We start from the raw sequence: 60,948 nt of genomic DNA on the forward strand, positions 1-60,948 counted from the left end.
TTTTAAGTCTTTTATTAATTCTTGTTGTCTAAATAGAAAGTTTAATAGATTTGTATGAATCTAAGTCATCGTAAATACATAAATCATGAATTTCAACGATAATAAAAAAAATTATTTGTTTTTCTTTCGTATATTTTTCGAGTTTTTATTGTATCGTTCAATAATTATTTAGATTGTTAAAATTAACGATATTATTTTGAGAATTAAGAAAATGTTTGAAAACTTATTTTTTAGTCGTTAGAGTTTGACAAATAATTTAAATGTGTTATTTTATTTAAAAATAAAATAAAAACCATACAATTATGGAGAAAATAAACATAAGTCATAATTAAACGCGTAAAACTAGAAATAGACTAAAGGTTTCCATATAATTTTAATTTGATTATAAAGTCAGATTTAAAAAATATGTTAATATCGTAAAAGAATTTGATATGTAACTTGTTGACTATACCAATACTCGGTAGATTATTATATTAGAAAAATAATACTAACGAACAAATAATTTTTGTTTTTACTTTTTTGACAATACGTCGATAAATTGACCTTTAACTTTTAAGTTAATAAAATACAAGTGTTCCATCAATCGAAATATTCTCACGATAAATTATTTCATGTTTATCTTTATTAAAACGTTTTTTAACCTATGTATATATATTTAAATATCTAACACACATCGTCGCACAGATTTTAACTATTAGAGCATCTTATATCCGAAGTCAAAAGATCAAACAAACATGATTGTAATTTGATCATCTTTAGAAAATAATATATATATATATATATATATATATATATATATATATATATTAATACAATGTTTATCTTCATTATACTTTTGACCAAAGACCAAATTAACAAACATTTCTTTACCCATATGTTAAAATTATATGGACATGAATTTCACTCTAATGACTTTTCAATCATTGAAGCCAATCTTAGATGTAATTAAAGATCATAATTCAACTAATCAAAGGTCTTATATACATTTGTAAAGAAAAAAATGTGAAGTATATTTGAATTTTAGAACATTTTGAATCCATGAAAAATTGAGTGTGACTTTCTAAATTTTTCTAAAAGATCAATATTCCAACTCTTATCTCAAAAGGTTGTTAAAAGAAAAACTTTGATTAAAGTTATTTACTTGACAAAACAACACATTCGTGCTGTTAATGATGTTCTGATTCATATTCTCGCATCCATGCATGTGATTATCATTTTTTACTTCAATAATTATAACGGAGTAAATAGGTAAGTTCTCATTTTCATTCTCAGTTAAATTATTGTCTTTCTAAAAAAATCATTTAATTTTATTGGAATCATTGAAGAGCTTCTTTGTACAAAAATTGAGACATTTTCAAATATAACAAAATATCATCGATAGATCTATTTGTAAAAATTTTGAAATTTTGTTATGTCTTGTAAATATTTTTAACAATTTTATTATTACAATAATTATTTCAAATATTGAGTCGATAGTGAAAAGTTGAACTTCATTTAATTTTTATCCACATATATGCTTTTAGATATATCTTTAAAAAAAATACTATGCTAACATAAGGAATTATATTTTTTAAATTTTATTAAAAGTATGATAATTAAAATTTAACATTGAATGATAAATGAACTTAAAAACAAATTTCAAAATACATATACTAAAGTAATGATAAAAAAAATCAAAACTGAGTAAATTAAAGAAATTAAACATTTGGCATATTGCAAAAGCCAAAAGCAGGGTGGTAATTCCAATTACACCCTAAACTTTTAATTATAAATATTTTGTGATCAAACTCATATAAATTTTGGACATTTAAACTTACAATATTAATAGAAATTAGATCCTTAAATCATAAAAATTCAACCATCATATATTATTTGATGGTTCGATTCCTACGATTATTATAAGTTTGATTGTCAAATATTAACATCAAAATTATAAAGGTTTGATGTTTACTACGAAAGTTTAAGTGTCTAATTATCGTTTATCATTTTAGAGATGATTTTTGCAACTAATTTAACAAAAAAATAAATAAAAGCAACATTAGTTTTTTTTGGTAAAAAGAAAGGGGAAAAATAACTTTTTGGTCCACAGATTTTGAAACTAATTATTATACAGGTAGAGTTTCAAAATGTTACACGGTTGATCAAGTTTTGAGTTTAATTTCAATTTAGTTTCTAAGTATCAAAATATTACAATTTCATTCTTAAAATTTGAATTTTGTTTCAAATTTAGTCTCTAGATTTTACATTTTTAACCTCACTTTTTTATTAAGTAGTCACTTAGAGAAATATCGGTGTTAATGTCTATTAATTAATTTAAAGTAATTAGAAAGTAAAATTTTAAAAGGGAAGAAAAATAGTGATATTTAATTAATAATAGTTAGTTTAGTTATTTTTAAAGAAGAATAGTAAAAAATGAAAAAAATGAAAAAACTATTCAATAGAAACTTGATGAGATATTTTTCAAAAAAAAAAATAAAAGAATAATCTATTCGCTTAATTGAATTTACATTAAATAGTAAATAGTGGAAAAATAAAAGCACTCCATTGGCTCAATAATCTCACGTCTCACCGCACGTTATATTACCACCTCCGTGAAAACAGTTTTAATTTTCACCACTACGCCAAGTAATTTACCCTTCCTCATTAAATTACCCAAAACCCCTCCCTAGGACATCAAATTTACGATTCCCATACCCACCCCCTCCATATATAAACAGATATCGGTTAGGGAGTTCATCACTGCACCCACTAATTCTCTTCAACCTTACACTTACTCTCTATATTCTTACATTCAAATTTCTTCTTCCTTTTCATGATTATATCAATGGACGAAGAAGTGGGATCTAAGAAAAGCAAGACCCAGGGGAATAGTAGTAATAATAACGCTACGAGATGGACGATTTTCAAGCGATCGTTGAGGAAAGAATCGAGAAAAATGAAGCTATTGGGGTCCGGATTCAAGTGGAAAAGACTGACCAATTTTCAGATTTCTTTTTTGGATAATTTTCTTTTCAAGATTGTTTCTATGTTGGAGGGCGTTGTTCTTGGTACTACACTCTGTTTCTTCTTCCTCTGTTTTGGTTGTCACTTTTGAATTTCGATTCCACTGTTTCTTTCTTTCTTTCTTCCTTTTTCTTTTATTGTTCTATGAACTGTAAGAATTTGGGTTTCGATTGTGATTTTCTTGTTTGGGAATAGCTTGGTGTTATTTAGAAGTTTAAATCTCTGGACGAATGAGCTTGATACGATTTTTGCCTCGTTTTAATGAAGAAGAGGAAAAAAAAAAAGTAGCCGGAAAATCCCGCGATCAATTGGGTTTTCCAGTGAGCGGGTGTTCTTGGCAGATGATGAAAGGATGTTGAGGTATGATCTGGGTAGGGAGAAAAATGGTGTGATTCCAAAAGTTGAAACCGATGTATTTGGTAATTTATGGCAATTGGGGAGGTTGGAATCCGATTCGGTTTCTTTAATTATGTTTTCCAATTTTATAATTAGTTAGACCAATTAAATTAATTTTGAAAATTAATGCATTCCTTTTCTGCTTGTAAACTTACTTTGGCAACATAAATCCATTCATACTTACACCTTAAAAAAAAAATGTATTAATTAAAACTTTGAATCTATAGTTTAGGCTAAAAAGCACTTTTTGTTATTGAATTTGTAATAAGGTAGTGATTTATTCCCGTGCACAGTTATTTTAAAATTAAATTGTTATGTTTATTATTTAATCGTTAGACTTTGTTACTAAGTAACGTATCTAAATAATTTATTAATCACCTATAATATAAAAAATTTGTTAAATACTATAACTATCTGGATAATTAGATTCATTTCTTATCTAATAAATTTTATTTATTAAATTGTTGCAAAATTACGAGTGCACAAACAAAATAAAGGATAAGCACATATATATTATATTAACCTAAATGGTTAATTTTAGAAAAAAAAAGACTAAATTATTAGTTGATTAGAAAATTAAAGAGAAATGCAACAATTTCAAATTCACCTTGTAATAGAAATTTGATGAGGAAGAACCTCGAAATAGGCCAACTCCACCCAATTCATGGCAAAATATATAGTTGTGATTGAAGCACAATTTATTCTTTAACTCCACCGTACATGACATGACAAACAATTATATGTATCTAAAGATAATAAGCATTTAAAAAATAAATGTTTGAACCATACGAATGAATATAAACACATAATAACTTAACTTAAATATATGGAAATTTATGCCATTAGTTATAGGAAATAAAATAAGATTAATAGTTGAATGTTAGGATACCCATGCAAAGTCATAAAAGTATATTAAATTGTTGCGATTAATCATTCATAACATGTAGCGATTGAGCAATTAATATAAATTACAGTGTAAATTACATTTATATGGATCCCATATATTCGAGATTTGGTTAAAAAGAAAGACGAAATTTAGCGAAATTTTAAAAAATAAAAAATAATTACTAAAGGATATCAAATATATATATAATTGATTACAAAATTAATTTACATGAAATATTTAGATATAAAATAATTTTGAATTGTTTATTATAAAATGCAGTGAATACAAAAATGAATATTCGTAACATTAAACTAATATAGCATAGTAAGAATAGAAAATTAATAAAATAAACGATTGTTTTCAAATATAATAAAATGAATAAAAATATTTGCAAAATATAGCAATATTTCAAAATCTCTTAATGATAGACAACGATAGAATTTATCGATATTTTGCTATTTTTTTCACCAGTTTTGTCATTTACAATAATGTTCCTAAAATAAAACATAATACAACACAATGAAAAAAAAAAAAAAGGAAGAAAAATATAACTCTACGAGTAGATGAAGCTTGAGAGAAAATGAGAGGATTATTAGAGAAATAACGTTAACCAAGTTTGAGTGAAATCATATAAAAATTCAATAGAAAATATTTGAACAAAACATGTGGATTTTTAAAACAAAAAACTTAGTGTGATAAAAGAAGAAAGAGAAAATAAAAGAAAAATTAGAAATATCGAAATTTTAAAAAATTGAAAAAAAAAAAGAAATCCCCACGATAAAAGTCAAGCTTATGGACATCTCAAAATTTCGACAGAACTTAGTTTTTTAAAAGGTAAAATAATTAAAATAGATTGTAGTTAAAGGGACAAGAACTAGGGGTGTTCAAATAACTCAAAAAGCGAAACAATCTACCTCAAATTGTAAGGATTGAGTTAGGTTTACATTACATTTTTAAAAACTGGGTTAATCTAATCCAACTCGATTTTTTAATATAATTAATATATATATATATATATATTATAACTTATAAATACTATAGTTCATACATAATGTTATGAAGTTTGTTCGAAGTTAACAATAGACACGTTGGATTTTGATATTTGACAATTGAGTTTTATGAAATTTTAGTTATTAAATGTGTTGCAGACAAATTTAAGCATTTTAAGTTAATAAAAAAATACTTAAAAAATAGAAAAGAAAAGAAAATAAATAAATAATCCAATAACTCAATCCAACCCAAACCAAATTTTAAGGTTGGGCTAAAGATTCTATTTGGGTTGCCAATATGACCAACCAAAAAATTCGAGTTGTTCTAAAAAATCTCTCTAACACAACTCGACCCAACCCATCTACTTCTCTAAAAAAAACCTCTTACCCTTATAAATTATGAAATGTCTTAGAAAAACAACATATCCATTAATATTACATTTACAATTGTCAAAGCAAACTTAGTTAAATGATTTCAAACCCTATTAAAAAAACAGCGAAAGTTCCATTTGGTTCGTGCCCAGAAAATCGTTTTAGAAAAATAAAGAATTAAATAGAAAACAAAAGCGAACCCTTCTTTTTCACGTTCATTAAAAACCACTTTTGGTTTTAGATTCAAAATACATGTTTGATTATAAATTTAAAAATACAATAATAACGACAATATATTCTAGAATAGAATATTTATAAATAAAATATTTTCTATATCAAACATGTTTTTAATTTTTTTTTTTTGTTATTATATAAAAATAATAATAAATGACGAACTAAATATAGAACCTAATGCTGTGATTTTTAATTTAAAAAGGTACGACAATTTCTAAACTTAATTGCAGCTACCAATTTTCTCTTTTTGTCAACAATAACTCACATGCTCTATTGGGCCCAATGGGCTCAAATCAGAATTTTTCACTTTAAATCCACAACATACCTCATCTCAATCTCAATTTCAATTTCAATTTCAACCTACCTTTACGTGGTCTTATTTTAATTACAATTTGGAGTTTAAATTTGTTTTAACACTGAAATTTTTCTTTACCACACTCAAATAGTAACCAAAAAGAAAAAAAAAAATCACTTTATCACTAGAATTTGAGTATAAATTCTTGACGTGGATGATGAAGAAAATATTGATTAGATAATTAGTATATTTGAATTAAACTTTAAGACTAATAGTAAAATGAGTCAAGTAAGTTTTGAATATTAAATCCATAGTCTAAAATCTTTTAGTTTTGCAAAAGTTAGTAAAAAATATGTCAAACCCATGATTTAAACACAGGAAACGTAAAACAATGTATGAATTGACTTGATATAATTGGTAGATACCTTACTTATATATATGCCTCCTATATATGATACACTTAAAACATATTGATACACTAGCGACGTACATCTGATACCCCCTCGATTCACTTGAATTAAAATGATGATGCACTTAGAATTAAAAAGAAAACTTGAATGTCTTCCTTCTTTCTTCGAAAGGAGCAGACCCCTCTTATTCTTCAAGTTTCCAACATCTCTCTTCAAACAACTAGCATTGCTCCATTTTACATATCCTTCTTTCCTAAACATCTCTCTCTCTCTCTCTCACTAATTTCATACTATATGTCGCCAACACACTACTCCACCTCCCATACTGCTTGACCGTCGCACCTTCGATCATCACTTTTCTTTGTCTTTCTTTCACACCCTAACAATTAATTATTCAGGGAAGTATGTAATGAAAATAAATAGAAAATTCATATTTGATGTTTCTGTCATATTTACAAAACATCAAATATATGTGACGCACCTTCGAAATAATATATTTGAATTACTACCCACTATAATTTTTCTAATATTTACTCTACTCATTGATTTAAATTAATTAATTATTAATTGGTATTTTAGAATTAGTTAATTAATCATTTTATTTCCTTCTAAAACTATAAATAACCATCTCATATGATAAAAGGAAAATTTTCATTTGAATATAAAACTTTTGTTATTTGGAGACTCTCTCAATTTAGTGATAAATTTCTATTGTCTCAACCAATTAAACTATGTTTAAATTGACATAAAGTTCTCTCCTAATTTAACAATACATGGAAGCAAAAAAAAAAAAAAAAAAAAAAAGAAAAAAAAAACCTACATTCTAAACCGTTTATTTCTTTTGTTTAAGCTCAACACAAGGTTTGTAAGTTAATGGATTCAAATATCCGATCTCGTAATAGAGTCATCTAAATTCAAATGTATGATTTAAGCCCAAACCTTTTGGTTGTAAGGGTGAGAGCACAACTATTACATTTAGTTAAAAATAAAGCATTATTTAGTATATATTGCAATTTAAAACTTTAAAATTAATATTAAAATACAAAAACGGATAATTTGAAAGGGGCACGTGCCCCCGTTAGCCCCTTAATAAATCCGGCCCTACTCTAAACTCTTGGTACTTAGATAAAACACATGTTTGGCACCGTTCTGCCTCTCTAAACACCCCCAACTTTGGTTTTAATAACTTCATTTTAGTTAATATTAGCGCCTAAAATGCTAATGCTATCACAGATTGATTAGCTAATTTAATGTCAAAATCATTTAATACATATAAATATGTAATGAAGTTAAAAAAAACATTTTTTTTATTTTAAATTTTAATATGATTAGTAATGATATTTTTAAGTTTGTAACAACTTAGTTCCTAACATAAAAAAAGAAGAACTAATCAAAATCATAGATCGGGAGTTGGAGTTGGAGGATTCAAATATTCAACATTTAGAGTAATGGTTGAGTTAAACTTAGTTTGGGTAAGTATCAAAATTATTAACTTTTGGTGGAAGTGATTTTAGGTTAGATATGAACTATAATGGAGATGCATTAAATTCATTTTATTGATAGTTTATTTTAGTTAATGAAATTAGTGGGTAAAGTAGCTAAGAAACAAACACATTTTAAAAAGAAATTAAAATTTAGGTTGCCAAACTCATATCTTCCACATTCAATTTCATAGAGAGGAAAAGAAAGAAAAAAGAAAAGAAAAGAAAAGAAAAGCTTTGGCCCTTCGAAAGATAGGCGTAGATTACGAGAAGGCTTATTGAGTGGCTTTACAATTCCGCCAAACAAATCTCTTATACAACATCGATTCTTCTCTCCCAATTCCTCCATTGTTATTATCGTCATCCTTCTTCTATACATTCTTCTCCCTCACATTCCCCAAATCTCCATTCTTCTTCCACCATGCAGGCCGCCGTTCATTCCTCCACTCTCAAGCCCTCTCCCTTGGACTCATTTCCCCGTCGCAAATGCTCCCCCTTCCTTGTTTCTGCTCCTAAATCACGTCCACGAGTTTCTTTTGTTTCTGCATCTGCAGCTTCCACTGTCTCTGCACCTAAGCGGGAGAAAGATCCTAAGAAACGTGTGGTGATTACTGGAATGGGACTTGTTTCTGTCTTTGGTAATGATGTTGATACTTACTATGATAAGTTGCTTTCTGGTGAGAGTGGTGTTACTCTTATTGATCGTTTTGATGCTTCCAAGTTTCCTACTCGTTTCGGTGGCCAGATCCGGGGATTTGCTTCTCAGGGATACATTGATGGTAAGAATGATCGTCGGCTTGATGATTGTCTTCGTTATTGTATTGTAGCTGGAAAGAAGGCTCTTGAGGATGCTGACCTTGGTGGAGATAAGCGCTCTAAGGTCATTTCTTTCTTTCTTCCTTTTTCTTTTTTTGCTAGATTATGCGTTTGTATTTGGAGAATGATGCGTGTGTTTGTGTGTGCTAGTTTACATTTCTTGCATTTATCGGTTTGGTGAATAATTCTCGAATTCTTGATCTGGAGGATGTTTGCGAAGACATGAAGTTTTTTTGCCTATTTGGTTAGGAATTCAAGAGGATTCTGCTTCTCTCCAATGCATGGATCTTTTTGTTCATCGTGAATATATTTCCTCTCATGCTCTTCTTCCTTAGGTCGAGTATGGATTTGAAGTAGTTTTATGGAACTGTGTCTGAAGTATTTAGTTTACTGCTTTCGGTTGTGAGGGAGATGCAATTTATCGCCATGCTTAAGTGACTTGGCTGAATTAGGATTGAACCTGAGTGACCTTTGACTAAATATATTGACCCTCAAATGTTCTAAAGTGCTAACCAGTATAATTAAGCGTCTTTTCATATGTCATAAATTAATTTTAAAATTTAACATCACTCCAAAATTGATAGACATTTCTTTAATGGCTTCTTCGTTGATTATCATGGAATCTTTATTAATACTAATAAGAGGCGCGTGAGTTGACAATTAGAATCCTTTATCTTTCCATATTAGTAGATGGAGTGGATGGGAGTTTTAATTTTGTGCTATTATATTATTGATGCTTTTTCATTAGAAGGGAAGTTTTTAGATAATTTGTGTTGCATAGTGATTGGTATATTTGAAAGAATTAGTTCTCTTTTCCTCTAAGAAAAAAAGAAGGGAATGGCTAATTGCAAAATTGGGTAGAGATGCCTGAAGATTTGAAAACTTCAGCATGTGTTGGACTTTACTTTCCTCGATCTAGGGAAAACTTTCATTTGATTTCTCTTAAAATTAGTTTGTTCTTAGCAGTCACTGTAGCTATTGTTCCTCAAGTTATTCTTTCTTTCTCCCTTATCTTATACAATCAATAAATGTGGTTTTATTTTTATTACAGATCGATAAGGAGCGTGCTGGTGTGCTTGTTGGAACAGGAATGGGTGGTCTTACAGTCTTTTCTGATGGTGTTCAGGCTTTGATAGAGAAAGGTCACAGAAAGATAACCCCTTTTTTCATTCCTTATGCCATTACGAATATGGGGTCTGCCTTACTTGCCATCGATATTGGTTTCATGGGTCCCAATTACTCTATATCCACTGCTTGTGCCACCTCTAATTATTGCTTCTATGCTGCTGCAAACCACATTCGTCGAGGAGAGGCTGATATGATGCTTGCTGGTGGAACTGAAGCTGCTATCATACCTATTGGCCTTGGGGGTTTTGTTGCTTGTAGGGCTCTATCTCAGAGAAATGATGATCCTAAGACTGCTTCGAGGCCATGGGACAAAGACCGTGATGGCTTTGTCATGGGAGAAGGTGCTGGCATACTGGTAAGATTTGACACACATCTTGATGAGCATGGAAAATGGACATGCTTTGAACTTCTTGGTTATTTTCACTGAACTGAACTAATTCGATTAGTCACATTTGCTTTTGTCTAGCTGTTGCCGATCATTAAGACTTAAGGTTTGGTTTTAGGCCTGGTAGTGAAGTTTCTCTGAAGTTTAGCTTGATTAAGAAATTTTTTTCTTCCAAGTTCAGATGATAGTTTTTTATCTTGCTTTTACTTGGGCTATTATGTACACAAAAAACAACATAAAGATTCATTTTTCTTTCGTGTTGAATTTCACTCTGGGTACCGGTGCTCTGTTTAACCGCATTTCAAATCTGACTGAAGATAACCCCAGTGGTGATATTTACCTGATAGGTAATGGAGAGTTTGGAGCATGCAATGAAACGAGGTGCACCAATTATTGCTGAATACTTGGGAGGGGCTGTTAACTGTGATGCTTATCACATGACGGATCCTAGAGCAGATGGACTTGGTGTCTCTTCATGCATCTTGAGCAGTCTTGAAGATGCAGGTGTTTCGCCTGAGGAGGTAACTAAAGTCAAATCTTTTTATTCTGTTTTCCTGGAGAATATTCTATTGGTTTGGTTTCTGACGATAATGCCCAAAGATCATCCCAATTATGGGACAAATCAATTTCTGACGTTAATGGTGTTCTCATAGTCACAAAATTTGCATTGATAATGTATGGAGAAAGATGTTACACGGCATGCAAGTAAATTTGTCACAGTATTACAAGTTGGTTGGCCTGTTTATATAAGACATCTGCCACATTTTGTGTACCTAACATTCATCTAGTTGTATTTCTGTAGATATATTTATTTAATTATACTTCTACACCAGAAACCTTCATTTCATCCATTAGTAAATCATTAAGATTTTAGGGATCGTCATGTTTGTCAAGTTCAATGTCTTGGTGACGCGATTGTCTCCATTCAAAGGTTTATTTTTCCCTGGAAGAATATGCGTTCTTTTTGTATTGTAGATTGTATCTATTGTCGTGTGACATAAAACAGCACAGCTGTTTATGGGTGGGTAGTTCATGAGCCTATTACTGGTTTGGAATTCTAAGCAAGTCTTATAGCCTTCCAACTAGGAACAGTTACTCATTCATCTTGAATCTTTTTGTTGTACTGGGATTTGGAAAGACTACCACTTTTGGAATATCAAATTGTTATTTTTTTAGACAAAAAGGAAACAAAACATAAATTTGCCTTTTATTTGTTTTCAATAAAATTTACAGGTAAATTACATAAATGCACATGCAACTTCCACCCTTGCCGGTGACATAGCTGAAATCAATGCCATCAAGAAGGTGTTCAAGAATACATCAGAGATCAAAATCAATGCGACTAAGGTAATGTCTCTTCTCCCTCCACACCGTATCCACCAATGGTTACATGGTTGCAATCTATTATTCTTTATAGTGATCCCCTGGTTTGCTGATGCTTTTTCTGGTTGTGATTACTTTTCAGTCTATGATAGGCCACTGCCTTGGCGCTGCTGGTGGTCTGGAAGCCATTGCCACTGTGAAAGCAATTGAAACAGGATGGTTGCATCCTTCCATAAATCAATTTGTACGCTCTTTTCCTTTTTAGCAATCTGATTTCAAATAATGTCAAGTTAACTGTTGAATGTAGACGAAAACTCGTGTTGTGGTCTGTCCCTACTTTCTGATCTCACATGTTCACATACTGCATCTAGTATCATTCATAAAATCAAGAATTAATTTTTAGCTGGAGATGGTAGAGGGAAGGAGTTAACTAATTCAAATGAAAGAACTGTTTTCAGATTATGGGATAGTTCAATTCTCTTTGCAAATCCCGATGTGTTGATAGGAAATTATCATACGAGGAGGGAATTTTTCACATATAAAGAGATCTGAAATGACATTCTCTTTACTATTCAGTTCTACGTGGACATTCACCTAATGATTTCCTTCATTAAGTTATTATCCCAATATTCTAGCATCAGCTGGTATAGATGATAATCATTTCTCTCTATTTGACTGTAGAACCCGGAGCCTTCAGTTGATTTTGACACCGTTGCAAACGTAAAGCAACAACACGAAGTGAATGTTGGTAAGTTCCTAAGCATTGGTGGGTTGCTGCCGCCATGGCTGACTTATTTCCAATCTCTTCCACTAAAACTCAACATTCTAGTTCATTAACCAAGTTATGCTATTCTCTGTTTCCAGCTATCTCAAATTCATTCGGATTTGGTGGACACAACTCGGTTGTGGCATTCTCGGCATTCAAACCTTGAGCAGGATAATGTTACACACTACGGCGTTTTGTAGGAGAATCAAGTGTTAGCCTTGAGAATAGTTAGTAATTTTATTTATCAATGAGGTTGCTTTGCTTGCTGCGGGCGTCTTATCTGATCCTTTAAACATTTTGGTCTTTTATGCAATTTCATCATCACCATCACCATTCCATTTGTTGCTGTTTTCTAATCCAATAAATGGGTTTACTTGAACTTGTGTGAGTTTATTGGGTGAGGTTGATATTAGATTCGAGTTCAAAATTTTCTCAAGAATTCCATCAAAATGGTTGTAATGAATGAAGCTTTTTCTTTCAGCCGCCTCCCCCATTCCCCACTCCATTCTGTGATGTCTAAAGAGATGAACTAACTGTTTTCATTTTCTTGACAAGTCAATGTTTTGTCTCGTAATAAAACAATTATAAGACACGGTTGTAAAACATGTAAGGTCGTAAGACGACAATGTTTTTAAAACGGTATTATGTTTCTCTATCTATCTATTCCATTTCTTGCAACTGTTTCTCAATTCTTGAGATTAAAACGGTATTATGTTTCTCTAAAGAAAAAGGAATAGCAAGTGAAATTTTTGGGAAGAAGCGGGTGAACGATTCCTTCAGGGATTTCATTGGATGACAATTAGAATATGTATATTTTTAAACATAACATAAATTTCACTTCTCTCAAGATGCTTTCATATTACATTATAACCGGGTTTATATTGATTATGGTATTTCTAAATAGAGTCAAATAAATCCCTTGGTTGTTAACATCTGAGCATATACAATCACAAGTAACTTTGTTTTCCTTTCTATGAATTTTACAATAACACAATATTCACACGGGCCACAAGTGAACGAAATCATCTTAAACAAAAAACCTCCTCTTAAAGTGTTTTGGTATTACCAATTTCACATGAGAACTCCAAGTAATCTATCTCAGGGCTATCTCAAAGGTACTTATTAAAACTTTTGGTGATAAATAATGTTATATCAACTCAATATCAAAAACGACTCCGTGGCCCAATGGATAAGGCGCTGGTCTACGGAACCAGAGATTCTGGGTTCGATCCCCAGCGGAGTCGCATTTTATATTCGAAGTCTTTTTTCTACCAATCATTTTCTTTCTTTCTTTTCTTTGCTTAAATCCGCGAGTAATTATAGAAATCAGACTTTTTAAAAATAAAACAAACCTGAAAATATTCCCAAAACAATCTTTTGCCCACAAGCCCACCAATCTAAATAATCTTTTAAAAACGATCTACAAGTTTAGATAATTTTATACTCTTGCACTAAGTCTAAACGATATTGTATCTTGTACCAAGAAAAAGAATAGAAGATGAGAAATGGTACCAAGAAAAATAATAGAAGAAGAGATATGAAGAAGAAGAAAGGAATAAAGAGAGGAAATAAAGAAATTGGTAAATATTTATATAAATAACCATAATATTGTAAAATGAAAAAAATTAATAATATGAAGAGGAGATGAATCAATCCTAAAGAAAAGAAAAAGAAGAGAAAAAATAGTCAACATTATTTAAAGACAAACCTAAATTTTTTGAAAATATCATGAGCTATTTTATTTTGTTACATGGGATATTAAAATGGGTTATAAATATTTTGATATTTTGTTATATTTATGAAAATTAATCGAATAAAAATAATTAAAACTAAGTTTTGTTATTGAAACATGTTTTCCAACCTTTAAAATCAATTTTAATAAAGTAAAAATTGCATTTAAATTGTAAAATTCATAGGTAAATAATTTATCGTATTAAAAGCGTGTTTCCATGTATTTTAAATATTGAGACAATTGCAAGGTTTTATTTAATATCTTTTTATTTTTCTAGAAGTATTGTGGAAATGTTTGTGAGTGATTATGAGGTTATTAAAATTACTTTTTGTTAGATTTAAAATAATTATGAAACATGTTTTTATTTAAAACTAATTTTGATGAAAATTGTAAAATTAAATATCAAGATGATTTAGAGTGATCAAAGGTATATTTTAGTGTGATTTTGGGTATGACAAACGTGAGTTAAAATTTTTCAAAATTACTTTCAAACATGCACTAGGTTTCGTGGACAATAAATTCAAATTGACTTTGTAATAATGTACTTCTAAATAAATAAAAAAAAGGTGAAAGAACGCTTTTGTCATTCATTAAAATGTCCCTGCTCAATGGACATGTCTTGTAGTCAAGCTCCCTTCTGCCTTTGTACTTGAGAGCCAATCTTCATTCAAATCGATGAAACCTTTGCACGCTTCCGTTACCTTTTGGAAGACCTACAATCCATAGAAACTGTCTACCTGAGACTATCCCAAAGTCAATAGATCCATAGGTCCTAACACAAGGTTAGAATTCTAACTTCAAAAATAGTATCTCACTGATGACTCGAGCCCCCCTGAAGGAGGCATTCTTTGGTTCCACCTAAGTTGTGTAGGAAAGGTCCAAAGCCAATCACAGGGAATAGTGAACTTCTTAGGGTCATTTTGTCCAGGTGCAAGTAATTTGCACCTTCATATACAAGTCTATTTCACCAAGTCTCTTTATGACATAGCGCCTAGATCGTTACGCCTTTCATGTAGGTCGGAACTTATCTGAGAGGGAATTTTGCTACCTTATGATTGTTATAGTTACGACCGTCGTTCACTGAGGCTTCAATCGCCAACTCTCTTGTCATTAGGTCACCAACTTCTTTATGAATAACATTTTAGTAGCAATTTGCAACAATTTAATCTCTATCTTAGTCCAGATTAATAGATCCTATCTTGAAAAATCTCATTTGTTATTTTTTTTACCTAATAATTTATTGTTTGTAGTTTATAAAAAATGTGATATTTGATCAGTTTATTGATTTAAATGTATATAGTTTTTTAAAATTAGATTCTATAAAATTTATCACGATAGGAGATTATATCATTACCGATTATAAAATATATCGACAAAATTTTTATTTATTAAAGTTCATAATCTAAATCGTTACCAAATTGGATGCACTAAAACTATATCACTAATCAACAAAAAATAATTATTTTTACATGAAAGTTAAGAGACAAAAGTGCTTTTATTTTTCATGAAAATTAAATGTATAAATATTAGTTCCATTATTTTAGCTTTGCTCATTTTATTATTCAACTTTTTATTTATTTTCATCTATGTACTTCTAAAACTTAATTATTTTGATTAATTTCATTTTCATTTTTATCATTGCAAAATTTTAGTATAAAGCTTCATTCATCAAATTTCTTAGAACATAACCTCATAAATACACTACAAAATGGTATCTACTTTTAAATAAAATTATTTACAAATTTTACAATTTAAAGTCTTTCGAAATTTTGCAATTGAAAATTAAAACTAAAAAAAGTTCATACATCACTTAAAAGTATTGATTTTTTAAAATTTTTGCTGGAGGCTTTTCAAATATAGAAAAGTAGAACAAACAATTTATAAGTTGAAAAATTTTCTACATTAAAATTTTTATTTTTGTTTTTGAAAATAAGTTGATTTTTCTTTACGAAATGATTGTTATTAGGTTAATAGTAATGAACTTATATACAAAAAGAAGTGTTTCGAACAGATTGACTCTGTGGCCCAATGGATAAGGCGCTGGTCTACGGAACCAGAGATTCTGGGTTCGATCCCCAGCAGAGTCGTTTTTAATTTTTACCCCTATTTTTTCTATTTAATTTTTTTCCTCATTTTCCTATTTTTTTCGCCAATTTTTTTAATAATGTATTTTTAATTATATATATATATATATATATATATATATATATATTAATTATCTTAAAAATAAAGTGTGGGATCCACAATATATTAAATATATATATATATATATATATATAAGGTCTGAGGTTCACGATATATTAAATATTAAAAATATAAATACATATTAAATACGTGAAAAAATAAAATGTGGGATCCGCGCATTGAAGTCGTACCCTATCTACGACTTTCAAGCAAAGTCGTGTACCTCGTCCAAATTGCTCTATTTTTGTCACCTTCTACCCTATTTTTGACAATATTTTAATATATTATTTTTTTAAAAAATTCTTTTTTCACCTATTAAATTTTGAGCAAAATTAACTGAATGACCCAAAAATTGAAGAGAAATGTCAAATGACTCAGTTCTTTTTTTTTTTCTCTTTTTTAATTTTTTTAAAAATATTTTTTGATCCTTTGTTGATGTCAAATTTGAGTGAGATTGGAAAAATAGTTTTACTTATCTCGCTAAACTTCTCAATTTTACTAAATTAGCTTGAAATCGGTGTCGTTTGGTTGTCTTGCTCAAGTCTCGCTCATCTCATGGTTTCACTCTCTCAAAACTATTGATTGTTTTGTCCAACTCTCTCATCACCCATCTCTTAATCCGTTGAGGAAGAAGTCGAAGAAGGAGCTGAGGCTCATGGACGCCATGCTAGAAAAGAGGAGGAAGCCTATGTGAAGATGGAAGAAGAGGAAGATGCTTGGGAGATGAGAAAAAACTTACAATTATAAAGATGACGAAGAAAACCCTAAATCAATATTAAGGTAATGCTGTAATTTTATGCGAAGATGACATTATCAAATGAACATTTGACATTCTTTTTAAAATTAGTCCGGTCATTTTAAGCTTTTAAAAATAGGTCTTTCACCTTGTAGGCTTTATTTTGATACCAACTTTCATGCTCAAAACTCAAGATTTGAATTAGGATTTGACACACAACGATTTTGAAATTCTTATGACTAATTCAAGTAATCGTAGTGCATTTCTACTAAAATAATAAACATTTCTAGACTTCACTTATATGTTTTTAATTAATTGATTAATTGATAGAATTAGAAAAAGTATTTATGTTTAATTTTCTATTTCTAAGCTTATTTTTAAATATATAAAAAATTCAAGCAATTATTTAATAACTTAAAACACTTAAAACAAATACCAACTTAACTTAATTACGTTTCATTTGATAACGAATTTTTTCTTAATTCAAAATTTAAAGTTTCTGATAGTTTTTTCTACTACTTCAGATTTCACATTCCTTAAGAAAACAACGTCTAAAATCAAAACAGAGTTTTTGAACACTATTTTTTAAAGCAGTTTTTCATTACTTTTCAAGAAAATGGACAACAAACACAGAAACTTATAGAAGGATCAAGTCTGATTATCACACAGGGCATATAAACTTTGAGCATTGGCAAAATCTCATACAAGTAAGAGCCTCTTATTGTATCCCAAAGCTAAAAGATCAGGCTAAGCCTCAGTTTTTTAAAAGAGAGAAAAACTCAGTACAACATCTCCTATTGCAGTGGTTAAACTCTAACAATATCCTGACTATTTCGATCTCAGAGATTTCAATGGCGTTTCTTCCCCGTTGCTCCTTCCCATGCCTGTATAATGTGGTTAACGATTTCTTCAACACCTACTCCATGTTTAACCTACACGGACATCAGTTGAGGCATATATCATCAAAATGGACAAAAAAGTTCTTCATTCGCATTCAGATTCAAAGACATTAACACAATATAGTCAATTACATGATTCTAGCTACAAAGGGTACCACGTAGAAGATTCCATATTGGAAAAATCAAAGAGCTCATAATCTTTATAAGATGCATGAGCTACTCTTCTCAATATCATTGGTTTTGAGATGAAGTTCCAATATCAAATAAAGCGACAAAAGCTAACCTGAGCAAATACAAATGGTCCCCCATCTCGCATTTTCAGTGCATCACGCTCCATAACTGCTAGATCAGCTCCAACTGCTTGTGCAAGGTCAGTTTTGTTTATTACCTGTTATCAAAGTTAAACCACTTATAAAGAGATGCCTAAGATGAGTGATCATAATTTCTTTTGGCAATCCACACAATTAGGAAACCACATACTAGAAGATCAGCCTGCGTGATTCCAGGGCCACCTTTTCGAGGGATCTTATCCCCACCGGACACATCGATGATATAGATGATATAGTCAGCAAGTTCTCTGCTGAAGTTGGCAGCCAAGTTATCTGACAAGGAAACAGATAAAACATGCATTGAAGACTTCAAATTCTAGTAGCAAAATTTTTGGAAACCTATCTCCATAAAGACTACACATCCAAGATTACTTTCTTCTTTTACACCAAACATGAGGACTTGAGAATCTAAGAACCAGTTTGGTAACCATTTAGTTTTTTGCTTTTAGATTTTGAAATTTAAGCCATTAAACACCCCTCCCACCTCAAAATTTTTTGTTTGTTATCTATTTTTTATCAATGTTTTAAAAAAACATGCCAAATTATGAAAACAAAAAAAAAAAAATGTAGATTTTAAAAGGTTGTTTTAATTTTTGGAATTTGACTTAGAATTCAACTCTGACATTTAAGAAAAATGCAGATCATTACAAGAAATTGAGGAGAAATAGACATAATTTTTGAAAACCAAAAACCAAAAACAAAATATTACCAAATGGGACCTAAATTGTTGAAAAGTATCTTTCTTATGAACCCTAAGCAATCAACATACCATATTTGGTTTTGAACCCACAACTGGTTTTTCTGATGCTAATGCAAGTCTACGAATGAGAAAGGAATGGTAAGATAGGTCAAGTTTTGCATGGATTGACATCATTGAAAGAGAAGTTAAAATAATCCAACACAACATGTTATTCAAACTCAATAATTTGGGGCTTTCCAAATTACCTCCACCAGATTCACAGAGAAGTATGTCTGTTTTGTACAAGTTTGAAAGCTCCTCAAGAGGTCCAAGATTAATGCTGATGTCTTCGCGAATAGCGGCGTGTGGGCAGCCACCAGTTTCCACTGCTCTAATCCTTTCCTCCGGTAGCGCTCCATGCTTCACCAAAAACTCTCCATCCTCTTTTGTGAAGATGTCATTTGTGACCTAACGGTGATCATACCAATCAATCTGAATACATATCTTTTATTTTCTTCAAATCAAAATTAAAGCTCAAAATCTGATTCTTATGTTTGATGATTTTTCATTCTCAAGTTTCTACCATCATTTCATTCTACCACAATATTAGTTATATGAATTTACTATAGCAAAAAATTAGGTGATGAATCAGCCTACTTAAAAAAACAACTCATTATCTTACTAAACTTTTGGCACTCTAATATGACACTGCCACAATTTGGTCAAAACTTATGTGTTAACTGTCCAAATACCATCCAATCCTAAGATCAATCTGACAGTATACTCCCCCCATTTGTTAACGATTTCATTTTTAGTTTTTGAAATTTATGCTTATTCTCTTTCAATTTTATAATTATGACTTTAGCTAAGAAAACTTGAATTTCTAGTCAAATTTAAAAACAAAAGGTATATAGTTTTCAAAACTTGGCTTGGTTTCTAAAAATTCATTCCTTTAGTTTCAGAACTTGTCTGAATTTTGAAGAACTACTTTTCTTTTCTTTTCAAAACTTTACTTGATTTTTTGAAAATATTAGTAGAACACCGATAACAAATCATAGAAACTTATAGTAGAAGTAGTGTTCATAAGTTTAATTTACGGAATGAAAATTTCAAAAACCAAATGATTATGAAACAAGTCAGAAATAACTCTGTCATGGATTTCCGCACACCAGTTAGTCAATAAAAGCTCATCCTTGAAATTCAAATGAAAAACAATAACTTGCACCGATCTGTTCCCATATATGGTAAAAAAAATCTACCAGCATATCGTACCCAGTAACCACAATATACAATCTCTTCTATACACGTGAGAGAGCTAGTGAGTGTTATTTTAAAATGCGCATATACAGACAAAGTCAAAGCACAATAGACACAGCCAACATTCTACAAATATTGAATCAGAAAGGGAACCATAGCATCTGAAAAGTGAAAGTGATGCAGAATCTCAATTCAAAATCACACTTACTGCAGCTAGACTGTATTTATCGCGTAAGAAGGTACAAAGTGCCAGCATCAGAGCTGTCTTCCTAAACAAGGATACAACAGCATCCCGTGAGTTATGAAATGGACAATCAAAGAATGCGAGAAAATATAAAAAAGTAAAGAAATCGACAGAGATTTGCGTGGTTCGTCTGATAACTTAAGTCCACGGTAGAAAGAGAACACTTTATTATTTTATATCAGATAATATAGATAGTAAAGGTGCCAATAGGTTAGAGACTCAAAAGTTAATCTCTTTTGCATTTTATTTCACTAGAAATGAGTACAAAAAATATAAGGAAAGGGAGATATACCCAGTACCAACAGGGCCACCGATACCAACAGTAAAAGCTCTTTCATTAAAATTTCTAGTAAGAAGAGGAGGAGCTCTCCTAGTGAAGAAGCCAGGAGAGTAAATGGGTTCATGGGAATGAGGGGCCAGTCCATCATGACTATGATAAACCCTACCATCTGCTCCAACAAAGGAAGAATCCCCCTTAGGTTTCCTGTTACAAGTGAAAAATGATGAACACTAAGCCAGAGAAATAAAACATAAATCCACAAATTGAAAGGAAATTACTCGTGGGTGTGGTGGTGGTGGTGGTGGTCATGTCCATCGTGGTGGTGATGGTGATCATGTTCGTGGTGGTGGTGATGAGTATCTTGTGAAGCCATTGTTGGAGCGATGAAGCTAGTGCGGTGTAGATTAACAATGGGGGATCAAAATTGAATGGGAATTTGGTGAAGAAATTGAAATAAAAATTACGAAGGGTGCTGGATTATTGAGAGAAGGAAGGAAAATCCAAATGAGTATCACAGATTTCACAATACCAAAAAAGTGGTCCTCTTTCTTCCTCCGTATACGGTTGAAGGAAGACAAGAGTGTCAGTGAAAAAAAAAAATATCAATTTGTAACGCAATTTTCAATAGGTTTTCTGTGTGGAGAAGACAATGTTATCAAATAAGTTTGTAGATACTCATAATTTTTTAAGTTAAAAAATCAGACTTTGTTTACAACAAAGTTAAAAATCAGTCTTTGAGAGAATATTTTAGTTTGATAAAACAGTAATATGTGTTTGAGAGATTATTTTAGTTTGATATAACGTATTTGTAACATAGATTATTTTAATTTTAGAAAGAATAGTAAAACATGTAATAAATACTACAAGGAGTTTTGAAATAATGTTTACCATATTTAATTGATGACTGTTAAATAATATTTATGACGGTTAGAAATGTTATTATACTTTGCATAATCATTGCCCCACATACCTTTTTTACTATAACCATTTAGTTCATTGAGTTGTTAGTTTATTAGGCAATATAATAATTTAATCTATATTATAAAAATTGGTGTCAAACATTTCTTATTCAAATAAAAAATTTATTATATCCCTTTTTATAAAACACACCACCTAGGTAAAAAATAGTAAAAATTTGATATTTAATTTCGATGATTTTTTATTTTAAAAACTAAATTATTATAAATTTAAAAGTACACTAGATAAATTATTATGTATTAAAGTGTAGTAACTTAATGTTACAGAATTGAAAGTATAGAAACTAATTCATCACACGTTAATGTTTATAAACTAAATTATTATTTTCACGAAAATTTAGGGAATAATTTTTTTCATAGTTTTTATAATCCAATTTTTATACGAAAAAATTACAAAAATCAACATTAAAGTATGTTGGTAGTTGCAATTATACTCTTAAACTTTCACTAATAACAACTAGACTTTTAAAGTTCTAAAAGTATTAAAATTGGACCATCGACCTTACAAAAATTATAAAAATTGAACCCACAAATGATAAAATTTGAATCACCAAAATTATGTTACAATTTATACAATCATGTAAATTTTGGATCCAATTTTAAACTTTAGATAAATTTGATGAGTCAGTTTTTAATTTTAAAAGTTTAAGGATATAATTACAACTACCATCGTACTTTAAAGATGGTATGTGTAATTTGCTTTTTTTTTTTAAATACATGTGTTATTTTAGCAATTGATTTTAAAATTAGACCATAGGTATTTGAAGAATTTTTTTTTTTAATCCAATGATATTAACACGACCTCCGTTTCAAGGTTTCAATCTTCTACTTTTTTTTGTTGTTGTAAGAAGGATTGACTTCAAAAGCTACATGTTAGAGGATTTCATATTGAAAATATGATTCAATAAAGAAAAATAAATAAAATTTTATATAGATATAAAATCGTAAAGTTGGATATCCATAATTTTGAAAAAGTTAGAAGTTTAATAATTATAATTTATCATGATTCCATAAACTCATGACTATTAAATAGACTTTACAAAATAGACTATTTATGGAAGATTTCATAAAACTATAGATAGTATTTAAGAGTACGTTTGGAAAGGGAAAAAGTTATAGGGAAAAAGATTATAATAATCCTAGAATTATGATAATCATAATGTTATGATAATATGTGTTTGCAGAAAAAAGTTATTATTAGTACAGTTGTGGTAATATGTGTTTGGGAAAAAGAATATAAAAGGTAGTATTATAATAGTACGTGTTTGGGGAGGAATTATGATAGTAATGTTATAATAATATGTGTTTGGCGGGAGAATTATGGTTGTAGAAATTTAAAAAATAGTAATAGAATTTGAATTATGTTATTTAGGTAGAGTAATTAAGAAAGGAAAAAAAAGAAGAGAATATAGGATTATTTGGGGATTAGAATAATCATAATCCTCATTTGTCATAACATTTGGGTCAAACACGGTTTAGCCCAATTTTCTAATCATTTTTCCCTTAAAAACCCCACCCCAAACATACCCTAAAGATTTTATCAAATTAATAATCTAACTTTTTAGAGACTATATTATATACTTGTTTAATTCATTCTAACATTTAGAATTGGGTTAAGGTATAAATTCTCAAAAGATTAAAATATAGATGACTCAAATTTCAACGTTGATACAAATAAGAAAGAAATCAAAATCTATCGGTAAAGGTTATTTTTATATAACCTTTGAAAGTATATGTCTATATGATAGGATAGATTCTAAAAATTTAAAAACTAATTGATATATTATAGACATCAATTTAAATTTTATTCTAACCGAAACTCAAAAAAATAAAATAGATCGATCTCAACTAACACATAATACATAATGTCGAATATGATGTCTAAGAATAATTATTAACAAACAAAATAACTTAATATCAAATAATAATACAAGAGATAAAGAGAGACATAACATAAAGATTATTATCCCAGTTCAATGCAATATCACTACATTTGGGATTGTATGTTTGGTGAAAAGGAACTTCATTCATTATATGAAGAGTTTAATAATTACAATGAAATACTTATGTGATAGTCTATTTAATAGCACGTGTATAACCTACCTTGTAGTTTCAACTTAAACACTCCCTAAGTTCGAGCTCTCATCACTTCCATGATACATTTCTTCAAGCTTTGTAAAAGAGCCTCTCAATATAATGTACTTAGGCTCCCTTTAACTGTGAGATTCCATCTTCATAAATAAGTTTTCCCAAGTTTTGATTGAGAGCTCCTCTCTATACAATAGTGAAAACTCATTTAAGTTCTCACATACCCCTTGATTTTCTATACTCACAATCATCCAACTAAGTCTAATTGATTTCTTAAACAAACCTGCAAGGAAAAATTACAACTTTTTAACCACAACACATAAAGGTCGAGACTTAGACAATCCCTAACATTGAACCTCTTAATCACACACTTTTCTAATAAGAATGATATCCAACTAAAATTAACAACGATATTTATACGACCGACTTCGAGAAGATCTTCAAAGAAGGAATAAATAATCTTTGTAGAAAAAAGAACGCAAACTAGAAAATCTACGATGTACGCCGACAAATAAGAAAAATATATTATGCAGAATTTGTCACATGTTGTATAAAACATGTCACTAACGTAATAAAATTTTACCAGACATATCATTTAAGGTCTGTTTTTAATAAAATTAGTCAATTTTACTATGTAACAAACTCCTCCATTTGCTTTTTTGATAAGGCAAAACAAACCATACAACAAAAACACGACACCGAAAGAAAACCAAACTAGAACAACCATCGCAACCACAAATCATCAAATAGGGGAACCAAACCAAATCAGACAACCACGAACCACAAGGAGCTGTAGTATTAGTTTGGGTGAACCGAACAAACTCATTCTTCCCCTTTTATTTGACATAAAAACGGCTAAAGTCAACATAACTAAAGATACAGTAGAAAGAGAGGATAGAAAAATCAAGTCAACAGAAACAAACAACTAACCAACAACAAATAAAAACAATTAGAATCTTTTGTATCCTTTAACCCATAAGCAGAAATATCAACTAAGCTATCGAAGTACATAACATCTGATACGTGCTCAGGGTCTTTTAACATTTGTAGTCAAACTCTAACTTGGTTATTTCTGATCGCTATATTCACCAACTAGGTTGATCAACCCAAACGTTAAGATGTTGACATTTTTCTTTTTGGAGTACGCTCCTTTATGCTTATTACCAATACCTATGGATTCAGCAACAAAAAATATCATGTATTACAAGTACGTGTTAGATATGTTGGATATTTGGTGAGACCATGTTTGAAATTTTTTTGTTTATTTGTTCAGAAGATTTTATTTGGTCAAATTAAAAAAGCTTCCGATCCTGAAGATTTTCTTACAAAAATTTATTATCTTGCAAAAATATTTTTGACAAGAAATGTCTTATTTGGCAAGATTTTATATTGATCACGATATTTTTGGAACAGGACAATTTGCGGAAAAACTATATATATATATCCTATTTTGTGCATCTTCTTTGGTATGTACACTACAGGAAGTCTAGCATTACAGTAAGTCTTTTGAAAAAACAAGAATGAAATGAAGACTCGAGCAAGTGAGTATGCTTAGCCAAAGTTCTGTGTCCTCAGTAAGTATCATTGATCCAAAAGATTAGTGCGAAGATTGAATTTTCATCTTGATGAAGAATCAAACCTTAATAAAAAATTTGAGAGATAATTGATTAAGAGGGAGAACTTCACCGAGTTTACCTTAATACAAAGAATGAAGATTTCATTGATTAAGGGAGAGTTTTTTCATTAATCAATATTTGATTTATTCTAAGTGATAATTATTCATTCTTAATTGTATCACTTGAAGTAGAGTGTAAAACTGACTCTGTAAATTCTGTACTAGCGATCATAAGGTTGTTGCTATGGTCTTTAAATCAAAATAATAAAAGCTCTAGCTTTGGATCAAGAACCCCCAGACGTAGATATTATGTCATTGAACTGAATTCACAATGTCATATGCTTATTCTGTCTTTACTTAACTGCTCCACTAGTCGCATCATCGGTAGGTTAACTTAAGGTTCTCCTCAATTGATGTTGTCACGCTTTCCTTGTTTTATCACTATACATCTTAAACATAGAAAATATATGAAACCTCGAAAAAAAAAAACAATGCAATACCAATAGTATTTTGAGAGATATCTTCCACACAATCAATCCACCAAGGAATACTTACCAAAAGGATCTCCAAAAGATTCCTAAATGCCTCTTTATAAACAAATCACCTCTAACTAGTTAATTACCATTCTACCATTAATTATATCCTGCAAATATCTCCAATAAACTTTTAAATATAGATATGAATTAGTTAAAGAAAAACAATTGTAATTTCAATCTAATTCAACGACGTTTAAAATTTGAATCTTCAATGAACATCGTAGATTATAGTCGTCCTACAAGAGTATGAATGCATGATAGAGCAATATTATAATACAAATGGAAGGCCAAACCTTGTGCGTTTAAATTATTGCAACATTTGCAAAGCAAAACATTTCCTTTTATAAGTAGGAGGGTGAATATCTAAACCTCCAATACATGGGTGCAGTTAAAAGATTCTTCTTTGGAAGAAAAGTAGCCTTCTCTGGCACATCTTTAAAGTTCAAAACTGAATTCCCAAGCCCCTTCACTTCCAAAACCCTAGTTGAAGTTGTAAACTGGGTAACCCCATCCTCTAAATGACTGCCATTTCCACTCAGAAGGGAGGATACTCAAAAGCACATCATCACATATAATTAAAAAAAGATTACAATTCATAACAAGATTTTCTCACCTAATGCAATGTTAAACAACTACCAAATCCACACGCTTTAAACTAATAAGGTTTTACATATATACTCTTTAACACTCCACCATCAATCAAAATAAAATCTCTTGGGGCAAAAACTTCAACCACTAGGAATTTAATTTTGGATTTATAACAAATATAATTGATGTAAATTCGAGCAAATGGAAGATACTCTTTTTGATGCATGCACTCATCAGCTTATGCTGCCCCGAGGATCACAGTTCACTTGCACAAAGTGCATGCATCAAAAATAGAGTAGAAATTTCAGTCAGATAGAACGTGTAAACAGAGTAGCTAAGCTTGTAAGAAAAATGGGGGAGGAAAAAAAAACCCCATTTTAATCAAACAAGTTTCGGAGTGCATTTTGTTTGGTACAAGGATTAGGCAACAATTCCTTGGAGTTTTGCCTTTGAGTTTCTACTTGTTCATCAGAATGAGAAACTGCTTCAGATTCCCCTAAAACAACCCCTTGCTTCTGCAAAAACTCCCATTTATCTTGAAACAAATAAAAGAAACCAATGAAAGAGATCTCTGCAGTGAAGAGTACAGTCCATAATCCAATGCTTCTTGAAGTTTTCTTATGGTAGGCATTTAAGCCAGTATAGATATTGATGATTCCCACTATAGAAATTATTGTTCCAAGAATCCAATGCATAAGAAACCATGCATTTCTTTCTTTCTTTCCCCTGCACAAGTGAAGTGAGTGGTGACGGTTTCTTAGAAAAGTTCAACTCAGTTATTAAAAGTAAACATTTCCACAGAAGGTTCAGAGACTGAGTTTGGAATGAATTTTGAGGATACTGATTTTGAGCAGTCTCATTTTGTAAGTATTTTTTGAATAACTGTTTTTTTAAAATAGAATCAACGAGAAAAAAAGGAAAGAGGCATACAAAAAACAATTCCACCAAAATACCCCTCCCTAAAGGAAGGGATTCCAACTAAGTAAGATGTAACCAAAAGAACAGTTACAATTTTTTTCCGATATTGAAGCCCAAAGTGACATAACATCTCACTAAAGACCAAACCTCATAGGGGTCTCCATACCTACCTCTGAACACTTTATTGTTCCTCTTCTTCCAAATATCCACAACACAACACACACCCCAGAAAACCACAAAAAATGTCTCTCTCTAAGTCTCTCTAAAAGGCGGATGAATAAGCTAATACTAAGGGCAATTTCTTAGAGTATGTTATGTATTTTTTTAAAAAAAAAGTCGAAGCATTTTTGGTATTTTTAGTCAAAACATTTTTGGCTATGTAATTAGGTGCCAAAGTAAAATTTAAAAGTGCTTTTGATTACCGATAGAAGTTAAGAAAAACTCTTATTTTGCATATTTTAATGGGGTCATTTAGTGGAGCAATCATGTTTTGGTCCTACAAAGTTTCACAAGTCAAGAAAGGTTCTGAAAATGAAAAAGGGTAAAATGGAAAAGCAGAGGAAATTTACCTTTGAGGCCTGAAAATGCCTATCACTGCCTGTGCCCAAATGGCTATGTAAAGAGCTAAACCTATCCTTTGATGGCCATTATTAAATAAGTTCTCAAAATTTCTGATGGACATGACAGCTCCAGCTGTGGCCAAGAGGAGGGATAGTGTCTGTTAAATGAAATTAAGTCAATATACTTCAAAAAAAGTGCATACAAAAAAAAAGAAAAGAAAGGAGCCAAACAAAATTAGGCCCATAAAGTAGTCCAAAAGAACAAAGTCAAGAGGATAACTGCAAATCCCTTTTGTATCCTTTTACTTTAATGGTCATGCAAATATCATCAATCCTTATGCTTTAAAGAAACTATTTGTTTTACAATATAGTTAACTAGCCAATCAATACTAATTAAGGATGTTGGCAAGCTAGAGATAATAGCTTGCAAGACTAACATTCATAATTTACTCTTAGAAAGAGAGAGATAGTTTGTGCTCATTGGAGACACTGAGAAGGATCATGAGGAGTACTACTACTAATTATAATCTTTTTCTTGCTATTCAAGTATGAATTCTTTAACTTCTCTGCCACTAAATTGTAATCAGGGAAACTAAAGAAAAATCCAGAATAAAAACAAAGAAATCATGATGGTACAACATGCCGGGCATGATTATGTTCTTATCAAATTTAAAACAAAAAATGGTCGCCTTTTAAGCTTTTTATGATCTTGAAAGAAAACATCATCTTCCTCTGAGTTACAAGATATTTAAAAAAATTAGTAGAAGAATGAAGAATGAAGAAGGGAGTTGCTTTACCTGCAAAACAACATGGAGGTAGAAGAAGACCTTCAACAGAGTCGACCCACGAGCCATCCTACCAGACATTCTAATTGTAAGTATTCCAACGGGCATTAGGAACCCCATTGAAATCCAGAGGAGCAATCCATGGAGTTGAATATCAAATCTCTTTTGATGGCTTAACTGCAAAACTATAAACATAAGCCTAACTTCCAAAATCATCCGCAGATTACAGCGAACTTAATTTTATATAAATATTTTAACATTCTCATTTGCATGTGGGATCCAAATTTACACAAAATCAACAAGTGATTAATTAGAGAAAAGAATGACTAGGATCAAACTATAAAAATCATGTGAAAAGTTACTTTAAATTTGATCTTATATCAACAATTTAAGAAGGAAAATAGTTGGCTACAATAAATTTAATCATATATCAACACTACGAACTCTCTTTCACTGGTGGACTCTAAAATAGCAAAAGAACCAAACAGGGGATCGATCTCCAAGCCTAATATGTTAAATCACCACCAAACTCAAACACTGAGGTGAAAAGGTTACCGTAAATTTAATCTTATATAAAAATTCAACAAGAAAAATAGTAGGGTAGAATAAATTTAAACTTATATCAACACTACAACACTCTCTTTCACTAGGGGCCCTCCAAAATTTGCACAAGAACCAACAAGTGGCTAATAAGAGAAAAAATGACTTTACAGGAGTCAAACAGAGAATTTCCCTAACCTAACATCATGTTAAATCACCCATAAACTCAAACAGTCCGGTGAAAAGGTTACTGTAAATTTAATCTTACATAAAAATTCAACAGAAAATAAAGTGGGCTAAATAAATTTAATCTCATATCAATATTTTAAACAAGAAAAATAGCTTAAACTTTACCTTTTCATGGCTGTCTTCTATGCTTCTCTGACTCCTAGCTTTCTGCAACTCTTCATGAGCTGAGCCTTGAACTAATGGCAGAAGAAAAGCATTACAAACGCTCATAGCAATGAGCTCCATCTCATAAAAGTTTCTCATTCTTCAATAACTAATTACACATAAAAAACAAAAACCCAAATGAAAAATCAAACACAAACACTTTTCAGAAAACCCTTTTTCTCAATCTCCCCTAAAATGGGATTTGTAAAGACAAGGGGTGTGAGGAATTTGAGCAGCGAAAATGTGGATTAAAAGTGGGAAAGAAAATTTGAAGTGGAATGGCTTGAAAACTAGTGAGCTTGGAATCACATTGATAATATATGGAGAAATCTTTCGCCATTGTAAAGGGTTTAAGAAGAAAGGTGAATGGGAAATGATGAAGGGATGACATGAGCGAGCCATCTTCCCTTTGGTTCTTGCCGCCCAAAAGGCCATGTTTGGAAGTGGGGTAGAGAGAAATATGATTAAAGGGAACAAAGGATTAGAAAATTAGATGATTTTGTTAGTATTGAATTGGATAATAATGATTGGAAAGTGTGGGAAATTAAGCTTTCGTTTTGTAGGGAAGAATGCAGAAATTTTGTCAATGTCAGCAAACTAATATAGTACGACAATTGTGGGGAAGGGAGATCAAACCTCCCACATCTTTGACCAAATGCTATGTCTATTATCATTGAGATACACACATTTTGGCGAGAATAACATAAATTTGTACAATTCTTTCTCCTTGTTTTTAGTTCAATCATGTGAAAAGCAGTTGTACAATTCTTTTACATGTATGTATATATAATCTTTTGTGTGTGTGATTGGAGTGAAATAACACCCAATTATAATTCTAATATGTTGAATGATTAAAATATATTTAAATAAACATGTTGGTTAAGTGATTTGAATCTTAAGTATCGTGTGAAGTAATTACGTCCAAATCGAAGGATTATAGATTCTTAGAAACAGCCAAAAGTTTTCATACTTAATAGATACTTATTAAACTTTAGATATTTTTTAGACACAAAATTTAAAACTCTAAGATTTTTTTTTATAAATGTTTCAAAATTTTGAGAGGGTAAAATAGTAATTTGACTCCTTTTTCAAATATGAAAACAAATCTTGTTATATAGAACAACAAAGACAATTAGAAAGGGAAACCAATTTATTCTTAGTAACCTAGTTTTTAGTGACTCTTTGAAGCTAAACTCTCCATGATGACAAAACATTCACCAATTTCAATTATAAAATTAATGTATAAAGCCCAACATTATCATCTCCACTAAGACAATTTTTTAAAGAAAAAATATGATTTTGAAAGTTTGGATTTTGGGCCCATTGAGTTCCTTTGATTGAGCTCCTTCTAGACCTCTATTGACACCCACAGATTCACCAAACTCAACCCTTTTTCTTTTTTTTCTCTTTTAGAATAAGAATATTTGAGAATTTTACAATATTCAAATCACCATATTTTGTGGAATTCCATTAGAGATATTTGTGTGTATGCTGAGAGTGACATTTTCTTAATATTGTTGTTATAGTGAATGCATGACAATGCTTCCATGACCAATTGAAAGTGCACTATGTTTTGTACCCAACATAGGCATTCTTGTACTAACAAATAATAGGAAATGTTTAACTCTCATTTCAATTTCTAAACTTTTAAATTGGTTTTGTTTAGATTTTGTTCTCGTAGAGAAATAGATCAATCGTAAAATTTATTTTATGGGAAGATTAAGAAAGTATTGTGTTTTTGAGCAACTAGATAGTAGAGAAAGTTGTAGGGTATTCAAGCATACCTTTAACCGATGACATATTTCGTTTATTTAGAATAGTCATTCGTAACTGATGTTCGAACTCATAATTGTCACTCTTAGAACCGTTATGTTGATTATTAATGGACAATTGCACTATAATTATAGCAGGTCCATGGTTTCTCCCAACAATTCTATTACAACACTCGTCAGTTCAGAATTCGAACGATTTCACATTCAATCGTCTAGAGGTCTTCCTTTGTAGGTTCTTTAAGCTCTCTATATTATACTAAAACTAATATAAATTATATTTAATATTTAAATAAAGTTACTTTTTGAACGAGTTCCATTTTTTTTAAAAAAAATCATCTCTAAATTATATATATTTTGGTAAAGTTACCACATCATGCAATTGCAATATATTGGAATGTAGAGAATGAACCAACGTTTTCACATGGGAATTTTTATAAATGAAATAAAATTGCTTTTGATCACCACTTGCACTTAGCTTTCTTCGTAAACATGATGATTGCATAATATGTGGAGAGGACATTTCAAAAGTAACATTACCAAACCTCACCACTACAAAAAAAGTCAAAATTAATATGTCAACAAAAAAAAAAAGGTAAAAAAGGAAAATAATAATTACTTAGGCAAATATCAATATACATCTTAATCTATAAAGTTGTATCAACTTAGACCCTAAATTATTTGTGAGTGTCCGAGCCAGTTTACGCGTACCTTCACTAATCTCACGGGACAATCCGCCTAACCCTACAACATTTGAGTGTTAAGGAAACTCGTAGGAAATTTATTTTTAGGTAAGTGGCCCTCGTAGATTGAACTCGTGACCTTTTTGTTAAATATTGAGACCATGTCTCCCTTTTTAACACTAGGCGGATTATAGTGTATCAATTTAAACCCTGAACTTACATAAATTAATCAATTTAAACTCTCAGCTTTCATACAAGTGTATCCAAATAAAACATAGTGGAGAGCTGAAATTGATACGATCATGTAAGTTTAGAGTTTAACTATTTCTTTTTCTTCTTTTTTTTTTTCTAATTTTCAAAACTTTATTTTTCTTAAAGAGCAGAAATCTAAACAAAGAAGCTAATGATTGATAGAAATAATCTTTATAAGCTTCATTCAAGCAAAAAAAAAAACAAATAATTTTAGGAGAGATCAAATTAATAGCTTTTGAATCCAACTATCTATATTTACTCTCAAATGATTCATTTAGACTTCTTTCTCATTTTTTTTCCACCAAACTTTCAGAATGGAAAAATTTGATAAATGGCCTAAAAGATTGAATAAAAAAGAAAGTATGGTTATTACATGAAAATGATTAGATTGATTTTCTAGTAAAGTTGTGTGCAATATAATTTCTAGAAAGCAACCTTCAAACCAGATTGGGAGGGCACTAAAGATTTAGCTCAAACAACTTGAAACTTTTATAAAACAAAAAGGAATGGCTACAAACATATGAAAGTATTAGCCATCATTGCCAAAGCATTTCCATTCAATAACAATTTTCAAAGGTGAATAAAGGATAGACAACGTTTTGGTAGGCAGTCATTATCATCATTATAATTTATATCATTCATTTGTTACTTAGTATATAATACAATTTAGAAAAAGTTTAGGAAGTTCAGATGTTCTTTGAATGGTTTAGAACGAGATTTTCAAAGCTTCGACTTAATGCTAGTCAGCAAAATTAGTAATAAGTAAACACAAACCTACGATCAACTTATTAATAATTATATATATGATTTGTTAGAAATGTCTTTCTAACTTTGTTTTTGTATGGATGACCCATTTATACGATCCTCTATGATTAATAACTCAATTCTCACAAATCGTATGAAATCTAACATTTTGCTTACATCAATTTTTCTCACAATTTGTTAATGAAGATCCTTATAAAGATGATCTAGAGCTATCTATACATGGTCATCCATAATGTGATATCTTATAAAATGCATAAGTTTATAGTGAACGTTCTTCCAATTTTTCTCACAGTTTGTTGTCAAATTCTTTGTCACAATAGTGATGACCGTCAAATTAAGGCTACGATAGAGTTGATCATCTTAAATATGATATGCTATAACATGCATTAGTGTGCTAAGATATAAACCTAAGCTTAGATTTCACACGTGAAGTATTTGAGAATGGATGATCCATACAAATAAAAAAAAAAAGAAAAAACTCTTTGTTGTAACTATACATTTAGAAAGTTCATAAAAACAGAGCATAAAGATAAATCCTAATTATTATTATTGTTAGTTGTTAATATTTAATTGGTATAAAATGGAGGATGTGAATGAGTAGTGTGATGACCGACGAGATCCTTCTTGGGGAAGGAAACTTCATTGGTATGAAACATTAGGACAACCAAACATGTCATTATGGTTAAAACAGAGATAGTTGATCATATTGTAACATGTTTTTTTTTATAAAAGAAATCTAGTAATTTAAAACATAAAAATTGATGCCAGATAATAATTATTATTATTTTGTTATTTTAATGTCATAACCTTCATCACATTTCTAACTTATAAATCCAATGATTGATTTTGGTATGAACAGTTCTTCAACTGAAAGTATTGGATCGTCCACAACGTTTGAAATATTATGGTTCTTTTTCTTTTTGGTTTTTTGTTTCTAAATTGAACTTTAGACTAGTTTTTTTCTTTCTTTATTTCTCAAGTGCCCATTTATTTAATTTCGTTTCCCAAATCAATAATTTAAATAAAATTAATATAATTTTCAAAACCAAGGAACAAAATTTGATTTGGTAAATATTTTATTTTCAAAAATAAAACTTATAAACAAACTTCATCATCTCCGTTTTATCCCTAGTTTAGAAGGCCAAGCAAAATAGATAAAATAGACGAATAAAAAAAAACAAAACAAAACAAAATGACTACCAAGTGAAACAACAAGTGTTGCTCACCTCCCAAATTTTGACATATCTATGTATTATCAATTAATGATGTAAGGTTTTAAAAAACTTGACAACAAAATGTCAATCTTTTTAAGTTCCACATAATGTTCAAAGTTAATCAACAGTACTAATCATTGATTAATAACAGAGGACAGTCACTGTTTCAATACCAATCGACATAAAGACAACATGATAACCTTTGTTACATCAGCAATTATTGAAAACTTCACAAATTTTAAGAACAAAAATGGGAAGGTTTGCCTCCTCATGAATCAAGTAGTTCATATATTTGAAATAAGCCCAATTAAGAATAATTCATGTAAAGTCAAAACAATTCCAAGAATGAGCAGGAAAAAGAAAAACCCAAAACAAAATTTGAAGTCCTCAATTTAAAATTAGAACATTCATTGGTAACAAAAGGAAGTGACAGATTAAAATCTACCAAAAATTTCAAGTTTTAAACCAAAACTCTAATCCATTTTCTTTGCTGAGGGGATAGAGAAGGAAGAGGTTACATGAATAGATTTGGTTTTGAGGCCTTGTATGTGGTCCTAAGCTTCCTGGTTGGGGGTCTAACCTTCTTGAACACCAGAGGGAATTTGATCTTGGAATCATGGAACTGTTTGGTGCTTTCCCTCTTGCACAGCTTAGCAGGAACGGTAGCAGTCTTGATGATTTGAATGCATGGAGATCTTACCCTGTGCCTAGAAGCCATCTCGGTGTACATTTGTTCCACAGCACCATTGAGAGTGGTGTCACGATATTCCTTGTACATGTTATGATACCCAGTTCGGCTTTGGTAGCGCAGCCAGATGCCATAGTTCTTGACTTTGGTAGGATTCTTCTCAAAGATCTGCAGAGAAATAAGATTGACAATTTATATTCAGAACAAAGTCAAACCAAAAGGAATTCGACTGAGTACAGATGCACACGAGGCATTATGCTGCAAAGTATACTACAGGATGAGAGATAAACCCAAATTAACCAATCAAACGAGCAAATTGATGTTTTAAAAAGTTTTTAAAGGCAATACTCTTAACTTGTCTTAAGGTGGGGTACAGGGGCCCCCACCAAAGCTAAACAAAGGGAGCTTTCCAATCACTAATAGTCAGCAAAACGCTCTAGTTACAAAAGAATTTCTTGTGTTGTGTTAAGATATCCACCAAGACATGTACAAGGTACAAAAGGTAAAAAGGACTAGAGGAAGGGGAGGACTTCTCTTCAAAAGATCTAGTGTTTCTTTCCTTCCAAATGTACACAACAAGATAGCTCTAAAGGCACATTCAGCCATCACCTCAGCTTTCCAACAGCCTGTCATCAATTTTTTTGAGGAAACAAAGAGATAAATCGAAGCTGTTGGCTAGGAAATTCCACACATTATAAGAAAAATTACAATGGAGGAAGAGGTGATCTATATCTTCTGCTTCTTCATAGAGAGAGGCCACCTTCTAAGCTTCCTTCGGAGTCTATCATCAATATACAAACTTCTATAAGTCACAGACCACATGAACACTTTTCTAATAGCTTTATTTATACCCCTAAATTAAACTCGTCAAGGAAGACTCAAGAAGGCTAACTCACAAACGCATAAACCAGAGCTTTCAAGAGACCACCAAATATGATCAACAGTCTCACTAATCTGCACCGAGCTGAGATTTTCCATAGATCAATCCAACGTTATAATTCTTTATCAGAAAGGCCTCCCCTTGATCCCAAAATCCAAGTCAGGTTATCATCATAACAGCAATTAGTAATTATTCAATTAAGGCTTCTTATCTTTGTAGGAAATAAAGTAAATGCTTGGGAAGCATCCTTCAAGGAGGAGTGCTCAATCCAAATCTTTCCAGAAACGAATATTCGTACCACACCCAGCTTTAAGTCTTGCAAAACTTTCAATGGGATGTATTTTGCCATATCAGCCCACTAGACTCCAATCCAAAAGAATTACACCAAACTGATGAGTACAAAAAGATTGATTAACAAACGCCCATAAAGATTCACTAAACCTCTCACACTAGACCTCTCCAACCATTCTCAAGTAACACCCTCACAATATAGCTAAATAACAAATCTGCCACAAGACTCATCTTTTATTGCAAAAGAGAGAGTTCATTAGAATCTCCTTCACCACATAGCAACAGTCCCCATTACACACCACAACAATCCCAAACACCCTGAAACAAACTGATAGCTCCACAAAAGATTGTCAAGACCCTCTTCCTGCCAACATGTAGACTCAAATCTACAAAGAACTTCACTATCATTTCTTTCCTCCCCCCCCCCCTCCCCCAGCCTCTTTAATCAAGCCTTCCAACTTCATCAATTCTCACTCCTCATTCATTTTCTTCAAACGAACAACAGTTTTCCCATCATTATTGCCAAACCCAATGGCTACATCGCATTTTCAGGTAAAAGAGTAATTGAACAAACATTTAATAACCCCACTTTCTTTTCTCAGCTTCATTAAGACCTCATTTCCAAAATGTAGCTGCTAACTAAAGATGTTTAATCCCCAATTTCACCCCCATATACATGGTTCAACATGCGCTTTAATATAAGTGATTTACACAAGAGGATAAATAGTACTCCATCTAACAATATCACCACCAGCAAAGTGGGTATGCTTCCAAAGTGAAATATCTCAGATTCTCGATAATCATCAGAAAAGCATGAGCACTTGGATAAAAGCACATTCATTAATCTTAGCTATCTCTACATTTAAAATATAACAACACAATTGACAACCTTTAAATGAGCTAAATGGACAAACACAATATCTGGGATTCGTTTCCCTCTTAACCAGTAACCCTTTCCATTCAGATAATGGAGAGAGATTACATTTTCAAAAAGCTAATAGTTCATGGAATAAAATTGAAAGATCATAAGCTTCATACAAAAAATAAGAGTAAAATTCATTATCCCACGCTTGCATACCTCATTAATAGCAAGAACTTGTCCATTGCTCTTCTTAACCTTCTTCAACTTCCTCAAAAAGTACCTGATGGGAACAATAAGATAAGTTTTGAAAATCTAAAAACTCGACCCAAAAGCTATACTAAACTCAAACGCATTTAGCATTTCCAATGGGAAACTCACCAGAACTTGGACTTAGCTCGGACCTCATTTGTAGCCCAGAGCTTCATTCTGTAAATCTTAGGGTGTTCATCTGATTCAGATGGAAGAGCCCTTCCCACAACCTGATATTGGTGAAACTGCAAAACAAACCCAAAAAACCAAAGACGTCAATTCAACACACCTCCAATCCCCCGGATTTTGGTTCTGAAGGAACTAGGCAACAAAAAATGTGGTAAAAAAACATCTCAAATTGCTCGAAAGACAAGAAATATCAAATACACCAACCAGAGAATCACATATTCATTGCTCAAAATCCTAGCAATTCTATGATGAAAGTTGAAAATGTTCATTCTTGCATCAATCATTAGACAAAAATAAGAAATCTAAGAACAAATTATCAATCTCACCCTAAAAGACACCATCTTGGAGGAAAAGAGAAGCTTGTTGAAGTCTCTGTGAACGATCTCTCACTTCCCAACTGATTACTGAGGCGCGGGCTTAGGGTTTTGCTTTGTTTATATACCTAGGGATTCCGGGGCAAATATCTTTAATTCATATCATTTTTTTTTTTCTTAATTGTATAAATTAAAATTAATTTTAAAATTCACTTCAAATTTTTTAAAAAAATTAATGAATAAACCCTAACACTAATATATATACATCCAAAAATAAGGATTTTTCAAAAATATAACAAAAACGCTAAAATATTTACAATCAATTTTGAAAACGAAAAAAACTCACAGACTCACCATAAAAAATACAAAAAATATTCCATCAACCACGTCGTCAACAACTTGGGTACACGATCGTTTAGATTTAGTAGTTTAGATTCGGCTACAATTTATTTTTTCAATTCTATCGTTTAATTTTGTTACACGATCCTTTAATTTTAAATTTGGTAAAATTTTTTAGTACACAAGATTTGTCTCACGATGATTTATCTTTCTTACACGATCGTTTACTTTTTTTTACACTATCGTTTATGTTTGGCTATTCCAATCTAAATGATTTTTTTCAAGATTCTTTATACACACGATCTTTTAATTTTTGCTATTTTTTGTATACGACCGTTTAGACTTGGTTACTCAAATTTAAACGATATAAAAAAAGAAAAAAAAATTCTTTATACACAATCTTTTACATTTTGTTATTTTTTGTACATGGTCGTTTAGATCTGGTTATCCAAATTTAAATGATGTAAAAAATGGAAATAAAAAAAAAAAAAAGACATGGAAAGAAATCGCAGCGAAAAAAAAGAAAAGAAAAACGAAAAGGCAAATCTGAAATATTTAAAAAATAGCTAACTTCATGAGTTGTTACCCGGATCGTAAATAGTTTAGTGTTTTGTTACATTTATAAAAATTATCCTAAAAATAAACTCTTTATTGGGTAATTTTAGTATTTTAGTTATTATGATGCATCAGTAATTGTTGTTAAATAAAGATGGTTTATTATGTAACATTATTTTTCTTATTTAAAAGAAGTATAAATATCAAATATCAAATTTCAAATTATAGAAAAGAAAGGGACCCAAATTTGAAAGTAGTAAAAATGACCAATTCAAAATAAAGTGGAAACAAAAATAAAAATTTGAAAGAAAAAAGAAAATACCAAAAATTGATAACCAAACCGACAATAAACGTCCGATCCAAATAAAACAAATCCATTTTGTTTCTTATTGGGCGTTGGTTTGGATCCCTTCTTTGTAAAACTAATTGGTTTGGTTTGGTTCTTGGTTGAGTCCAAATCCTACAAAACTTAACCAACTATCAACCCTAATTCAAAGTAAAAAATTGAGGCTATTAGTATATTTTGAACCTAGAGACTAAATATAAAAACAAAATTAAATCTAAAATAAAATCGTAACGGAGTATATTAAAATCGAACTAATTTTTACCTACTAAAAATACAAGATTTTGAAATTCGAGAAGAAAAATAAAAGTTAGACAAAGAAAAAAACTAGACACCAAAAATGTTTCTAACTAAATAATTATTTATTTATTTATCCAACAAAATACAACATAAAAGACTAAATTTGGGACCTCTAACATCTAACATGGCTCAAAGTTACGGTCACACTCATTTCAAGTCTAAATTTCGATAAGAACTTCTATCATATTGTTCTAAAATATCTGTACAAAGTCAAATGTAATATTACAATTTAAAAAAAGAAATAGATATATTGTTTTCACTAGTTAAAAAAAAAATGAAGAATGTCCTCGTATATAAATTTTCTTAAGAGAAAAATAAAGAATGTGCAAAATTTTGCATCCAAAAGCAGCAAGTTCATCAAATCAAAGACCAACATAGCTAGAGGAAGTGACAAGCCTAGGAGTTGTGGGCTAAAGTAGCATATCCAATTTATCATGGGTTGTTCCCATTCTTTGACCATTATAAGCCCAAGGGAAAAACAAATTTGTAAACCTTCATGACACTATTCGAACTTCGTCAAAACTTGAATCTTAAACTAACTTGTCTTGTCATGAGAGGATTTAACAATTGAGATGTTATAAATGGTATCAAAGCATACTTCTACTTATTATGATATTATTAGAGGAACAACCATGCAGAGAAAGTTGGTGTGTATATATGAAACAATATCAGATTTGAATACATGAGATCATCTTGAGAATGTGTACATATTGTCAACTAAGAAAGACTTAAAAGAGAAATGGTAAGTACTGACTAATAAATTCAATAATGTATATCCTTTTCTATCTTAAATCAATTAAAGGAATTTGATTTCAAGAAACCAGTACTAAATTATGTCGTATGAAAAAAAATTGTTATTGAAAGATAATAATCCGAAAAATAGTTTTTAGACTTAAACAAGTAATTGACACAATATTCCATACAAAAATCTTCTTTGGATGACATGAAATAATTAAAGAAATCAACACTTTTAAACTTAAATTTCAACCTTTTACTTTACCTATGTTTTCTTTATTTTCAAAAATCACCTCATCTAGATTCAAATCTTTAAATAAAATTCAATCTAATTCGAGGATATATAGTTAAACATAATCCAAACATTTGATCTCCAAAGAACGATACTCAATCTTTTAGGTCGTCGCATTGTTATATTACACTCGATACATACACTTGCATTTAAATCAAGTTTTTGACACCAACAATGTGTAAGTTAACCGCATTGAATTGTAATTACTAAAAGTGTAAGTTTGTTGCTTTTGTGCTTATGGAAGGTAGGTGTGAACTATTAATGATTTGGGCTTGTTTAGTGTCTTAGAATTGGTTGTAAGATTCATTTAAGTGGCTTCAAATGTTACTAAGTGCAAGTTTGTGAGTTTTTTTGTTTTTCTTTTTTATTGGTATTTGTGAAGGGGGTGAGTGTGAGATGTTAATTATCTGAGCTTGTTTGATGTCTTAGGATTGTTTGTAGGACTCAGTGAAGTGAATTGTTACTCGGTCTAAATTTGTTGTCTTTTGTGCGTTTGTGGAGTATTGGCTTGCAGTACATGTTCGTTCGTATTAAAACTCTAAACCCCAAAGTACCTTACTTACAATTAATTTAATTGTTAGATTAATTTTTACCTTAATTTTATCTTTTTTTAATTTTGTGTTATTAATCGTTTTTTCTTTGAAAAAATGTTATTTAACTATATTTAAAGTTTTGGGTAGTTTGGTTAAAGTAACTAAACCAATTAATTAGAGTAATAAGGTGGGTAGAAAAATACAAAATGTGGCAACTTTTAAATTAGTTTTGGTTGTCAAAGGCTCCGTATCATTTTAAGGTGTAGGCCAAAGATGACATTATTTCAAATTAAAAAAAACTAGCGATTTGAAATTTTTTTAGCCATTTGAAGAAGTTATTTTTTGCTATAAATAATTTCTTTCGTATTCTTTTGTGGGCGAGGACACAACACAAAGAAAAATACACAAAAAAACCCTAGAGATTTTTACAACCTTCACATCCTCTATTCTTCATCAAATATCTAACCTCCATCGTCACTACTTCTTTTAGCCTTCTTCTCTTCTTTAAAAAAAAAACATTCATTTTGTTTTCTCTTCTATCAAACCTCTAAATCTTCATCTTTCTCCAAAAAACTCTATAATACCAAAAAACGAACACACAAGAAAAACTCTAACTTAGTTAGAAGTGTATGATAGAACTTTAGTCCTATTTTTATTTTTAGTCATCGTTCTTGTTTCTCTACTGTCCCTACTTTTACATTCATTTTTTTATTGTCAACAAGTCTCTCTTTTATTTATTTATACATATTGTTTCACATCTTATTGTTTATCTATTTATTATTATTTTTATTTTGTTAATTTATCCTTAACCTTTATTCTTTATTTATTTCTTTAATATTTTTTATAATTAACATTCTTTATTTAACTCTTTTTTTATTATTGCATCTGTAGTACTTTCTTATTTTTATATGTTATTTAATATATTTTTTTCTCCATATTTGTTTGTCGTTCTTGTTCTTATTTCTCCTTTTTTTCTTCTCTTATAATTATTTCTTTATTATCTTATTTCTTCATTTTCCTTTCTCTTATAATAAATTTATTTGTTTATGTCAACTGTTTTATATCTTGTTTATCTTTTTTTAACTCATTGTTTGTTCTTACTTTCTACTTTTCTGTTTCTAGTGATTTTGTTTTCTATTTTATTTTACTTATAGAGTAATGTTTAATTTATATTTTTATCCTTCGATATATGCTTATTTAAATCTTTGTGTTTGCTTCATGGTCCATTTAAATTTTTTGCTAATAGTTGTTTAATTTTTTTTTAATTAATTTTCTTTTAAAAAATATCCGACGACGAAATATAGAAAATTTATAAGTCCAATTTTCTATAATTCTTGAAGTGAGGAGTCGACTCTTTGGAGAAGTCAGAGATCGATCTTGAATAATTTTTCTCTAAAATATTATTGTATTTTTTATGTTCATTAATCTACCATTATGCTTTCTTAATTAAATGAGGTTGGTTGTTTATATAATCTTTTGCATTAATTATTATATTGATGTTCTATTTAATATTTATTTACATGTTAAATTTCTTATAAGGCATTTGAAAGTTAAGTATATCTTTTGTAATTTTTTTATCTAGCATATTATTTTTATAAAATTTCAGACGACGAAATCTAGAAAATTTAGAGTCCGAATTTCTAGAATTTTTGAGGTGAGAAAATCGACTCTTTGGGAATTCGAAATCGATCTTCAATATATTTTATTAAAATCTCAATTTGTTATTTTATGTTTGCTTAATTTGTTAGGTTGCTTCTTTACTTTTATTTTACTTATCTAATTTTCCTATTAAGTTTTATTTCGATTTTACATTTAAATATTTAAATTTATAAATCTTTCCAATTAAAAATTTTCTATGTTTTAAAATCCTCAGTATTTAAATTTCTCTAAATTTTAAAATCTTTCACAAATCTCTTTCTAAAATATTTTGAAAAAAATTCTTTATTGTTATAATTTTTTATGTTTTTCACGTTCAAAATTTAATCCATGATTTCATAAGATTTCCTAGTCAATTTTTTCTAGTAACTTATCATTTTTCTTAAACAAAATCCCACAATAGAGTCTAGAAAATTTGAGGTGAGGGATCACATCTTGAGATGATGAATCCCATCTTTGGAAGTCCGAGATTTGATCCCAAGAAAAAATAATTTTAATTTATGTTTTTTTATATAAAAAAATCTCTTTATTAGAAGTTAATTTATTCCTACGACGTATTTTGAGAAATTGGAATTGTACTAATTCTCATTTTCTTAAGGTGAGAACATTTTCTTCAAAATAGTCTAATAATTGATGAAATGCTCTCGACTTATGTTATGATATCATTGCTTCAAATATTGAAGTAACGAAGAGTAAAATAAAATATTATTTTTAAAAGAAATTAAATAATATTTTCAATTCAAGATTTAAAATTTAACCACCATTTTCTAAACATATGTCATGGGGTGCTAACACCTTTCTCATATGTAAATTAACTCCCGAACTCAAGTCTAGTTTTCGTAAATCACATTTTTATGATTTTTATTTAAAAATTGTTTACTTTATTTTAGTATCCCATCACACTATAAAAAAGATTATTGTCGACTCATTTTTGTTTTATTTTAAAATTTAACCCTTTTAGGATGTTAGCTGCTTCACGTCGTCTTAGAATCGTGGTAAATTTGATGCCTTCGAGGTGCCTTTTGGAGTCACAAGTTACATGAAAACACACTTCTCCTATATTCTATATATGTAAATATTAATTATTCTTTATGTCTCTCTTATATGTAACAACTATATTAAAATGACAATTTCGGTTGCTTTTTTAATGTACTTAATGTATGTGAAGAAAAAAAAATTCTTTACTTAGTTATCATTGATTTGGTTTCTATAAATTTTAGGTTATAAAGATCAAATTTAAAAATAATTAACTTAATAATGAATATTTTGAAAAAAAAAGAAAGAAAAAATCTTCTGACGGTTAAACGCCTCATTGAAAGATTAATGAGCCAATGAAGCTAGACTTCGGATGACGAACTCCTGATGTTGCTTGCCACCCCATTAAAAGTTCAAACTAACTCTCCATGGCATCTGAAGTCGTCGAGAGTAGTTATTCTCCGATATTGTCATACGAAATTGAGAGTAATTAGTTGAAACTCCCAATGGTGTGGCAATCCATATTAGGAGTTCATCTCTCCCGATGAGGATTTTTCAATTATGGCATCGTCGGAAGAGGACTCTAGATGTGTTTTCATCTATTTATCCTGACGATCATGGGCATGGAGAGTACCTTTTTCTTGCAGCGAAGGTAGAGGTTAAATGAGGGATGGTTGGCTCAAAAGGTCCAACTCTCTTCTCTTGGCCCAATACTCCTACCTCAGTCCAATTTTCTCTTCCTTTAATTTTTAGATTTATCTTTTGATCTAAAATCATTCATAATTAAACAAGTTTCATTATGGCAGTGCCTTCGAAATTGGCTACTGTAGTATTGTTTTCATGATTGTCTCAAAATATGTTTTAACCCCTACTTATCTCAGTAGTTATTCTGGAAGTTGTGGTACCTGTAGAATATTTTCTTTCCTACTTTACATTATTATGTGATTCGATTTGTGGGACATTTTCTTTTTTTAGAGAGTTATGTTGATTCCTTCAGTGGTTTGGTTTTCTTGCTCTGATGTATTTTTTAAGCTTGTTCTACTTTCATTGCAGGGTTGCCCCGCGTATATGTTTTGAATTGTTCGATCATTATTCGCAAGAGTGAAGTTTGTATTCAATTTGAAGCTTTCGTCCGTCTGTGTATGCAGTTGTTGTTTTTTTTAGTAGTTTGGGGTGAAGACTACATTGAATTCAATCACACTTCTCTGCTTTAGGGGGACTATAAAGTTGACTCCGTTGAGAAGGGAGTTCTCATCAACTTAAGTGGAGCCTAAGTTTCACATATATGTGAAGGGAGTTCAAAAGTGCACATAAAAGATAACTTCAAGTGAGAGGAAATCTCACATATTTAGAGGGAGCCTTAAGTCATCAAACATTAATGACATATTTAGGAGGAGCTTAAGTACTAAAGAGAGTAAGTCTCGCATCTAGGGGGAGCCTAGGTGTTCATTAAGTTAGCTCTACGATTGCCACTGTAGTTTTGAAAATATACATATAAGCTAAGTAGAATGCTTTAATTTCTCGAGCACATTGTCTTCCAAACGTAGGTGTTGTATCATGGAACTAATTGTTATTACACCAATTCCTATGTGTTTTCATTATTTCTCTCTCTATGATTTTACTATTATCTTTCTATTTTCTAGGACATGTTGTATACCAATATGAAAGAATCATTTTTCAAAATTTCACCATTCATTAGTCGGATGGAAATCCATATTTATCAAAATTGGAAAAATCATAAAATTGTAGGGTTTGAAAACGTAGATATATATACAAAAATGCTTACATTATTAAATTTAAAGAAGGCAGCTTTCAGCAGCCTATTCGCTACCCAAAGTTGGCAATGCCATTTACCTTTTCGGGACAAGACCTTGAAAGAATGACCAATTAAATTTGTGCAATGTGGAGTGAGATGGTGTCACATGTCAATATCCAAAGATATATATATATATATATATATCCAAATTTATGTGTGGTCATTGGATGGATGAAAGGGGTTCATATCTTAATGGTTGATCAATTTTAATATATAATTATTAATTTAAAGTTTAAACCGATACAATCGTAAATATTGTTTTGATTCAAATTTTTCATGAAAAAGAGAGGTACAAACAAAATTAATTCCCTTTTAAAGCACATATTTCATTCATTACAAGTTCGACTATCCCTCCCCTCGAAGTAAATGAATGTTAGATAAATAATATGCTTCCATATATGAATTGATCAACATGTCTCAAAATATTCAAATTTCAAACCTTCAGTAATAGTAATTCAAGAAATTTGTTTGGTAATTTACCAATTTCCTTAATCGTGTTAAAGTGTGTTGATATGATTAAATTTGTTAAAGTATATAATGTTATTGTATAATTTATCTTATAGTATATAACAGTACTCATCATTTTCAAGTATTTGGATTACCAATCAGTAATTTTATATGGTAATTAACAAAGAATCGTAAAACTCATGCAAGATAAAGGGTAATATTAAAAAGTGTTGATATAAGTAAATTTACTAATTAACAATCCATCCGCCTCTCACGTATCTTAATTGATTGAACTCCTTAAGATTTTCTCTCCTAATTATGTATATATAGCATGGAGAAATATTCATGCATACATCTCGTATAGTAGACCAACATAATCAATTAGAACAATTTTCTTGTAACTAAAAGAGAACAAATTTTTTATTTCTTTTAAATCTCTCTTTCTTCTCAAATAATTATGTATGTGATTAAATACAACCCTCATGTGTACTTTTCTCAATAGATCCGTCACAAGAATCTCATAAATTATTATTCTCAATCACATCATTTTTGCAAACAAAATATATATATATATATGTATGATCATATTCTTTTAATTTTAATTCCTTTTCTCCATTGAAAAAGTCCTTTCATGATTAGGAGATATAGTGAATATATATTAATTAAATAAGAAATAAAACCATGAAAAAAAAAAGTTATTTATATTAAAAAAAAAAGAATATTTCTGCAGTAACCAATATATATCAAAGCTAAGTCAAAAGGATTATTATATTGTTGTTCTCTTTTAGCACATTAAAAATGATCCATTTGGGCATTTGATATCTACATATCATGAGTTAAGTGGACCAAGAGCTACCAAACAGCATCAACAACAATGGATAAAAATTTAGGATGAATTCTTAGAATAATTTTTGTTTATAATTTCTATAATTAAAAAGGGGTCATTATTCAATAAGACTAAACCATCGAAAGAATGTTTTACTTTTTTAAAATGAGTTTTAGTATAATTTTAAGAGAATTTTTTATAGATAGAAGCGAACAAATAGTTGAATTTATATATTATATAGTATATTTGTTAAGTGTTTCGCTAGAACAAAATGAACCTAGCTTAAACATGTGTTATATCTTCATGTTAGATGTTCAAAATTTTTGTCATGTACTCTAAAAATAGTTTATTTAGCAGCTTTGACATGAAAGCTTTAGAAATTGAAAATTAGGAACAATTAAGTTTACTTCCGACCACAAAATTTGGAATCCGAGTCAATTGACGTCAATTCAGAAGGAATAAGAAAAACTAGTTTCTTATACTAAATTTGAACATTTTCTACAAGCAAGTTTAACATACCAACTTGAATATTCTTGGCATGCAACCCTGCCTCAAGAATAGCAAAGTGCTGATGAGATTTTGTTATTTACTCTGAGGTTTTGTTTAGAAAAGAACAAAAAAATTTCACAACCTAAATGGCCAAATTTTATACAGCCTCCCTAAAATCCTAATGTGTGCAACACGATAAATTTTAGTAAAATCATGCAAAAATATCTTTACTTAATATGTTCAAAAAAGGATAAAATTGAGACATATTCTATAAGATAACGAATCTACTCGACGAATTAATTGAAATATATTTAATATATTTTAATGCAAAAATATCATATCGTAATAAAAATAAAAGAAATTTTCAATTGCATATATATCAATTGAGCATATCCATAGAGAACCAAATAATAATATTGTTGATTGAATTGCCAAAAATGGTAGAAACAAATATCTAAAAGGTATTTGTTGGATGAAAAAATTTCCTTTCCAAATTACGAAAGCAATTGTACTAAAAGGTTTATCAAACTTTGCCTTAGAGGCATAATAAATATTTGTTTTCCTACAAAAGAAAAAAAAAAAAGAAGAAATGATAAGATAAAATTGAAAAAGGAAGAAAATAGCATCATAAGTATTAAAATTTGATGTTACTATAAGTTTGAACACGATTTGATAATTGCATTATATCATAAAATATCGAGAATAGCTAAAAATATTAATAATGAAGAAGTTAAAAAATTAATTTAAAATGGTCTAATATTTTATTTGTTAATTTAAGGAAAACTTAGATAAATGTAACAAAACGGTAGACTATTTACGGTCATGTAACAAAGCCCAAGAAGTTAACCATTTTTTTAAATATTTCAGGTTTGTCCTTCCATCTTTCTTTTCTTCCTCACCATTTGTTTATTTCGTCTTCCCCGTGTTCCTGCGATTTCGTTTTTCATCTTTTCTCTTTTTCTTTTCTGCGATTTATTTCAATCATCTTTCTTATTTTTCAATTCTTTATTTATGTCGTTTAATCTTTCCATCGTTTATCTTCTTTTCCTCTTTGTTTTTTTCGCTTCGATTTCATTCCATCGTCTTTCTACTTTTCCTCTTCTTTTTTCGCTGCGATTTCTTTCCATTGTCTTCTTGGGTAACCAAATCTAAAGACTGTGTACAACAAAATAACAAAATCTAAAAGATCGTGTATAAAGAATCTTGACAAAAAATCATTTAGATTAGAGTAGCCAAATGTAAACGATCGTATTTAAAAAAGTAAACGATCATGTATAAGAAATCTTGAATTTTTTTTTTTGAAAAAAAAAACATTTGGATTGGAGTAGCCAAAGGTAAACGATCATGTAAAAAAAAAGTAAACAATCGTGTAAAGAAATCTAAACGATTGTGTACCAAAAGAATTTAAAAAATCGTGTACCAATTTTTTTTTTTAAAAAAATCATTTAGATTTGGGTCCCCAAATCTAAACGATCGTGTAACAAAATTAAACAATGTAATTGAAAAGATAAATTGTATCCATATCTAAACGATCGCGTATAAATTGTAGCCATATATAAACGATCGCGTATAAATTGTAGTCATGATATATCTAAACGATCGCGTATCAAACAATAACCAAATCTAAACGATCGCAAATATATTACGTGCGCTATTAACGACGTGGTTGACGAGATATTTTTGGTATTTTACACGATGGGCCTTTCGGCTTTTTCCGTTTTTGGAATTGTTCTATAGTGTAAATATTTTTGCGTTTTTTTAAATTTTTGAAAAGACCCCTTGACTTAAATATATATTTTTTATTTATTATTTTAAAAAATATGTATTTTTTATTTATGATTTGTAATTATAATTATAATTTTTTGTTCTTTATTTTCAACTCATCCAAGGGACATATAATCAATGGAGATAATTATTTTACATGTATACTTTCTAATGCATCACTCTTTTTTTTTTTTTTTTTCTTTTATCCATTTAGAATAGAACTTGACATTTTTGACACTGGTTTTAAGAACATTTTTAAAAATGTCAAGTACAATAATCCTCAACTTTAAAAAACAGTCAAAAGAATCTATTTTTTGTAACGGTACTCTCTTAGTTAATGTGTAACTTTTGTTATTACATGTGTTTAATTATATTTGGTCATTTAACTTTAAGAAGTAAACACATTCTTTAATTTTAATTTTATATCTAAAAGTACTCAAAACTTTAAAACACTTCGATTCATAAAAGTTTTTGGTTTGCCTTAAATTTTCGAGTTTTTGGTATTGTGTACATTGATACAATTTTGACCTCATTAATATTTAAAAATGTCAACAAAGACTATTATCGACAATTAAAACATATCTTCAATAAAACAAGTCAATTGCTCAAAAAACACTAGAAAAAAACATAATAATAATGCTAACGGTTTGGATCATCTTAAGTAGAAACATTTACCAACATTTTGTAATCATCAAAATATATATTAATAAATTAATTTTGAAGTATAAATAAAAATTTTATTGCATTTTTTTTTGTCAAAAAGGTGAACAAAACAAAAAAATCACTCATCAATTAAAGCTCAAAATTGCAGTAGTAGTAGTATCTTCCAATTTTGTCAAGTACACATCTATTCTTGCGAAGTTTCAAAGAGAAATGTATTTCGTAGAATTTAATTTATATTTATTTCTTTTTATATGAATATTGTTCGATCTATTGTATCTATTCTACGATTCTCTTTAGTTAAATGCATGTGTATGTTCAACGTATACAAGAGATTTAAGTCTTCATATATAATTATGCTTCAAAAGTTAGGCAATATTTTGGTTGTTAGAAAAATTCTTCTAAGTTCTATAAAGTCGAGAACTTCTCTAGAACTTCACTATTTATTTATAAAGTTTTATGGTGGACTTTTTGGGCTTAATTAGTTTTGTTGGTTCATTAACCTGACCTTCAAGCCCGACCAATTAGACTTGGATCCTACGTAGCATTTGCACTAGATTAAACCTATTATTGGACTCAATTTGACTTTAGCTCAAAATTTTATATTTAATTTAAACCTAAAACAAATAATTTAACCCAATGGTCAAGACAATAACACATGACATCATCAAGATTTGCTGAGTAATGTTTTCAATTTCAATTTGGAATATATGTCAAATTTTAATTTGGTCTCAAATTTAATTATCTATCGATTCATCGTTAATTTGATAAATAATGTGACAATTTGTAATTAGTACAAAATTTCTCATTAAAAAAAATTATTTGTACAGATTTAATTTTTCAAGTTTGAACTTTATATTTGATAGAACTCTAGACTTCTAATTTTATTTCTAGTCTTCATTGTACTTTTTTTTTTAAGATTGTTGAGTAAGTTAATAACTTATCAAACACAAAACTAAAATTTCAATGACTTATTAGACATTTTTTAAACATCAAAAACTAAATAAATACGAAACCAAAAATTCGAGTACTATATATATTATTTTGGTATCATTATCTTGCTTTTCTTACTAATAATTATTTTTAACAAATATACTCAATTACAACTATCAAAATCATATATGTTTCCCAACTTTCTACCCACTAAAAAAGTTTTTAATAAATTTCGTACGAAAACAAATTTCTAGCTATATACATAACTTTTTAGTTCAATTGTATCTAAGTATTTTTTCTTTTTTTTGTAATATTTTTAAATTTAACCGTTAATAAAATAAGTTTATTAAAAAGAAATACAAAATGTTGTGTGTGTGTGAGAGAGAGAAAGTATGAAAGTAGAATGGTAGGAGAGCCACAAGTTATATATGATGTAAAAGCAATGGTTGAGCATGAGAATCAACCTCACCCCCCAACCAAATTCATTACAAAAGCTTCTATTTTTATTTCTTTTGTGTGTCTAAAACAAATTAAAAGTGGTCCTTATGATTCAACATCAACCTCTCATTTTGGAATTCAACCCCTCCATTTTATATATACATATATTATCTTGAGGACATAAGCATAGAAGTTATATTCTTTTTCCCCTCTCCCACACTCTCTCATCTAAATAAGTAAATACGTGCATGATCACCATGTCCAAAGAAAAAGAAAAAAAAAAAAAGATGTTTTGCTATAATATAGTTTATTTTTCACATCGACAAATACTATGATATTTTATTATGTTTGTAAATATTTTCAAAAATATTATTATTTAAAATGATTTTCAATAAAATAATATTAGATGGAGATAAAACGGTGGATGAAAACATTTATGAATATAGTTGAGAAGGAGAAAAAATGAAGTATAGGTTAAAAATAAAAATAAAAGCAAAATTCAATAACGTTGTTAAAATCTAAGGTAAGGTCCTCCACCTAAATTTAGGCCAACTCACACATTTAGAGGTTATGGAATGCTCTTAATAGAATTAATTGTAACCCTAATCTAGAGGTTGCTCAAGAGACCTCCCCTAGTACTTTATATTAAGTTCTTTAATCGATCATGATTTATTAGATGATATATAATTAAATTTATCTTCATCTACTAACTTAAGTTTTGGGGTTGATTGATTATTTAATTATATATAATCTAACATTTTTTCCTTAAATGTGAGCTAGCTCGATATATATATATAAGAAGACGATCAAACAAGTGAAAATCAACATTAGATGGAGAGGTGAATGACTTGAACAAAAAATGCTCAAACTTAATTAATAAGGGTCGATCATTTGTGACTTTAGATGATTGCCTTTCATATGAAAAATAAATTTAAATGGAATTTATTATTATTTTCATGATCATGATTTGGGTTAAGATCAATATTCATCAGTTGGGCATATCTTTATGAACCAATTCTTTAACCATTTTAAAAATGGGGTATCTTAAAATCTTGCTCCTGACACTAATAATAATACAAATGGGTATCTTAAAGTCTTACTCTTTACTCTCTTTTAACTTCTCTTAAGCCCAAACATGGGTTCCTCCACATCCATAAAGGGAATAGAATCTATAATATTGCTCTTCAACAAATGCTAAAAGACAGTATATATATATATATATATATATATATATATATATATATATATATATTAGTTTAATAAATTGAATCAATTTCTCAACACTCCTAAAAATTCCATAAATCAAAGATTACATTTTAATGGACTTGATGATTTGATATAGACATTTTCTCCCCTCTCAAGACAAAATGGTGACAGATTTTTTTGTGTGGATAATCTTAACAAGTTGCCTCAAACTTACAAGCATTTGCCTTAGCCTTCAATTGTGTTGTTATTTTGTCATTGAAAGAAAAAAGAAAAAAAAAAGAGTATTCTTTTTTTGTTAATTAAGGATCATTGGAGACCACAATTTTGAATATGATTATAAAGAAGAAACAAATGGTCACCATCACGAATCACATTTATATCATCAATTTCTGCATTATCTGCACTCATCACTTTTGTAGGCATTATTTGCCCTCCAAACTTTTCACCTGCACCAAACATGGATGGAATAGTTTCAATATCAAATATTTATCAACGGTACGTTTCAGCTAAACATAAACCTAATTCAACTAATTATATCATTTTTATTCCTATAAAAGTTAATTGTTGTTGCTATACGTTTACATGTTTTTGCATGGACAATACTTCTTACCACGTAAATCGATATTTTGTTGCCATTTTTATGATTTTTCAATGTACATTTTGTTACATAAGATAGAAAGAATCATTGATATAACTTATAATTTTTATAGTTGATATTTGTACTATCAACTTCAAGGTTTTTATGCACATATTATCCAAAAAAAATTAGAGTTTGTTTAAAATGAATTTTATGTGCAAAAATATTTTTTTTTAAAAAAAAGTATTTTGGAATTCTGCTGGGATGTTGAGAATCTCATGTTAGAAAAACTAGTAAATCACAATCTTTATAAGATAGACATACTATTCATCTAAATGTAAATTGATTTCGAGATGAAACATTGTATATTACCAAATATATCAAAGCCTATAAAGCTCAAACGGTATTCGGTCAAATAAATGAAACTTAGATCCAATCAAGAATGGTGAGCTCCAAATGGGCACTATCTTGAAGAGCATGTTAAAATGTTGAGAATTCCATGTAAAAAAACATAGAAAAACTTATTATCAATTAGTTTTAAGATGGAACCTCATACTATCATCAATTATATTCCAAACTTAACAGCTAAATTGAGTTCAAATTAATATTTAAGGTTGTATTTTGATTATTAGTTATTTCATCCTTAATTGTTTTGTTATTTATTACTCAATTTCCAAGCTAAGTTTTAAGAAACTTAGAAAAAAAAATATACTGAAAACTTACCCTTTCTTTCTAGCATCTGACTAAGAAATCGTTTGAAGTAAAAAGGAAAAAAGAGTTACAAGGAAACGTTAACCAAATTATAAACTTCAAGAACGACATAAAAGTAAAAACAAAATCGTTAACAAACAAGAGACCTACCAGCGATTTTGCAGAGCTCTTCGATCGTATCTGGGAGAAGTATCAACTTTCCAAGTTGACTTTTGACCTTGCAGCTTCTATCTTGAGGTTGCATATATACAGTAACCCTCTTCTTGATTTGCTTAGAAAAATTCAAGTAATTAGAGCTGCTAATTGTTGGCAAATTTTCTAATGAAGAACTTATAATATCTGAAGTTTGACCTCCATTATTATTACTATTCCTCCCTTGTAATAATTTGTTGTTATGAGAAAATTTAATTATATTCTTTTCACCCCCTTCAACCTCTTCATGATCGTCAAACTCAATTCTATGTTCATCTAAATTATTGTCATTAATTCCCATATTATAATTTTCATCATCATCCTCTTTAGAATAACGATTTTCAAGTTTCTTTAGTTCTCCATTATCACACCAAATATTCCCCAACATTCTTTCATATTCCTTCATTTTCTGCCAATAAAAAAAAATGAAAACAAAAATTAGTTAAACTAAAATTATATAAAAATAATTTACTCAAAAAAAAAAAAAAAGAATATACCATAAAAAAGTTGTTCATTATAATATTCCCATCTTCTGTATTTGATTGAATAATATACAATAAAGAAGTTCTCTTGAGCCTTAGTATTTGAGAAAGCTTTGTGGTTCTAATTGTGAAAGGTTGTGGCTTTTGACATAAAACTCCATATTCTCCAAACATATCTCCACTTGTTCCTCTTCCTATGACCTGAAAAAAATCAACCAATCAATCTTAACAAATTATCATATATATATATATATATACACAGTGCATATATCTATCTATATACGTATATATATACATATGTATGTACCTGTGGGTTATATTATACATTAAAAAAAATACTATTTGGATCTTTATACTCTAAAGTTTGGTTTAACAAAATCTTAAATTTAGTCCCTAATATTAGTTTATTATCAACTAAAACAATTGCTATCAATAAAGTTTTTTCACTCTAAATTTGGAAAAGGGGTTATTTTCAAATATAGAAAAATGAGTCTAAGTTATTTAGAAATGAAGGAACATGTCACTATCTAATCGTAATAAACATTATATTAACATATTTTATTTTCTTGGATGAATTATCGTTGTTATTATTATTATTATTATTATTATTATTTAATAAACTTTGGTAAAATTTACTTAGAAGAAGCTAAAATTAAAATTTATTGAAAATATAAAGATCAAAATTGAAGGACAATTAATATTTCAACCTATAAAATTATAATATAAAATTTGGGTGTACATACTTGATCATGATCATCGTGGCCATCAACATGGGATAATATTAGATCCTGCATGCATTTGAAAAATGTTTGTGTCAATTAGAAAAATGGGAAGATTGTATTATAATTTAGAAAGAAATAGGTTTAAAAGTTTATCAAAAGAAGAAAAGAAATGAATGATTTAAATTGAATGACGTACCACACTGCCTGAGACCAATATATAGAGATCTGTTTGAGCCTCATTTTGAAGGATAATATCTTCCTTTGGTGGGAAGTACTCAGCCTCCACATCTGAGACCTTAGTATGCAAAAGTTGATTTTATATATCACTATAATATTACCAACCAAAAATTTCAAATATATTAGTTAGTGTGTATCAATTTTCCCTTTTTCTTTTTATTCATTTAAATCCAAAAAAAAAATTAAATTCAACTAACAATTTGGTTTTTTTTAGATTTTTTTTCCTTTTGAAACTTATCATATACTTGTTCTCTCCTAATTTTTTAAATTATGGGTCTTCACATTTGTTAAAGAAACACTTAAATTTCAAGAAACAAAAACAAAATTTTAAAAACTTCTTTTACTTTTAGCTTTGGAAATTTGTTTTGATGCCTTTTTTAAAAGATTATATATAGAGTGAATACAGCAAAATATAAATTAAAAACTGACGAGTGTAATTACCGTTTATACAGTTGATTTTTTAATCAAAAGATAATTAAATGAGGCTTTAAAAAATAGATTGAATTAGTAATTAAAGAAAGGGAGAGAAGTAAATGAATAATTAATTACATAAAAGTATATTTAGATTTGAGTTGGTGTTTATTGTCATATAACTTTCCTCCCAGTTACTCAATAAAATTTTGTTCTACATTAAAAAAGTTAGAAAAGATAATTACCAATTGGAAAAGAAAGTCATGAGAAACTCCTTCAAAAAGGTATGCCTTTTGAACAATAGGATAGAAGAGATAGTGAGCTATGGAGGCTCTAATGGCTTTCGGAAGCTCATTCAATGTGTCTTGTTGCTTTAGCCCCTCAGTTCTAAACTTCAAACATATGTGTGACAACATCTGATCTTGTATTCGCTCTGGTAACTGGTTTCTCAATGCAAATTCGGTCGCAGCTTGCACCGAATCTCTCTAGAAAAATCATAACTACATGCATTAGCTAATAATATCACGATGTGATAAATCACACAAAGATAATAATGACTCTATTTAAGGGAGAGAGGAAGAGAGAGGAGCGCGTACGAAGTTTCGAGTGCGACTAGTCCAATGAACGACGAGATTGGTCATGTTACCGATGAGATAAGAAGTGAAGCCCAGGTTAAAGAGCATATAAAAGATATCAAAGAGCATTTCTCTAGGGTTTTCAGCATGGAGATCGCCATAGCCAGTGGTTGTTAAGGTAGTAATAGACCAATAAATTGAAGTAATGTAAAGGTTCCATAAACTTTCTTCTTTGAAATTAGGGTTCACAGCACCAATCCATGTTTGTTTTGAATCTGGATACTTATCTGCTATCACATAATTAAAGCACCCAGCACAGTGTACTGCAAATAATGTAACCTGAAAATTCATCAATAAGTATCAAAATAAATAAAACTCAAAATTAGTGAACTTCAACCAATACTTCTTTCTTGCTAATTATTGGGATATTTTTGGTGCTTACCATTAATTTTTCTTTTACTATATAGTCTATAAGTGGGGAAAATGCAGGTAGTAATTAAGAATAGAGAAGAGAGACTTTTCTTTTCTTTTCTTTTTTAAGAGAAAATATTCAATAAACAATTCAAAAATCATTCAAAAACTCATTTACCATATAATTAAAATAAAAGAGTTTGACAAAGTCTTCAAATGATTTGAATGAACCATAAAAAAGTGGGTGCAATTTTTATTATTTTTTTTGGGTTAAAAAAATAAATTGATACCATCAAAATTTATGAGCCACTTAAAGTAGACATTCACATCAAAAGTCAAAGTGGGGAAAAATATATTTCTTCAAAAGTGGTCACATATTCATTTATATGATCTATTAATTAAATGTAAAAATAAAAGTGAACCAATAATAAGATATATAGGTATAACCTATCTTTTCAATGTCAGTCTTAACATACCTCAACCTCAATATTATATACATAACATATCATCATCAATGACCAAATATATTTAAAAGGAATCGAATTTGGATACTTTTTAATGACGGTATGGGGGGCAAGTATTGTTGTTATTATTCTTAAGAGAGAATCATAATAAAGAGGGAGTAAGTTGAGATAAACGATGCCTACCGAAATGAGCTTTGTGCAACGGGTCCAGAAATAATTGAACCTTATGTCCTTTTCTAACCTACAAAACATATCCCAATTAAAAGCCAGTCAGCGATATATCAGAGCATGATTGGACCCAGTGAGCTCGTCGTTGATCGAGATTATAAATAAATAAAGGAAATGATGGTGTAATACCTTGCGAAAAGAGAGCTGACCCGTCGGAGTCGCCATAGCCGGAGCATGTTGAGAAGCTTAAACCCAACTTCTCCGGTTTGATTTGTGAATAAGAAACTTATTGATTGTAATGGAGCAGTAGAACAGACGTCGAATATAAACCAGGTTGATAAATACCTATAAAATATTAAAGAAGATGTGTGATGATCCAATAATATATATTATTTCATTTGTTAGAAAAAATATTCAAAAAAATACTCGAGTACATCCTTAACTTAACCATATTTTATAGAACTCATTCAAATGTGTCTGCTCGTTATTCACTCTTCTTAAAAAAAAGAAGAGTTCAAAAGTATATTCTTAACAAAAATAAAAGTTTGCAGCTTGACAAACATTAATACAGTATAACTGGGTGAGAGTTTAACTTTGAATAATGTACCAAAAAATAATGTTTATTTATATATATTTTTTCTCTTCGTGAGATCGAAGGGAATGTGCAGTGAAGATTTACTCGAGTATTACTAAAAGAAAATTAATTTGTGCATCTTGACTCTTCCATCATTTTTGCTACTTGTTTGAAGTTAGACAACAAGAAAATGAATGTAGTTTTAGATGCATAAAAATAAGAAAAATAAGGGGTGTTTGTTACGATAATAGTAGTAGTAAAAATGTTACCTAAGTGCAATTTTTTTAGGGTGGTCGACGAGAAGATAGGATTGAGAATCGAGATAAGCGACGAAGAAAGTTAAAATGATATCGATGGCAAAGAAGGCATTGACAAAGTGATCTATAATGAATAGAGCATTTTGCTTGTAAGGAAGAAATGCGAATTCGAATGGACAAATCCAAGCTGAATATATCACTAGAACCACCAGCCACATCTCCCATGCTCTGATTTGAAAAAAAGAAAAAAGAAAAAAGGGTGAGGAGAGAAGAATCAAACGCTTTATACTTTTAAAATCAGTTCATAAATAAATTAGAATAGAATAATTACCGATAACGAGGATTGAAAGGAGAAATTATATGTTTACGAAGGTGAGTGGTTTGATTGATACTAGCGCCAAGAGAAGGCAAAAGCTCAGGAGACAAGAAAGTGCTTTGAAGAGCGCCGCCGCCGCCGCCGCCGTTGATTTGAAACTCATCGGTGAAAAACCGCCGGAAGAAGTGCTTTGTACAACAAGAGCTTCGCATTTTTTTTTCGTTTTGAAAATTATAATAAACCCACACCAGAAGAAGAAGAAGAAGAAAGCAATTTCTTGACACGAGAGAAGAAATTAGAAGAAGAAAGTGTGGGAGTTACTTAAATATTGGCCGGCGGAGGCGGGAAAGAAAGTGCTTTCTCTTTTTGCATTTTATAATGCCTTCAAGAACTATGTGAGTTTTTTTTTCTTTTTCTTTTTCTTTTTTGTTTCTAAAAAATAAAAAATATCCTTAGTTATATTCTTTTAGCAAAAAAGAAAAATGGGGATTGAAATTGAATGAAAATTATGAAAGGAAGAAAGAAGAAAGAAGAAAGAGTTGGGAAATGGCAAGTGAAAGGATCACGTGCAGTTGGCGTGATGTGTGTGAAATAAAATAAGACTTATTAGAGGGGGGAATTAGGAAGATGAAAATGGAGGGGTGAGATTGGGTTTAGAGAGGGGAGTTGAGAGGACACGTGTAAAATGGTGGGTAGATGAGTAGATATCAGTCATGATTCTTTTCTTTCTCTCCCAACTTTTTGTAAACCTTTTTCTTTTATTTGATGCTCTTAAAAAAAGAGTATCATTTTAGTTGGCTATCATTAATCCATCTCAAACACAAACAACAACTTTCTTTTCTTTTTCTTTTCTTTTTTTTTTTCTTTTAAAGAATAAATTTAGCCTTTTTGATTTGACAACTATTTATTCTTTTTTAAATAAATAGTAAAACATTATCATTATTAAAATCTTTGGTCCTCAGTTTAAATAAATTCAAGTTTTTTTTTTAATAATTTATAATAATAAATTCATTTGATGATCTCTCAATTTTTTAAATGGGTCTTTCTAGTTGTTGATTATTTTTAAGATCTTTTCAAAAATATAAAAAAAAATCGTAAAATATTTACCCTCTATAAAACAATTCTAAAAACACAAAAAAGCTAAAGGACCACCGTATAAAATATTAAAAATGTCCTGTCAACCATGCCGTCAACGACGTGTGCGTAATATATTTGCGATCGTTTAGATTTGGTTATGGTTTGATATGCAATCGTTTAGATATGACTACAATTTATACGCGATCGGTTAGATATGACTACAATTTATGCACAATGATGGATTTTTTTTCAAAATTTGGTACACGAAGTTTTTAATTCTTTTGGTACATGATCGTTTAGATTTTGGCTTTATACGATCTTTTTTTTTTCATTAAACGATCGTTTACATTGGCTACCCCAATCTGAATGGTTTTTTTTAAGATTATTTATACACAATCTTTTATTTTTTTAGACGACGATCATTTACATTTGGCTACTCCAATCTACATGATTTTTTATTTTTTTAAAGATTCTTTATATACGATCTTTTAGATTTTGTTATTTTTTGGACAAGTAAAAAAAGGAAAACAAGAAAGACTATGGAAAAGCGAAAAAAAAAAGTAGAAAGACGATGGAAAAGCGAAAAAAAAAAAAGAACAAAAACGATGGAAAGATTAAACGATGTAAATAAAGAATTGAAAAATAAGAAATATGATGAAATGAAATTGCAAAAAAAGAAAAAAAGAGGAAAGAAGACAAACGAAATTGTAGAAAAAAGACGATGAAAGAAATAGCAGGAGGAAAACGAATCACGAAGAAGAAAAGAAAATGAAAGGGAAACCTGTAATATTTAAAAATGACTAACTTTATGGTTTTGTTATACCATAAATAGTTTGGTGTTTTGTTACATTTACGATTCATTATTTTAATTAGGTTTAAAATATTGTAGAATTATTTATTTAATTTAAAAAAAAGCATTATATGATATTTAAAATTGAAAAAAATATTAGAGAGGATATTAGAGAAAAAATACTTTTTTTTGTATAGGCTACCTATTTTGATTTGACAGGGTTGGGTTGTGTTTTTTCCATTTATTTTTTTTTAGATTGCTGATGGATATATATGATGAATTCTACTAAAGGTTTCTAATTTGTATTTGATTCCATTCAAAATTTGAATTCTTCATCAAATTTGGTACTCGAGGAGTTCTTATAATCTATTTATAATTCAACTATTTTAAAATGATTTCTATTGTCAATGCAAGATCTTGTGAATTTGCATGGTAAATGTATAAAGAGTTTTGAAGAATATAAGGCCTCGTTCTTATTTGTCTCTTTCTAATTCTTTTTTTTTTTTTAATTATGAGCATATATTGGATTAACTGAAAAATTGAAATCGTATGAAAAAAATTGTCCCTACATAATAGGTCATATCGTGTTGGGGATGAGCATGGAGTGATGGAGAGATGACTACACGTAATTTTCTTAGTTCGCAGCATACTCGTTCAAATATAAGTCACATGATCCTCTTGTTATATGTTTTAACAT

General features: G+C 29.6%; 6 protein-coding genes and 2 non-coding genes across 9 annotated transcripts; 4 read left to right on the forward strand and 4 right to left on the reverse strand.

Annotated features, from left to right (window-relative positions):
* The first annotated feature begins 2,720 nt into the window (after positions 1 to 2,720).
* LOC127144488 (uncharacterized) lies at positions 2,721 to 3,549 on the forward strand. Its single transcript, XM_051080532.1, has one exon. The coding sequence runs from the start codon at positions 2,813 to 2,815 to the stop codon at positions 3,092 to 3,094; it is 282 nt and encodes a 93-aa protein (XP_050936489.1). The 5' UTR covers positions 2,721 to 2,812; the 3' UTR covers positions 3,095 to 3,549.
* A 4,677-nt stretch (positions 3,550 to 8,226) lies between these two features.
* Positions 8,227 to 12,964, forward strand: LOC103487541 (3-oxoacyl-[acyl-carrier-protein] synthase I, chloroplastic). 2 transcript variants are annotated; one of them, XM_008445883.3, is made up of 7 exons: positions 8,227 to 8,946; positions 9,934 to 10,365; positions 10,743 to 10,916; positions 11,629 to 11,742; positions 11,861 to 11,962; positions 12,400 to 12,466; positions 12,583 to 12,964. In XM_008445883.3, exons 1-7 carry the CDS (start codon positions 8,488 to 8,490, stop codon positions 12,648 to 12,650), a joined length of 1,416 nt encoding a protein of 471 aa, XP_008444105.2. In that variant the 5' UTR covers positions 8,227 to 8,487; the 3' UTR covers positions 12,651 to 12,964. The 2 variants fall into 2 exon arrangements, with proteins under 2 accessions (XP_008444105.2, XP_050936490.1); XM_051080533.1 differs by having other exon boundaries at positions 8,278 to 8,946; positions 12,400 to 12,964.
* Positions 12,965 to 13,655: 691 nt separating this feature from the next.
* On the forward strand, positions 13,656 to 13,728 carry TRNAR-ACG (transfer RNA arginine (anticodon ACG)). Its single transcript has one exon. It is a non-coding gene; the product is annotated as a tRNA-Arg (tRNA).
* Positions 13,729 to 16,230: 2,502 nt separating this feature from the next.
* TRNAR-ACG (transfer RNA arginine (anticodon ACG)) lies at positions 16,231 to 16,303 on the forward strand. The gene has a single exon. It is a non-coding gene; the product is annotated as a tRNA-Arg (tRNA).
* A 1,470-nt stretch (positions 16,304 to 17,773) lies between these two features.
* LOC103487531 (urease accessory protein G) lies at positions 17,774 to 21,454 on the reverse strand. The gene is made up of 7 exons (XM_008445873.3): positions 21,103 to 21,454; positions 20,837 to 21,028; positions 20,509 to 20,569; positions 19,310 to 19,511; positions 18,516 to 18,637; positions 18,319 to 18,423; positions 17,774 to 18,068 (listed from the first exon to the last, which is right to left on the reverse strand). Exons 1-7 carry the CDS (start codon positions 21,195 to 21,197, stop codon positions 17,985 to 17,987), a joined length of 861 nt encoding a protein of 286 aa, XP_008444095.2. The 5' UTR covers positions 21,198 to 21,454; the 3' UTR covers positions 17,774 to 17,984.
* A 4,778-nt stretch (positions 21,455 to 26,232) lies between these two features.
* LOC103487525 (cytochrome b561 domain-containing protein At4g18260) lies at positions 26,233 to 30,483 on the reverse strand. Its single transcript, XM_008445861.3, has 4 exons — positions 29,786 to 30,483; positions 28,904 to 29,068; positions 28,116 to 28,264; positions 26,233 to 27,354 (listed from the first exon to the last, which is right to left on the reverse strand). Exons 1-4 carry the CDS (start codon positions 29,921 to 29,923, stop codon positions 27,006 to 27,008), a joined length of 801 nt encoding a protein of 266 aa, XP_008444083.1. The 5' UTR covers positions 29,924 to 30,483; the 3' UTR covers positions 26,233 to 27,005.
* A 4,393-nt stretch (positions 30,484 to 34,876) lies between these two features.
* LOC103487514 (60S ribosomal protein L18a) lies at positions 34,877 to 38,113 on the reverse strand. Its single transcript, XM_008445856.3, has 4 exons — positions 37,993 to 38,113; positions 37,607 to 37,722; positions 37,445 to 37,508; positions 34,877 to 35,363 (listed from the first exon to the last, which is right to left on the reverse strand). Exons 1-4 carry the CDS (start codon positions 38,005 to 38,007, stop codon positions 35,022 to 35,024), a joined length of 537 nt encoding a protein of 178 aa, XP_008444078.1. The 5' UTR covers positions 38,008 to 38,113; the 3' UTR covers positions 34,877 to 35,021.
* Positions 38,114 to 52,362: 14,249 nt separating this feature from the next.
* On the reverse strand, positions 52,363 to 58,727 carry LOC103487506 (potassium channel KAT3-like). The gene is given in 11 exon segments (NM_001297459.1): positions 52,363 to 52,733; positions 53,726 to 54,176; positions 54,265 to 54,450; positions 54,993 to 55,037; positions 55,168 to 55,266; positions 55,865 to 56,104; positions 56,216 to 56,533; positions 57,253 to 57,310; positions 57,427 to 57,582; positions 58,081 to 58,296; positions 58,400 to 58,727. Coding segments are annotated over 11 exon segments (2,106 nt in total). The 5' UTR covers positions 58,597 to 58,727; the 3' UTR covers positions 52,363 to 52,593.
* Between the last annotated feature and the right edge of the window lie 2,221 nt (positions 58,728 to 60,948).

Source organism: Cucumis melo, chromosome 12 (genome assembly GCF_025177605.1).
Source record: "Cucumis melo cultivar AY chromosome 12, USDA_Cmelo_AY_1.0, whole genome shotgun sequence".
Lineage (NCBI taxonomy): Eukaryota > Viridiplantae > Streptophyta > Magnoliopsida > Cucurbitales > Cucurbitaceae > Cucumis > Cucumis melo.

Coding starts and splice junctions, on each gene's coding strand:
- LOC127144488 (XM_051080532.1), top strand. CDS start 2,813: ATGATTATATCAATGGACGAAGAAGTGGGATCTAAGAAAAGCAAGACC.
- LOC103487541 (XM_051080533.1), top strand. CDS start 8,488: ATGCAGGCCGCCGTTCATTCCTCCACTCTCAAGCCCTCTCCCTTGGAC. Junction 10,366..10,742: donor GAGAAGGTGCTGGCATACTG/GTAAGATTTGAC, acceptor TTTACCTGATAG/GTAATGGAGAGTTTGGAGCA. Junction 10,917..11,628: donor CAGGTGTTTCGCCTGAGGAG/GTAACTAAAGTC, acceptor TAAAATTTACAG/GTAAATTACATAAATGCACA.
- LOC103487531 (XM_008445873.3), bottom strand. CDS start 21,197: ATGGCTTCACAAGATACTCATCACCACCACCACGAACATGATCACCAT. Junction 21,029..21,102: donor CACCACCACCACACCCACGA/GTAATTTCCTTT, acceptor CACTTGTAACAG/GAAACCTAAGGGGGATTCTT. Junction 18,638..19,309: donor TCTCTGTGAATCTGGTGGAG/GTAATTTGGAAA, acceptor TTTCCTTGTCAG/ATAACTTGGCTGCCAACTTC.
- LOC103487525 (XM_008445861.3), bottom strand. CDS start 29,923: ATGAGAAACTTTTATGAGATGGAGCTCATTGCTATGAGCGTTTGTAAT. Junction 29,069..29,785: donor TAGAAGACAGCCATGAAAAG/GTAAAGTTTAAG, acceptor ATAGTTTTGCAG/TTAAGCCATCAAAAGAGATT. Junction 27,355..28,115: donor GGCATTTTCAGGCCTCAAAG/GTAAATTTCCTC, acceptor TCACTTGTGCAG/GGGAAAGAAAGAAAGAAATG.
- LOC103487514 (XM_008445856.3), bottom strand. Junction 37,509..37,606: donor CGAGCTAAGTCCAAGTTCTG/GTGAGTTTCCCA, acceptor TGTTCCCATCAG/GTACTTTTTGAGGAAGTTGA. Junction 35,364..37,444: donor AAGTTCTTGCTATTAATGAG/GTATGCAAGCGT, acceptor ATTTCTCTGCAG/ATCTTTGAGAAGAATCCTAC.